The 62,242-nt window shown below is 37.7% G+C and overlaps 1 protein-coding gene across 1 annotated transcript; it reads left to right on the top strand.

Annotated features, from left to right (window-relative positions):
• Nucleotides 1–6,400: 6,400 nt before the first annotated feature.
• Nucleotides 6,401–53,401, top strand: pdgfc (platelet derived growth factor c). The gene is made up of 6 exons (XM_080900871.1): nt 6,401–7,156; nt 35,394–35,586; nt 40,784–40,964; nt 50,572–50,779; nt 50,918–51,138; nt 52,218–53,401. Exons 1-6 carry the CDS (start codon nt 6,979–6,981, stop codon nt 52,329–52,331), a joined length of 1,095 nt encoding a protein of 364 aa, XP_080756997.1. The 5' UTR covers nt 6,401–6,978; the 3' UTR covers nt 52,332–53,401.
• The last annotated feature ends 8,841 nt before the right edge of the window (nt 53,402–62,242 follow it).

Below are 62,242 nucleotides of genomic sequence, written 5' to 3'. Positions count from 1 at the left end.
TCACAAACTCATTCTGAAGATGTTCATATTTCATAAACATTTACATTCCCTGCTTCCACATCCTCAGCTGCTGCTAATGTACACAACAGACGCCATACAGCCTTATATATTTTGAGTAAAATTTTCATTATTTCCACATTAAGGCAGCCCACTGTCGATGCAAAAAGTATCACCACAATGAAATGCATTGGCACAGCTTCTTGGCTTAACCATCTTTGGTGTGATATAGCAGACCACTGGTGATGTCAAGACGTCAGAGTTGAATGTAATTCAGAACTCTGGCTCAGTGTTGACAGAAAATCTTATGACTTTTGGTCTCAGTGTCCCCGTGCAATGAAAGGGCCTTTTTTGTGCGTGTGTGCGCCTGTGTGTGTGTCTTCAACAACTGTACTGTACTGCGAAACATCTTGAGCCACCCCTCATCTCTTTATATTTTTGGGGAAAATGGGAAATTGATGCAGCAATTTATTGAAACATGTGCAATCACACATGGAAATACAGCACAGAAGGCAAAAACAGAGTTTGTGCAAATTTAACAAGCTCGAAAGTAAATATTTGGTATGACCACTTTTATTCTTCAACACAACCTATACTCTGTTAGGAAGGCTCCCTTGTAATTTCTTTCATTTGTCTTTGGGAATAGTTTTCCAAGCTTCTTGAAGGACATTAAAAGCACTACTTATGATGTTGGCTGCCTTTTTTGGGGAAGGGGGTTCCATGCAGGTATGCTTTTACCGCACTAGCAGTATGTTTGGAATCTATGGATATGTTTGTGATAGGCTGTTAGTAATAAAGTGTGGTTCTGGTTCATCCTTTAAGTGAGGTGCATTTTCTTTGTTACACAAATGTTTCATAGGTCAGTGTTAAGTGGTTGAACAGAATAAATAAATACATAGATACATTAATCTTATGAAAATCCTCGGGTACAAGGACTAGACTGAAAATGACTGATAAGATGGTCAATGTCACAAAAAACTTTGGAAGACCTTGAAAACTATGGAGAACTATTACTTAAGACCACTTTAATAATTGCAAGTCTGACTCTTTGGAAGCAAAGTGTTAAAAAAATGGTTTCACGGCTCAAGATTTTTGCACAGTACTGTATGTATTTACACTTAGATCCACCACTGAACTACAAAAATGCTTTGTTTTTATACATGTCTTAGATTGTCACACAGTTTTCATTGGAAGATGGGGAAGGGAACTTAGAAAAATGGAAACTTGAACATCTGCGAGTTCATATTGGCTAAACTGTGTCTCCTAATGGGAGTGTGATGCACTATAAAGTTACTAAAAGCCCCAGAACAACTATTTAATGGACTTCTGGTTCTCAAATGTTGTTATATCTAAATTCAACAATTTGGATTTGCCTGCTACATCTGTGCTGTCAGCTTGTTTGTTAAAACACATTTAAGATTTATGGCAGGATGAAATGTCTTTTTCCTTTTGCTGTGGAGTAATTGCTGTTTATATCCAGATTGAACACCTGAAAAAATAAATGAAACGGAGAATGGGTATATTAATGAATGCAGATCTTAAATCATAACCATTGACTGTGACAGAGTCACCATTAATTTTTAAATTCAGTCAAAAAGCTATTGTACGTAAAGTCATTTTATGGATCATATATAAGACTTTTTACATGTTTTTTGTTGATGAATAGTTGAGCCATAGTTTCCACGTTTAATTTTTATTTATTGAAATGGTTCATGTAAAGTTGTTGTTGACTATTGCAAAGAAATCTGTCTTTAAAAATAGGTTTTTGCCAGAGGTTTCTTCCTGTTAAAAGGGAGTTTTTTTCTTCCCACTGTCGCCAGAGTGCTTGCTCATAGGGGGTCAAATGATTGTTAGGTTCTCTTTGTAAGTATTATTGTAGGGCCTACCTTACAATATAAAGTCCCTTGAGGTGGTTGTGATTTGGCGCTATGTAAATAAAATTGAATTGAACTGAATTGAATAGGTCACAAAATAACTGATAATCTGGTGGATGATAAAGAGCGCTTCCTATTTACCTTTCATGTCTGCACAGATTTGAATGTTTTTCTAAGAAAAAACCCACATACATTAAGAGGGAAGGTAACAGTAAGTTTGATTTTTTTATTTTTATTTTTTTGTTGTTGTTGTTCTTTAAATAGAAAAAAAGAAAAATCCACTGAGCTGATTTTCCCCACAGTTTTGAGCCATATCTCATGCATCATTGTGTCAAACAACTTGTGCGGTCTCCCCAAAGATGATCCCCGTGGTATGATCTTGATTGACAAGGCATTCCATTTGCATACACAAATTAATCAGTACCATATGCATAGAGATTAATGATTTATGTCACAGGGCAAAGCTCTGGTGTTACAATAAAGAGGCAGCCATTCAAGCACAAGGATTCTTCTGTGTTGTTTAGAAAAATGCTCGCTAGCCAGCTGGCTATGAGCCACGAGTGTGATGGACAATCCTATGCCATTCCAGAAATATGTCAGGCTGGATTGAAACAATCTACTGTGGTATAATACAACCTGGCATGAAAACCACATTTCTGCTACCACTGCAGCCCTGAAGAGTTATATGTGTTGTCACATCAAAAAGGAGTTTTTGACAGATCAAGAGACAAAGAAGTGTTACTACTAAGCAGCTTTATTTGTTTATTTATTTACTGTGTGCTGCTTAGTAACATGTTTGTTTTCATCTCAGAAGGATGGATCATTCTTTAACTAAACCCAGAGTAGCTTTGCTGACAGCACTTTAATTCAATGATGATGTAAATTTTTTGGAAGACGAACGGGTACATGTCATAGGAGCTGAGATAAGAGCAGTGAAAATGAATAAAAACTTCATGTAAATCATGAAGGATGGAGATAAAACAATATTTATTGCAAAATACAATACATCAGTTTCTGAAGAACATGTGATCTTTCTATTAAGGTGACTGCTGTCAAAATTACAGCTACAGACATTTTCCTATTTTACTATGTACAAGTAAAATATATTTCAAACTATATGAAGGTCTGCAACATGTTCATTAGTACATTCAAAAGGTAGTACACTGACACATACGAGGATTAGTATATTCCAACTTCCAGTTCCTGGTTTATTGATTAAAGTCTTTTCTCTCTGCATGTCTGGCCTGTACACATATATGATCTTGTCAGTATCTATTTTACATTCAAGCAGCATGCTCATACGTCAGTAAAACAATAGATAAGGAGAGAAAATTCATCATTACACTGTCCTGGATTCCAGTTCAGTAATGTATTGATGAACTTTGGCAGTGTAATATGAGATCCTTGGATCATTAAATAAGCAGAATGCTATCATGGAAACTGAGTCTTCCTTGTCAGCAGTGCTACAGTATCCAAAATTATGATGGAGGCATCGAGCCAGAAATCTGTTAAGAAGGAGAGTTCCTTTCAAATATGTTTGGATCACTTTCCTGAATAAGGATTGTGTAAGAGGGGAAATCCTGAAGGACAAAAAGCTCTTTCCAAACTGAAATGTCTAACATAACTAAACGGTTACAGTGAATCAAGATTTTTAATTTTTAATTTTTTTAGCTATTCTGTTTTAGTTGATTCCAGCAAGATTAACAGCAAGATTATTTTTTTTTAGGTTTTCAATGCATGTGTTCTCAAAGTAAAAATCTCGTAGATATCCAGCCAGGTGTTCATCCCAGCTGCACTACCACACTGCAGACATTCATTCTTTCTCATTTTCAGGGCATCAAGCAGCAATAACAAATGTAGTCAGACAGCATTATTAAACTTATAATTGGATTTAAACTGAATTATATTCAGGTTTTGCTGTGGAGTGAACTCAGCTAAGCGATTATATTGGACAGCAGTGTATTTGATTTTGTGTAATTTATGCACAACTGAAGCCAAACTGAAGTCATGCACTTCAATACTTTTTGAATGAATGAATATACTGTATGTACAATATTACTGATGATCAGTTTACCACTTAAGCATATATTTATTTCTACTACAGCACGCTTTAGAAGAAGCAGCATTGTGTCCCTGAACACCTGAACATGATAAGCACATCTGATTCGTTTTAACCTGGAAATATCTTGAATCATCAGATAAAATATGCTTCCCCTGGTGGAATAAAAATAAACAAATTCCACACCCCTTGCAGTATCTTTAGGAATTTCAAGGGGCAAACATTGCCTGTAGCTCTGAGGGGCACCACCAGGGGGCTCTGGTCTCAAAGCCAAGTACAGCCAGGGGCAATTATTGAAACTTTTCACTTATCAACATGAGACCTTAATGTCCATAAAACACCAGAATGTCTCTGATATAACTTGAGGGGGTAGGGACAAATAAGTAAATACTTCAGCCTACTCCTTTTCAAACAAATAATGGAATGATATTTTGTAATGATTGTGAAGGCACATGTTTGAAATGTTTGAAATAAAAATGAACTGAACTGAACTGAACTGATATAAAAGTTTGACTGTGTGCTGAAGGTCAGTATGCCTTTTAGAGGATGAATATGATGATATAACAGCTGATCAGGTACAGAGATAGATATATGTTTGTTATGTATGGGTGAGTAAATAAAATGATTTACTGGACTACACAGATAAAGTTCATGCTGCTGCAACAACTGGTTTTACAGTATAAATTAAGTAATTTAACATTTTCATTCACTTGTGTTTCTCTTCACCACAAAGGTGTTTTAAAAAAAAAAAAAAAAAAACCTATGACAGATGTGTTTTCTAATGGTGACTGATGTTTGAGGGCATTTGTTTGCTTGACAGAATGCATCTCATAACAGCAAGCAAGTCTAAGGGGATTTAAGCAGTATACGATGAGTGTGAATTCTCCATTGTATACATTTCCACTTGCACTCTGCTCAGTGGACACAGAGCTCTCCTAGCTGGCTTGTCTCTGCATGTTTGGCGTGACCCAAATAGCCTAACTTGTTTCTAATTTCCTCTGTTTATTATATTTCTTTGTATCAAAGACTTTGCGTTTCACAAGACCACCATGGAAGCGGCAATCAAATGTGGACAACAAGACAAAATACCCAGCTTTTACAGACAAAACCTCACGGGGTGAATGAGTGTGTGTGTTTTTGTGAAAGAGAGAGGGATTCCACGATGTGAAGTGCTGACATCTGCTGCAGGCGCTCGCAGGGCTGGAATGTGATACCCTCCTTTACACAAAGGGCCTTGGCCCTTCCAACAGGCACATGAAGACCTCTATATGCCCCTCTCCACAGGGGCAACACAAGTATGAAATGACTGCATCAATGTCCCACGCCTTCTTTCCTGAGCCATTAACTTGGATTAAAACCACAAAAGCTTCCCTTCTTACCTTGATGCTGGAGAGATGGTTGCTCTATATTCTCTTTAAGTTGGTAGTTTCTAAGCTATGTGAGGCTGGGGGTAAATTGCTGCAGCATTGCATCATGCGTCTGGCTCAATGGGTTCAATATGTCTCCAGCTCCCCTTTGATTGTTGTGTCTGTGCTGCAGCAGACTTACCATACAGCGGGGGATACACTGTTGCATTTTGCCAACAATAGGATGGGAGGAACCACATAAAACACAGTTGATGAGGTACAACATTGTGCTGGGGAGAAAGGAAATTGGGAACAGGAGGGAGTATTGTTTCAAGCAGTGTCTCTGCTTTGATATGACAAATTGAGAACCTTAAACATTTCCTTCCACAGAAACATTCCAGGGGAGCACAAAACTGCATGTTAAAAAGTTTTCTTTTGGGGCGCATTTATCTTTCATTCAGTGAATCAAGGTTTTAAACAATTACTCAGTGGTTAAACAATGTTACTTAGGAATGTTATATGGAAGGTTTTAGTCTGAATCATGGGACTCCTGATGTGAATATATACTGTGAACTGCACTGTATATATTATACATTGGATGGATCATGATTTAATGGGATAAAAATGCAATCGGGCCATGGTGTTGTAGTCCAGTAAAATAAGCAGAGAAACAGATAAAGGACTAGTAAGACAGTGGGTACAACTGGTGTACACACAGCAGAAAGTGAAATGTGTCCCTTAAAAAAAATCCAGAAATAGCCTAAAATGTCTCCTTCACATTTTTGTATCTCTACTCTTATATCTTTATATTTACAATATATCGTTTAATCTGGTGTTATAGTGTTTTAAGTTATTCTGTAGTTTTAAAGATATATTTCCAAAAGTATTACCGCTTATGTAAACCTTATCCTTAACAACAGACTGTGTGATCTCGGGAGGCTGAAACTTTTGGCTAGAAATTATTTGAAAAGTGCGCAACCATCAAACAAACAAAACAAAAACAAAACATAAAACGGACCCGTAAGGGAGTGAAACACCTCGTTAAACCAGGCAGCAACTGAATAGTTAACATCCTGGGAGTTTCCTCCGCTGAGAAGTTGTACTTTATGTATAGCACCTGTTGTGCGTCAGTTGCCAGTCTCCAAAAAGCCAACCCCGGGCGCGCAGCGATATTTTATCTCAGGCTCCAAGTTATGACTCTAGACCGCGCCAGAAAACAGAAAACGTCTCGGTGTTGCGAATGGTTTCAAAGTACAGGCTGTATCAAGTTGCTTCACTCTCTCGCTGTCTCTGTGTGTGAGCCTTTGCTGTAATGCGTAAAGATCTGCAGGGATTTATCAGACGGAGTGAAGAACGCACCGTGGACGCGCGCTTTCCCCAAAATGCGACTGTGTCTTTCTAATGTTCTCGTCGCGTAGATTATATGCGTGCATAAGGGTGTTTTTTATAACTAATACCGGGATTATAGCAACATAAAACTAAACTTTGCTCAACTTCCCATTGAACCAACAGGTGCGCATTTGCTCTGCGCAGCAGCGGCAGGTTCGGAACCTCCGCAGAGGAGTCGTTCTAACTTCTCAAGTTAAAATTTTGTTCCCGAACTTTCCTCCGAAGGACTGATGCTTAAAATTAAGTGGATTTTACTCTGCGCTTATCCTCTCCAAATGTGTCCGAAACAGCACTGGTGCCCTGTAAACGACGCATGTGTGTGGTGATACAAACCGTCCCGTCTACAGCGCTTTGTGATCGCCGGCTACCACTCATCCAAATGATCCTTCCATTAATATTCCTTCTTGCATCGCTTCTCCAACAATATGGCTCGGAAGCTGAATCAAGTCATGTCAGCAAATTTCCCCTACCAAGCGTAAAGGAGCAAAACGGTGAGTTTCGATGCATTCTAGTTCATTCTTAAAAGTTCAAACTTTTGAATGATTGCTCACACAACCTAGATGCTCATTCTTACTGGGCTTAAAGACATTCCTTTCAAAAAGTACATCTTTTGAATGAATAGAAGCATTTTATTTAGTTCAACCAGTATTATCCAGGATAGGAAGTGCAGTATTACCCTTTACCTTTAAAGCGTACCCCGTATGCTTAAAAGGAGAAACCCTTCTGAAATTCCTTGCCCCTCGGGAGAAGTTTTTCTTGTGATCATAAAAAAAGGCTCCATTCATTCAGGAGCAGTCACTCAGGGCGATGTAATTTGGGGCTCATGTGAAATGACTCCAATGAACTTCACTAATTCTGAAATCCTTCCCCCCATTTTTCCCTGTTTAATTTTATTTCCATGCTAATGACAAGAGTATAACTGTGTTTAGCTAAGTAAGTAAATAATTAGCCTCCAGTGATTGTTTTGCCATCATGGGGAATTTGACAGTCTTTGTTGTTCTTTGTTGTTGTAAGCATCTTTCAAATCTTAATTTAATACTTAAGATTGTGTATTATGATTATTAGTTTTGGCTTATTTTAAGTTTTATATCTTGATCCCTTATATTCCCAGTGCTGACATTATCTCTTCATAACAAACTTTATATGTCCTGCATATGAATGACAAAGGTTTATAAGAATTACAAAAGAAGCCAAGACATGCTGGTACAAGAAATGTAAGTCCAAAAAGCTTGCCATAGAATAGTTTATGTGTGACCGATCCTGTGCATGTGAGCCTTTTAGTCAGGAGTCCTAAAATGTGATGTTTGATTATTATTTTGCTTATGTGAAGCACATAACAAGTCGTGACATAGAAGCAGACTATACAGTAACAGTCAGGGTTGGGAAATCAGAGCCTCCTGGTGGGATATCCAGGTTTAATCAGGACGGCTGAGAAAGGAAAACAACAGAGAGGAGGGAGGGAGGGCAGGGAGAGTGATGAAGGAGGTGGAGGGGAAGTGTGGTGGGGGAGATGTTAAACTGTCAAGGAACTCTTTAAAAAGGCGGTCACACTTTGGCTGAGGGCAAAGCTGGCCAGACCGTCTGTAACCTTTGACTGGAGTGTCTGAGTGCTCTATTCTGCTGTGCTTGATTGCAGATGCTCTGTGAGACAATTTGATATCGATCTGACGGAGGGGAGAAGCCAGACCTGTCTGGCATGTTTAGTAGTAGTTGCCTGGAGAGTTACGGTCCCCAGTCGTATTAAACTTGGCAAGCGGCTGCTGATGACTCCATAAGATATCAGAGGGCACCATCTCCCATTGAGAGCCAGAGCTGTGCAGAGTAACCATCTGTCACAATGAATGATTTGGACAAAAACTCTCAAAATGAACTCTAAAATCAAAATTCTGTGTTTTGGGGTAATAAATAACGTCAACATTTCTTTGCTCCACTGGTGAGAATAATGTTACAGTGTTGTGCATGTCATTTTTATGTGTTTGCCACATGACTATAGGGTTTCATGGTTATTAAGAGGAAACACTGCTAAAAATGACTTCTCCAGGCACTACAAAGAAGCTGTGTAGTGTAAGGTTTTGAAAATGAAATAGCGCTGAAGGAAAGTACATGTATCAATCTAGCTCAAGCGCTACCCCAGCCTTTGGTCTTCAACATATTGTTTTATTAAAGGTAAAACAACATTGCTGTTTCTGAAAAAGTTAGAAACAACAATGTTGTCCTGTTTTTGCCAGAAAGGCAAAAACAGCCTACCTCTCTGGAATGAAGCAAATAACATCAGAGGATCAGATCCAGCGAGTATTACTTTCATTCTCAAGCATTTGCAAGAGGAAATCAAAAGTTTATATCATCATAAAACACATTTTATATGAGACAGGATTTTGATTTGTGATGAAACAACATGATTCACAGTCTGTATACTATGATGTAGCACTGATTGACTTATTATTTAATAGCCTATAAGCTTGTTTCATTATGCAGTGATGGCCTGATACCAGTTGTCAACACTGCAAACCCAGCTAAAGCTCCATCTCAGCTTCCCGATCACACAGGTCATCTCAGGGGCACCTCTTATATCACTTCTCCGAGATAAGTGGTTTGCCTTCTCTTTCCCGTAGAAGGCCATGTTTTTTTTGCCAAGGCCACCCATAAGCAGAGAGCCAGATATTTTCAGAAAAATCCAGCAACAGATATTTGTAGGAGATGCGGATTACCTGTGATATTCCCACATAACCCCCCGAGCACCACTGGAGGAAGGTATGCACCACACTAGACCTGCCAATGATCACAGAGGCTGCTGTTCCGCTAAAGATTAAGAGATTAGAGGGAGGACTGGGGTCATAAGGATCAACGGCCTATGGGGAACATATGCAGTGTACCACTTATACATAGATGGAGGACAGAGGAGCATTATACATTCAGTGGATTATGATTATGATGTAGACAAACAAGACATTTGCACCGGGAACATACTGGGTGGCCTCGTATGAATCGTGACTTTTTCAGGTGTAACATAGAATACAATATTTGTTTATTCTCCGATAGCTGAGAACAGCTGTTAATAGCATATTTGTAGAGTAGCAAAGGAGGAGGAGTCCTTTTGGTTGCCGGCAAAATCCTATTCATTTAAGTGATTGACAGCTAAAGTACTTCTAAGGCTTGCCTAGCCACAGTATTTAAAAGATTACCAACTGCCTTGAGAAATACTTGGTAATTTAATAAAGAGTCAAAGATCTTAGCCTGTGTACAAAATCACTTACGGCAAGAAGTAAATTGCAACTCCTAAGAAGCATTTTTGTAAGAAATATTTCATCATAGAGCTGAAACGTTTATACTGAAACTAAATTAAGTTTAGTTTATCTGGCTGAGTGAAAGCACTTTTTGACTTTGGGTCAACTTTTATTCAAGGATTAATGCATCTAAAAACTTTAATTGTACTCGGTGGAGCAGGTGTTCATGACAGAGCTTTAAATTTGTATCTTTCTCTGTCTAAAGTTGAAATCATTTTAAACAGCTGACACAATGAAAATATAGTAAAAACATAAAAACCTAATATAAAATCACTGTCCCACTCTTTATGGTGAAACAAGCATTTCATACAAATTATGATACTATTATGCCATCTCATATCATATTGTACAGTATGCGTATTGTGTAATTGTTAAAGTTAAGAAGAAGTATAATGTCTTTGTTTTTGTTTTGTTCTCAGCCCACTGTTACAAAATCTGCCCTGACAAGACCAAACATAGTCATTTGTAATGGGTCAAGCCTCTTCTACTAAATGTGACCAGCTGGCATTCATGTATCCACCATGTTATTTTAAGTGGTTTCCATAGTGCTTAGCTCTGGGTTCAAATATGAAATTACAACTATGACTCTGAAACCAGTCAAACAAAATGTGCCTGCCTTGGAATTTCAACTCATTCTTTTATACAGGTTAGATGTTTCCTGACCCTGGGAAAGCTTGTTTCCACTTAGGGGGATCCGTGCTTTGATGGATATGCTTGAATGAATGAATGCAGCACTATGCAGTTAATCATTGTATTGGGCAGTGGAATAGCAGCTGGTATGCTTGTCTGAATTAAAACCATCAAAGAAAATGGATGGCTTGAATGTTCAATAAACTCAGTGGGAAGCATAGAGGGCAGACGTTACACCAAGGAGATCACTATAGTGAGATGAAAAACACAATTATAAGGAGGTTTATCAGGGTTTTTATTTGCTGACTGAACGTGATGGATTTTTTTCATTTATACAAACGAGTTTGGCTTCTTTTCCCTGTCTAATATGGAAGTCACTAAATACACCAGCTTCTGAATAACCATTTAGTGTTAGTAAGAGAAAGAAAAATGCACTTATGTGAATTTTCCACAACAGTAGCAGTAGAAACCACTGGATACAAGCAGGTCTATATCTTCTGGAAAGAGGAAATTTTCCCCTCAACATCTCACTCCAGAGTGGGGGACCCTGGATAAAAGTGTCTATGTTTTTCCTGTCAGCACTATTTGAACATGGAGTGCTGTATTTGGCAAGCAAAGCATGCCACCGCCTGCCTGCTGTTTGTCATTTCAGGCAGCCAGTGCACCGTCTCTCCCACCACCTCAAGAGGCTTTCCGGGGGCTCTGGGTCATAGGTTTAAGCTCTAGTGAGGAAAAATAGTATCTATAGAAACCTATTCTGTCTTTTCTTGGCTCGGTGTTTGTGAATTTTTCTTCACTGCACACAATGCTTTGGCTGCCAGTGGTATAATGAAGACCATTTTGTTATACAAACAAAATGCATGAGGGGGAAGGGGACTAATACCTTAAAGCTACTTTCCACTGCTCCTTATTCATAAGGGGTCACCACAGTGGGTAGTTCCACAAATTTGATTTGGGAGGTTTTTGCACCAGATGCCTTCCTGATGTAAACGTCAAGGGATGTGCATCCCCTCTTTGGAGAACAAGGGGACTGAAACCTCGTTCTCCAAAAAAAACTAATCACTTTCATTGCCTCTTTGCAGCAGCACATCAAGAAACAGTAAAATAGTGAACCACATAATGTTTTTGTGTCAGTTTTACACACATAATTTGACTTTATTTGAAGATTTGCTTCTCCCAACCTGTTAACTGTCATTTTCCTTTTAGCTTAGCTTTGACTTCAACCAGTCACTGCAACCTGTTCTCCACCCCAAAGGCTTCAAATTGCATTGCACTGGCTAGTCTTTTTCATGCATTTTTCATCATGCATCGTGGTGCTATAAAGTTCAATCGTCCCTCAGCATATTAAATGGATTCACTTCCATTAAATGGATTGCAAGAAAATGCTCTGCTTGTGCTGCAAGGAAATGATGGACAAACCTGTTGGATATGGCGGAACTTTGTTTTGGTGGTTAACGTGAAAGGTTATGGTTTAATACAAACAATAGTGTTTTTATAAAACTAAACACACAGTGTGGGTGCTTAAATCTAAAAGAAAATTCACAGAAAAGACAAAGTTGAAAAAAAATCATATACAAAAAGCAAACTGAAGAGATAATAATAGCAATCCAAGCTGGGACTTGAATTCCTGTCTTCTGATTTAAAGCAATGTGATTATGCTATGAGCCTTTCAACTTGCCTCCTACCTTTTGGGCTTTTATTATTGCTTGTTTCTTCCTTTTGAGGCACAATAGTAAGGGATCATCCACTACATTACAATATGATGAGAACAAATTCTTGAAATAGCAACAGTATGTAACAAGTAGGAAGTAACAACGAGTTGATCTTTGAGGGAACAACTTGGTCTCTTAACAAAATCTGATTTTCTGTGTACATGGAAACAACCTTTTCTTTCTATCTAATGATTTCAACGATAGTACTAACTAATTAATGTCTAACTGATAATAGAATAAAAGGAAAAAATGAGCAGTTTTTTCAAAACATCCCACAGTTATTCATTCATTACTCCCCATGTAAAAGACATTCAGTAGTTTGGTCAACAGCAGCAATTCCTACTATTCAGCATTATTTTAAGTATCACTGAGAGATACATGGAAGCACAAAGGTAATCTTCTATAAAATTGGATCCAAGTCATCATGGGATGCAGCTGAAAGTACTGAATTTTGTGTTAAGATTTACTTTTCCGCTGTATTGCAAAATTGTAAGACTGCCCTCTTTTTTTAAAGTTAAGTAACTTCAAGTGTCAACATGAATAGGTGCCTGTAACGTGTATTAGAGTTGTCAGTTTTACATTGGCTAAAACGTATCCACATTTCCTAAAACATGTGTTTAACATTTTCAAATGGACTGTTTTCATCCCAAAGAGGATCTTTTTCAAATTCCTTCATGAAGACAGAATGCATGAAAGAACCTGAAAACTAAAGGGTTGGTTAAGTCTTTCATAAAATCTGTTTTTGGAAATGTGAACACAGTACATCTTCATCTTAGTAGGCATGGAGTAAGTCGCTTAAGTTTGAATAGATTTAGACGTTCAGTAGGTCCACTTTATGTACTCTGGTGCATTTGAAAGTGAAAAATCTGGATGTTAGTGAGGAAACACATTCATTTTCATGCTGTAAAAGGATAAATATTGTTGTAAAATAATATATTTTCTTGCTGTGTTTCTTTGCTCACAGTTTCTTATCAGCTCAATGTCTGTAGCAGGCTCATTGTCCTGTCTCTGTCTGCTGCCCTCAAATAAGAAATCCACTTTCTGAAATATTACCAGCTTCCAGATAAGAATTGAGAGCAAGCAATATCATTTCAAATGTTCAGCTTTGTCAGTGTTTCCTGGTGAATAGTTGTTCTGAAAGCTGCCATTTCACTCACATTGTTAAAAATGTTATATTATACTCCACAAGCAAAATAAATACAGATAACTTTTCTATCATGTTTTTTTTTCCTTATCAGCAAAATGAAATTACTTAAATCGAAAAGCAATTTAGCTCCCTAAATGGAAGGACTTGGTAAATGTTATCAGCTGCTTTGGCACAATAACTCAAGTAGCTACAGCATGACTAGCTGGCACAGAACAAAGCAGTTACACATGAAGCAGGATGAATAAAACAAAGCAAAAAGAAAAGGAGAAATTCTGGTTTAAATGCATGTTTTCCAGAGTGTGCTTATTCTCATAGTCTGATGAAGTGTCGGACTAGTTCAGTATATCTGGCTAAAGTAAAAGTTACTTATCACAGCAAATACCAGCTATTCTCTGTAAATTAACATGGTGTTCAAAACAGAATTTGCATTTTCTTACTGGAAAAAATGGTTACTGATTTATATTATTACTTCTTTTGGAGAAAAATGCATCCATAGAGCAAGATATGCTTATTTTTATTGCACCATTGGATGAGACAAAGGCCTGCATTAACACATGACCATCACAATGTAAATTGCATTTCATTTTCATTTAGGTAATTTGTCACTCCAATCAAAGTAATCTATCCCCTCTATTGTTTATATCACATTTCCATGGTTGTATATACACTCAACAAAAATATAAACGCAACACCTTTGTTACTGCTCCCATTCCCCATGGGATGGACGTAGAGACCTAAAATTCATTCCAGATACACAATATAACCATCCCTCCCAAACAGTGGTCACAAATCAGTCCAAATGTGTGGTAGTGGGCACATCTGCTATATTGAGATAATCCATCCCACCTCACAGGTGTGCCACATCAGGATGCTGATCTGACATCATGAGTAGTGCACAGGTGTACCTCAGACTGCCCACAACAAAAGGCCACCCTGGAATGTGCAGTTTTTTGCACTATTGGGGGTCTGGGGACCCAGAACCGGTCAGTATCTGGTGTGACCACCATTTGCCTCATGCAGTGCAACACATCGTCGCATGGAGTCTATCAGATTGTCAATTGTGGCCTGTGGAATGTTGGTCCACTCCACTTCAATGGCTGTGCGAGGTTGTTGGATATTCGTGGGAACTGGTACACGCTGTCGTATACGCCGGTCAAGCACATCCCGAACATGCTCAATGGGTGACATGTCCGGTGAGTATGCTGGCCATGCAAGAACTGGGACATTCTCAGCTGCCATCTGCCCTGAACAATGTGAACCATGATTCATCCGTGAAGCGCACACCTCTCCAACGTGCCAGACGCCATCGAATGTGAGCATTTGCCCACACAAGTCTGTTACGGCGACGAGCTGGAGTCAGGTCAAGACCCCGATGAGGACGACGGGCATGCAGTTGAGCGTCCCTGAGACGGTTTCTGACAGTTTGTGCAGAAATTGTTTGGTTGTGCAAACCAATTGTTCCAGCAGCTGTCTGGGTGGCTGGTCTCAGACGATCTTGGAGGTGAACCTGCTGGATGTGGAGGTCCTGGGCTGGTGTGGTTACACGAGGTCTGCGGTTGTGAGGCCGGTTGGATGTGCTGCCATATTCTCTGAAACGCCTGTGGAGACGGCTTATGGTTGAGAAATGAACATTCAATGCACGGGCGACAGATCTGGTTGACATTCCTGCTGTCGGCATGCCAATTGCACGCTCCCTCATTGCTTGTGGCATCTGTGGCATTTTGCTGTGAGACAAAACTGCACATTCCAGGGTGGCCTTTTGTTGTGGGCAGTCTGAGGTACACCTGTGCACTACTCATGATGTCAGATCAGCATCCTGATGTGGCACACCTGTGAGGTGGGATGGATTATCTCAATATAGCAGATGTGCCCACTACCACACATTTGGACTGATTTGTGACCACTGTTTGGGAGGGATGGTTATATTGTGTATCTGGAATGAATTTTAGGTCTCTACGTCCATCCCATGGGGAATGGGAGCAGTAACAAAGGTGTTGCGTTTATATTTTTGTTGAGTGTATTTCACTTTGACAATCTTTAATATGGGCTGCATAAGAATTTGAGTTGCACAGTCGTAATTTAGGTACATTTAGCTCTGAAAACAAAACATGTCAAGGTAAGAAATTGCACTTATCTCTGAAGCCTTGTAATATAAAAACTATGATAGAAATGTTTAAAAGGGGGGGGGGGCTCTAAAAAATTGTTCGATCAAAGTCTGACAAGAATCAGTGTCGTTCTTGTTGTAACCAAACAGATTCCCTCTAAAACAGGAGGTTCCATTGATAAAATATTTGGATCATCTTGAGGCTGTGAAGTTTGAAACCTGGCCAATGTGGCACTGTTTTAACACAGACCTCAGTTGTCCTGTGAGTATTGGTTTTCTTACGGTAACTGGAATTCCAGCCTTGACTAAATATCTTGGCAGTGAGATGAGTTGACCTTGGTTACCGTCTCTGGCATGTCTGCATAACGTGGCAGATGTCATCACCTTCTATCACAGAGGTATTTCACTGTCCTGTTTTGACTCTTCAGATTCACCATCTGTCTATCTATCTATCTATCTATCTATCTATCTATCTATCTATCTATCTATCTATCTATCTATCTATCTGGTAGTTACTAAGGAAAATAAAAGCTCTAAACTAATGTAGATAAGGTGGAACTTCTGGAACTGTTTTCTTACACAATCATCCTTACTTATCTCTAATGTCTAATGTTAACCAGATGTAATACCATAATAACTGTTTAATAACATAGATAGGATGGGTTCAAAAGCAGTCCTTTAAAGGGCTTTATCTGGTTCTGTGGTCTTAATGGCACTTAATGAGTAAATTTCTCCAGGCAATTTGAAGAACTTGGAGGTTTTCTGTTGGTTTAGGCTGGGTGAGTTGCTTCTGTTGGACTGACTTGATGAAACTGAGATCAGGGATTTATGAGAGCGTCTCACTGATGATAGATCTTTATGAGTCTGGCTCTACTTGGAGTGATTGTCATGCTTCAGAAGAAATTTGGGACTCTTCGCATGTTTTTTTAGTGCAGTTTCATGGTGGCCAAGAATCTAAACATCTAGAGCTTCTAAAACTTTTTTTTTTAAACTGCAGCTATTTGTGAAAAGTTGCTCTGTTTTAGGACATTGCTAAGTCTAAGATCCATGCCAAAATGGGGCATATATCTTAGAGGAAAGTAAACAGTTGAGCCATGAATCAGGGATTGTAGCATGAAGACCCAACACTGTGGCACAAATAATCCCAGCTGTCCCCCTTCCTCTTCATTATGATGAGAAGGGTTCATCATGTGTGAAACTGAGACTAGGTTCATCTGATGCAGCAGAGATATTTCATGGTTATCAAGCACCATCATTAAGCATGCTAATTTTAGAAAGAGGCAGCAAGAGTTAGCGATGTGTGAACACCCTCATACAGCTCAGAATATATATTAGACAGATCAGTGCTTAATGTGTAGTTTTGGCAGTTTATGAGAATAAGCCAATGATCTGTATATAATGGTAGCATTTTACTAACTTAAAAACATAATTTTAAATATAAAAAGCAAAATCTGTATTTACAGCACCCATTTGGAAAGAATACATTTTCATTGGATTGGGCATAAACAAGCCTGTATGTTTCATTTAATCAGTAAAACAACTTTAAAAGCATGCAGTATATTTTATGAACTTATAACAAAGCTGTGCAGTATACTACAACCCAAGTCCAAACATAGAAAAAGCTGTGCAGTGTCGTGTAAATGTGGACTGTTTGTCAGGTGCATTGTTGGCATATATTTCCAGGCTTCTGTAATTAAATATTTTCATTACAGTGCGTGTAATGCCTTGCAATACAAACTACAGCTTATAGTGGGTATCTTCTTGTTTTCGTTCAGTAGAGACTTGGCAGTTTCCTTTGTGTTTAATCAACTTGTGCACCAATCTGACCAGGAAAAAATACATCTGCGTGGGACTACTTGAACTGCTCTACCGTTCAGGGACATTTTTTACCTGATCGATTACAATCTACAAGAGTCAATACTAAAGTAAATACTTTTTAGATTAATATTTTATCCCTTGCAGCATGGTGTGCATCAGGTCAAGGTCTTTGGGCTGTTTTTGGCTTGCCAGAGCTCATGCATGCATAGCTGAACTATTTAGCATATCAGTGAACTTTATCTTTTCATGTGTTGCTTATGGAGGTAACTGGATATGTACAACATGATTCAATATTCTGAGTATATATGAAGTTATTTCTTTTGCTTTCAGTTTTCAGTCACTAAACAAATTCCAATGGAAATTAAATGGTCTTTATTTCTTGTTTATGTGCCACTGGAGGAGAGTGAGAAAAGAACCAGAAGCTATTAAAGGGAGATGTGAAATATCCCATCTCTAATGCATTTAAGGGGGTAAAATAAAAAGCACACCTGTCCCAGTAATCACTGGTACACTGCCGTCTCATGCTGGTCGGATTATGTCATCTAGCACATGGTGAGATGTGATATACAATGCTATGCCAGTGCCATACAGAGTCGGTAACCTAATCACACGTACTATTTTGAGAATGTATGGCTTTTCCCAAAGCACAAATAGGTTTTCGGGCATGCTGGATGTAGTCACCCCCGGCATTCTTACGCTTGGATCCCCAAGAGAGGGTATCCGTTTCATTTCCAGTCCAGCTGGAATGAAAATACACATTAGCTATTAGGTCTTATGACTGACCAGAATGATTTGCCAACTGTGTGTGAGCATGTTCATGTATCAATGTCTGCATGCAGAACAGGACCTTCAGCAGTTTCTTTTTAACAAAACATGAGTGACTTTTACTTTTACTCAAGTATGTTGGGGTACAGGGTTATCCTGTGGCGCTGGGAAGTGTTTTGTGTTCAAGGTAAATCTTTGGCATAGGAACTTACAGTTTGTTGGATACGAAAGGGAAGCAATTTTACTTGTGGAATTTGGAGCTTCTTCAAATGTCGAATGTAATACTGGACGCAACATCATCATATAGGATCAAGTTTAAAGCATGAATTATTTGTTTGTCAATCACCTGATTAAGCTGGAACTGGGAACAGAGAACAAATTAAGACAGAACATAATATTACTCGTCACAAAGATGACATCTGAAGTAGAATTTCTACGGATTTTCTTATAATAATGTTCAAAATTTGATATTGTTTGTTTTCATGTTGGGCCAATAAATTAACATCTATTTCTTGTTATACATGCAGTGAAGATACATGTGGTTGTATTTCCTGCAAGAACCAACAAGCGCCAAAGATTAACTAAAAGCCTTTCTACAAAAGATTGTAAAGAGATATGCAGACACTTGACTTGGCCTTTTGTATTCCATTCACAATGTACTGAACAAAATTGTGATGAATATGATACACTGTGTTAATGTGGCAATTTGTTGCAGGGCTGCTGTCCTTGTACACGGAAAAAAAAGCTGGCAAAACAAAGTAACTTACTGGAAGAGCGGGCTTTATTCATTCAACAGGGAATCTTATAGTAGGTTAGTAAGGGATCCCTTGACACTTCTTTCTTTCACTTTTTTTTGGAACATGAATTCTAGTTTAATGTTGAATAGGTTGCAGTATGGGTACTGTGATGAGCTCTCTGAGCATGTTTTCATGCTAAATGCTTTAAACAGATTGTACTTAATGATTAAAAGGGAATGTGATTGTGGTTGTGTTTGGTGCAGATGGGCATAATATAAAGGGCTCAAGTGCCCAGATGTTGCATAGCTCAGTATCACTTGAGGCATACAACATTTGAGAAACTCGATGATGTGGAATTACACACAGGGACCATGGTGCGATTAGAAGATGGCAACAAATTTAGAACTGTTATAAATGTGAAATATAGAAATGGTGCGATAATATTTATGGCACCTTTAAAGCAGAATATTGTCATTTAGGAAGTACTGGGCATAATGTGTTTTACTACTAGGTATTATGCCATTTAACTACACCATTGGGTGTGGCATTTCTCACAGCAGGCTTGTATTAGCAGGAAAAGCACATGTGTGCCAATAAGCTGTGCCAGAATGCACAATACATGGGTCAGACGAGCCTTTATTAATGTATTAGACAGATCCATGACTGGAAAGTCAAAATATCCACTGTGACTAAGAGGTGTTTAATGTTGTTGTTGACATGGAATTGTGTTACATCTGGATACAAGTGGAAACAAGAATGACGATAAATCCCCTGAAAGGTCTTAAATGTCTAGCGTTATGTGTATTAAAGGCCTTCAACCTTAAATGAAGTTAAAGATAGTGTTCACAGACTGAGCGGAAAGATTGAGTTTATCTCCACACCGGTGATCATTGACATGACATAAAGCGGGCACTCTGCCACGTCAGGTAATGAACATTTCAATAGGACAAAAAACGCTGTTTATTTTTTTGAGTTTTGTTTAGTTTCTAGGTTTAGCATGTTTTATGTCTTATCTTTTGTCTTGGCTGATCTTAAACCTCAGCAGTGTATCCAAGCTTGGTAGCTTTGTCCCTTGTAAATTTAGTTCCCATTTGTGCTGTAAAAAAATGTTAAAGGGCACCTGTTATGGCTCCTATTTTTATTCTTGGAGTCAACTAAGTTCAGGTAGAACTTCATAATATAGCCCATAACGTATAATTGTAAATTTAGGGTGTATTTCCCCCCCATCTAAAATGCTTAACAATAGGTGGTTAGCTGACTTTGGTCAAGTATTTGATTGGAATTCCTCCTTTAGGAGGTAGTTTGGCCACTTTCAACCAGTTGGAGACCCCGTGGCAGACCCAGGACACACTGGTGTGACCATTTATTTCAAAATGCAGGTGACAATAAAATGTGCAAAAATGATTAATAATAGACTAATAATAGACTAAATGAATAAAATATAGACATATCTGTATCTAGGGTCATCTTGGGAGTGAAAGAGAATGCCCACTACTACTCACCAGTTGTATTTCTCCAAGACTTCCACAGTCCATTTTCTTCTTCACATGGAAGATTGTTTGATAACAGCTTGAAGGACACCTCATGAATGAATAATGCTGTGAGAAAGAGTGACTCTGTAAGAACTCTGTCTTTCACAAGAAAAGGTGCCCCTTTTTCCTTCTCCTCCTCCTCCTACTTCACATTTTTCATCTCTTCAGCTGTCTCTAATTAGGACTTTTACAGACGACAGCATTAAAATGGCCCGGAACTACTGCAACTAATGAGACACCAATGACAAGGCAGATCTTTCATGCACAACTCCGTTTGTCAAAATCTATCTTTCATTTTGTGCTTTGACAGCCAAAGTTTGTTCAGCACTTTGTTTCCCTTCACACCTGTTGACAGGCTTTAGCGGAGATTTAAGCAGGTCACCGAGTTGGCTTGTTTTTGGCAACGTTTGCAGTATTGGATGCTTTCAGTGTTCAGTTTTCACAGGCAGATTATGGACGTGTTTGCATGCTTGGTGTCAGTGTAGCGTTTGTTTTAACCACTCTGCTGCTGCCAGTGTTTCTGTTATAAATATAACTGAAAATATATTAAATATTGTCAGTTATCACATAGGCAGAGAGCAGCTGGATTTGCAGTCAAATGCTATTTACATTCGTCATTGTATTGTAAGATAGGTTTGAACGTAAGTATGAATTCAAAAACTCAAGTAATTTGTGAAAACAAAGATTTTAAAAATAAAAAAGATCACTCACATGGTCCTACATCATTTAAATTTAGATAACTACTATTGAAAAAACATGTTCAAACTGACTGATGATCAGGTGACTCAAAAGTCAAACTAATTAGTAGGAGACTTTTTTACTTCTTATTGTGTAAGTGGTTGTGTGTGTGTGTGGTGCATGTGTGTGTTTTGCTTTGTTAGAGCAGTATTTAGTACAGTAGTTTTTAGGTACATAACAAGCTTGTTATCATCTGAATTCTCAGTCATCTGAATCATACTGTCAAAGCACAAACATTTACTGTTATTGTAAAGTGACTTCAATTAGTCTACCTAAATAGCCTAAAAAGAGATCAAGTAACGAACAGGACTTGTTGCTTCAAAGCAGAAAATAATTGGTTACTCATTAAAGGCAAACTCATTACTCATAGGTACTTTTTAGCAACTACAAATGAAGGTAAACTCATTTGCAGTCAGACCAGAAAAAGAGTATTCCAAAGTATACTGAGTTAATATTTACTCTGTTGATGCAGTAGAAAAACAAACATTCTTGTCTTCCACCATGACCGCCAGTCACATTCAAAGCAAATGTGCGTGATTGGTGTAAGTGAATCGATTTGGTTTTGACCAATAAGGTTTCCTGCTTAGTACCAATGACTGCACATAGCACTCCAGAATTTCAGTCAAAATTGAATGAAGTTTATAAGCTGCGAACAAATAAGAAACGCTTTAATACATGTCATATAGGATACAATTTGATTCATTGTTATGTCTACGTTTTGGTCTACATGTGGTGTTTACTGTACCTTGGCTATAGCATTGGTTAGCACCATTACCTGACAGTAAGACTGTTCCTGGCTGGCTGGGGCTCTTCTGTGTTTTCCCTGTGCTTCCATAGGTTCTCTACATGTTCTCCAAGTTAACCCCACAGTCCCTAAGACATCAATTGTAAATTGTCCATAGGTGTTACTGTGACCATGAGTGGTCTATATCTTTCTGTTGGCCCCACAATACACTGGCAACCTCCCTAGGCTATACCTTGCCCCCACCCCCTCCATTACTTGACGTATTTACTCAGATGCACATATTCGCTTATGTTAGAGGAACAGACATCTGTTTTGTATCCATTTATCTCCAGAGATAATTATGTGGCTATTGTTGCTTGAATGCAGCATCATGAATATTCATTGTTTCTAAAGATAAAATAATCATCAAACTGTGAGGTTATGTTTGGAAGCAAACAGATGCGGATGATTAAAAGGCCTTTTTACGAGCAGCAGGAGAGTCAGACAGCCTTCAGATTGTCCTGAAACAGTGGACAATGTGAGACTCAGTGACCTGTGTAGAGGAAAATTGGAAGCTAAGTGGTGAGAGTTCCCATTTATTTGTTATATCGAAAGCTGTTTCCTAAACGAGCTCATAAAAATTATGTCCAGTGAGTTTGATGATATCACAGTGCTCCTCAGGAAATTTCAGCCATTGAGTAGTATTATATTTGTGTAGCAGGATGCAGATGTTATAGAATGTCAGGCAAGATTTACTTGCAGTTCAGGTGCTGAAGTCCAGTTAAGAAAGTTCACCTTACGCAACAAAAAATGTGATGATTTACGCAGAGAGACACCATAAAATAATCACTGGATGTGTTTATAAATGAGTGAGCTTGTTTTAAATGAGATATTGTTTGACTTAATGATTTGGTTTTTTTTGTTGTTTTTTTTTGTTTTTTTTTTTGTTTTTTTTTTGTTTTTGTTTTTTTTGGAAGTGACTTAATGATTTGTATGCAATTAGCCATTCAGAATCAGCTAAGGTGAAGCATGAAAGGTCACTGAATCACCAGCTTCATCTGGTGCTTAATGAGTTAATCAGAGCTATTGGAGAAGACAGCAGCCTGACTTTCACACTCAATTGGCATTTAATTTCATTCATGCAGTGTGACACGCCCATGTCTTACACCAGGAAGGCCCCCCCCCCCCCCCCTTCCCCTTTTTCATTGAAATCAATCAGTGCAAGGTGCCAAATTTCCCCTTAACCAGCAAACATGTCCATCTCTGTTCTTGCAATAACTTGCACAGAGCTGGAATGTAGCTGCCTGTCTCTATTCTAATCTCACATAAACTGTGGTAGTATTTAATATGCTCTGAAATGTGAAATTTTGTAATTTTGTAACAGGGCTTAATGACATAATGAGAGAAAGATTTAATGTTTAAGATAATTAGATAATTGAAGAAAATTGTTTTTTCTTAAAACCAGACAACACTCCATTGTACTTCTTTATATAATTGATTAAAGTGACCCATAAGGAGAATTAACTTGCATACTTTAAGTCACTGAATTACCTTCAAACATCACCCTTCAGAAACATCAGTTTCCCCTTTTTCTAATCCTGAAATTGCCACTCATGTCAACTCTGAAGATCCAGGTACAAACATGTTTAGTTTAGCAAATCCAGCCTCTTGGCAACTTGGTATTCTGGGGTGCAGACACTATTCTCTCACATCTGAAAGATATACATTTCCTCCTGTTTTCTTTTCTTTCTTTTTTAGGTTCAACAAAATAAGTGAGTTTGAATTTGATTAAGGGACATAAGGACATAGTTGACTGAATTACCAACAAAGGAAGAACCAACGTCTATGGCTTTGAACACGGTTTCATCAGTTTGAATCTTGTATACATTCTGTACACAACAACCCAAGGCTTCTTTTCTGCAGTTCTTGTGTTTGGAAGAAAAAGCAGGATGTCACAGGAAAAGAGCAGTTGTGCTCAGTAAACCCTCCCTTGGTAAATAGAGGTTCAAAGGGGTATATTTTCATTACCCTAGGTTCAGAGCTACAGCCTCTCTTCTGTCGACAGCTGGACCAAAAGGTTACAGAGGCTTGGTCGGGTGGCAGTAATTAGAGATCCACGACAAGCTCCTTAAAGAAACTGATCTGTATTTGGAATCAGAGCCATAGACCAAAGAATTTATCTTTAAATTGCCAATACTGAACTGAATTGAGCTGTATGTTTATCTATTTCTATACTGAATGCTTTTCTCTTACAGCAAAAATCCCATCAGACCATTCGAGGTTTTACCCAGATTTTCTTGCGTTGCTGCAAGCTTCTTAAAGGGTTGCTTAGAGGTTATGTTTGCCAAGTAAATTGTAAGTTTATTTTTTGGGAATTCAAGGCAGATGTTGTGTTTAGATAATCATTGCTTAGTAGCTGCAATGCTCTTAGTTTTTACATTACAGTGATCACTGGGAGTTCTCTGTTACTTGGATTTTTCTGATTTAAGATAAGATTAAAGTAATGGGACAAGGGAGGAAGATGTGTGAAGACAAACTCATTGAGTGTCTGACTTTGGCTGCTCTCCAAGTTGCAACCTAAGCTTTCCTGACATTCCAGAACATACTTGTGTGGTCCCAGAACAATTTAGAAATCATTAGTTGAAAACATTATTGACCTCCTGTAAGCCCTGCATTGTTGATTTGAATGTTTCTATCTCAGGGGAGAGCTCCAGGGAGCTCCAAGGTGGGTTATGGTCAGGTCTCAAATCTCTCAGCTATGTTCATTGCAAAATCTGGATCTTTGATCAGTCTTAATAGCAGTGTCTGGATCTGGTAAAGCAAAGCTGTCTTCCAATCTGGCTCGTCACAGATCAAACTGTAATTTTCTCCAAATATCCAGCTGTCCAGCACACAGATGTGACTACAAAGCAGCCTGAAGCTGCCATCCACAGCTGTGAAACAAAGTTTAAAAAAGACCTAATTCATCTGTCATTGCCTTTTTTTCTTCTTCTTCTTTAGCCAGAAGGGGACGGTACTTCTGTCTCCTAGTGTTTCACATTTCACAGCTCTGCTTTGTTTTCTTTCTTTTTTCAACTATCAGTCCATCCTCTTTACAATAATTAGCTTTGATATTAATTATGTGCATGACAGCTAACAAGGAAATTCAGGTGGATGAGGGGCATCGTTGTATAATGCAGCACATGACAGCAATTTTAAGACAGAGAGAAGCTTGTACACTGTTGTAACTTGTGCAAAACTAGAATGATTTAGAAATTGTCTGTTTGAATTAGGCAACAGTGAGTAACTACAGACTTCATAAATGATAAAGAACAATAATGAGGTTGAGTGAATTTATTCTTCACTTAATGGCTGATTTTTATGCTGATATCATGTCTAAATCCAGGCTCAGACACAGAATTCCAGAGGGTCAGAAACACTGACACTCAATCTTTCTTTTTCTAAATGCCAAACACAAGTGCGTGCACTAATTAGAGGCTCCAAGAAATCATTGAGGGGTGTGGAAGCATTGTAATCTGAGGAGAGGCCGTTGTGTGGTGGCTAGTGCTAGATGGGACCAAAGCCTGAGGGGTTGAAAGACTTCAGTTTAGGTTTGGTGTGTCTGCCAGTGGTGTGCAGTCATAACATGAGCTTGCACACTCCTGTGCATTCACTGTCATTAACAGCCTGCAGCTGTGGCTTTGGAAAAACTTATCACGATTTGTAATCATTTCTCAGATAACACTGTGCATTGCGCTAAGGATATCTTTCACAGCCATCGGTGGCTTGAGGACTTAATAATATAACTTTAGTGTTTTTTAGCATAGGCTATTTTTATGCATTCTGAGAGATACTACTTTGTATAATAATTGTTATCTACCAACTATAGTCTCACAGTAATGCTAATTTTAACTCTTAAAGTTGATGTGTTTTACTTTTCCAGAAAATCAGAACTGTGAATTTTCCTTTTCATCTTAATGAAAAAAATCGAGGCGATCGTGGCTCAAGAGTTGGCAGTTCGTCTTGTAATCGGAAGGTTGCCGGTTCTAGCCCCCAGCTCTGACAGTCTCGGTCGTGTGTCCTTGGGCAAGACACTTCCCCTGTTGCCTACTGGTGGCGCCAGTGTCCGGCAGCCTCGCCTCTGTGGCTACAATGTAGCTTGCCATCACCAGTGTGTGAATGTGTGGATGACTGAATGTAGTGTAAAGCGCTTTGGGGTCCACAGGGACTAAGTAAAGCGCTATATATATATACACAAATACAGGCCATTTACCATTTACTAGCGTAAAGCTTACATTTTAATTGTTCATTTTTGCAGTGCACTGCTTTTAGCAAATCATATACCAGTAATTTATAGCAACACATGCTTTGTATCATTTACTTAAAATAATACAAGGAAAACAACATGAACCAAATTTTACTTTTAATTGTAGTAAATGAAAATTTAAATATCCTTTCTATTTAGGGTTTTAGGTAGACACAGACCTGGTATGAAATGGGCCATCTGATATAATCTTTAAATGTTCTACAGCAGGTGTGAGCAGATGTTGTTCATCTCCTCTTAGTCAAGTTGATCTTGTGGCTAAAGGAGGACCACCATTCATTCAAATCTAGAAGGTAAATGCTCTGAGGTCATTAACCATGACTTTTCTGACTTCCATGTAGGTCGTTTCATGAAAAAGGAACGTTTCAATGCAGGGGATCAACAGTATCACATTAATACATTAACGCTCAAGAAAACCATGTGGTTCAGGCCTTTAGTGCAAGGACTGATTCCATATCTTTTGACCTATAACTCCCTCACTTAAAATGTTTTTACAGGTAGTAGTTTTCCCCTAATGATAGAACTGGATGCTTAAAAGGTTTGAAAAGTGAAACAGACGCGAGCATATGTTTGGCAAATCCTTTCCTCCCTTTGTTGGTGTAAAAACATTGAAAGGAAAAAGATTTTCTGAGTAGCATGTTATAAGTTTCCCAAATTAATCATTGCAAGTCCAATAAACTGTCTTATCCTCTTGTGTCCTTTGGGATCAGCGTGTAAATTACACCTGGAATCACACAGACTGCCCTTTTCAGCATACAAACCCATAGTCTTTTGTACGTTTCTAGGTAGATCCAAAGGGGATTTTGTTTTGTCTTTTTTCTCAGATATTATTAAAAAATGATAAAAATTATCAATTAAGTATCTGCAGTGGGATCTATTCTAAGGACTTATAGATGTGCTTATTCAGTCTAGTTAGGCTGTCAGTCAAACTTGCATTAACTTGACATCCATGTCAGCTAAAAATATAAATAACATCAATGATATTTATAGATGATATCTACAATTGTATATATCAAACAATGATAAGCTGAGTAAATGCAAAATGCAGTTTTAAAATGATTTTAAAGTGATCCAAACCTACTTGGCCCCATTTGAAAAAGTAATTGCCCCCCAAACCAAATAACTAGTTGTACCAAGCTCGGCAGCAAGTTCTTGGATTTCTTGAGATGTTGTTTTGATTCTTTTGTTACCTCGTGGATGAGTCGTTGATGAACTCCTCGAGTAATTTGGGTGGGCTGGCCACTATTTGGCCACTATTACACTGAGTTTTCTCAATTTGTAGATGATGACTCTCACTGTGGTCCCAAAGCCTTAAAAATGTCTTTGTACACCTTTCCAGACTGACATCTTTTCTCAAGTTTCTTTAAATTGTGGGATTATGATTTTTTGGGAGGGTTTTTGTGAAATTGAACTCAGATTTGCAAAAAATGTGGTTAGTCACAGATAATTCATGATTTGAAAGGCAGGGGGCAAATACTTTTTTACACAGGAGCAGAAACTTTAAATTAGCTTTTTTCCCTTAATTAATGAAATCTGTTTTTGTTTTGTTTGTTTTTCTTTTTGGTTTCTTTTATGTTTTACACTTATATAAATTGTTGAGGTGACTTTTAATAACACATTTAAAACTTTGTATGATATATGATGACATATCCAAAAGATCAAAGGTCAGAGTTATTGTGACTTCAATTCAATTCAATTTTATTTATATAACATCACAACAAAAGTCGCCTCAAGGCGCTTCATATGCATCCTACTCTTGTAAACATGACATACCTGGAAGATATTTCCCTATATTGAGCCACAGCCAGCTTCTTGGGAGAAACCTGTCCGAGTATATCAGGGGTCAAAATGTCATATAAAAAAAGAAAGCTTTCACTTGACACATTATCTCATATCTTTGTGGAGAAATTTGGGCCCACTCTTCTTTATAATGTTGCTTTACTTCAGTGAGGTTTTCGTCTAAGCAAAGTTCCCTTAAGTTCCCAAATCTTGAAGCGATTCTGTTTCTATTAGTGAAAAAAAAAAACAAGTCTAAATGATCACCCCTGCACCATTGTGCTTTACAGTTGGGATCAGGTGTTTATGTAAAAATGTTGTGTGAATGCTCCAAATCAGCAAACTACTAAAAACTCTGAATTTATAGAGGTGGTCATACTTACTGATGATCAGTTAATCACGTGCATTTGATCAGCAGCACATTTATGCTACTTACCCTCTTAATTCACATCAAATACCTGTGAGCGATACTTTTTGATTTGCAAAGTAATGCATTGAACCCTGTGCAAAACTGCCCTTTTCACAAAACTAAAATGTTATTTTATCTGAAGAACAAAAATGGGAATCCAAACATGCTTCATATTTAGCAGAACACTAGATAATGACACAAATCTTAAAGCTGTTCAAACTTTTTAGATCACGTTTCAGCTTCCAGGTTTTAGAAATTGTTGCTTTTGTTAATTCTAGATTTACAAATGTGGTTTTAAAAATGTTTTGTTTTTACACAAAAGGTGCAACTGCAAGTTTCTTCAACTTTTGCGGTATTCTTTTCAAACCTGCTATGCTTCCTCTTCTGCCCAACATGCAGAAGCTATGTCTGGCAGATTAAAGGGTTCCGCAGAGCCAAATTATTTTTTAATGGTATGAAAGTTTCTCGTGGCATGTTTCAGCTCCTTTTTTCTGGCTGGCTGACTGTAAACCCAAATGCAATAAATATCTTAAGCAGGTCGGGAATTTACTGCACCTGTAGTAACCACTGCACTAATTTAATAAGCAACAGATGTTGGACTGATTGCACTGAAGCTGGAACACATGCAGTAAAAGAAGGGAATTCTTTGTTAGGTACAGTTTCATCAAAAATGCTGCAGCTATGTTGCACAGAGGCTCCTCATTCATTTTGATCAATAAGTAACAGAGCTGAAATTTGGATTTAGTATCATAGTGACTCAGCTGTCGATTACCAGGCAGGAAATAGCTGTTGTGAGTGGTTATCTGTGATCTATGCGAGGCTGAGAAAGTATTGGGCCAATCTTTTACCAGCTTTGGTCAAAATTATAAAATCATTTAATTAAGGTGCTGAAAATACATTCATACTGATTTATTGTGAATTTATTCAGTTAATTTATCAACTGTTAAAACAGAAAAAAAAAAACAGTATTTCCTTTAAAACTGTTTATGTAAAACCCCACATGAGAAACACATGTATTGCTTTCTCAGGTTTGAATAGCGGCTTGCTAGGCCAAAATTATGTCTGCTACTGTACTATAAGCAATACTACTGCCAGATAAACTCCTAAGCTAAGGATTAATTTAATGAGATACAGTAATTTTAGAATGTGAAGAAAGATGAATTTAGTGAACCTAACAAAAGCCAGGATGAATGATTTTCATTCTTCCATCTGGTTGTTTATGAGAAACATGCAGCAGCTTGGACAAAGGAGCCATTATCATTAGTTAATCTTAGCTTAAAGCTATATTTCATTTAATAAAGCATCTGGGTTTAAATGCAAGTGTGTGTGAGCACTTTTACTGTATAACTGTTACGGCCCCATTATTTGTTAAGATGTGTGTTATAAATCCTGTTATAAGAGTAGTATATATCTCACTATTTTCATATTTCTTTCCTTGTGTCTACTAATCTAAGTGTTCACACAATCATCGTTTTCTGTATGGGCATTTTAGTTTTCCTTTGGCAGGGGAAAGGTTAATGTTTAGCAGCATGAATGGTTCACCCACTAATGTGTGAACAAAGCACAATGGCTGCAGTGTATAGGCTCCTATTTATTCAGAGTCACTTCCTCCCTTAATAGTTAACTCTACTTTACTCACAGAGAAAAAAGTAGGTCAAGGAAAAGTCATATTTGAGGTAATTCACTCTAGGGGACCACATCTCTGATCATTAGATGACATTGGTTAACCCTGAGTGTGAGGTCATTTTCAAGTCAAAGTTACACCCAGAACATGGCCTGAGTGTTAGCGTGTCTGTGCATATTACAGTGCACTGAGGATAAATTACAGAGGGAGGCTATCAATGAGAAGGCTGAAAAGGAAAAAGCATGAAAAGACAGTGTTTATATGAAAGAAGGAGGTTGTTTTTTTACCATGTGGATTCGACTTTAATCAGATGTTGGTTCTCAGGTGATGTACTCTCACTTTTAAGGACTCTCTGCTTTGATGCAAGTGCATAAAAGATCCACAAAGAAGAATCACTCTGATAATTCATTCTTCAGCTTCACGGTAAAATACCTGAACCAAAGAGGAATGCGAACACATTGTTCATCCACCTTCTGCAGTTACTTGTGATGGGTGTGTAAGGATGAGAGAGGATGTTTGCAGACGTTCTGGATTAACTATGATTTCATCCATGAAGATGTCTGGAATACCTATGATAACATATTTCATCATTTTTAGGAAAGAGTACCTAGAAAAATTATTTTCTCTGTTAACAATTTTTCAATTTTTTGCATTTTTGCACTTAAATTACCAGATCATCAAATTTTAACGTTAGACAAGTGGGGCCTGTTAGTGTGTAGATGTTGTTTTGGCTTCTTTTGTGGCCTCCTGGATAAGTTGTTGATGTGCTCTTGGTTTAATTTAGCCACACTAACCACAATAGGGATGGGAATCTCAATAGTTCAGTAGTTCAGTCCCTTGGAACTGTTAGTCAGCTTGGTTCCACTTGCACTTGTGCTACAATCAACTGATTTCAGTTCATTTGTTGGAGGAGGAAAATAAACGCTGTCTACAGCGTGGATATGGACATTACTTTTGTTTTTATTGCACAAAAGGAGAAGAGCAAAATGGTAAATTGGAAACAGATCTGGACAGAAGCAATTACATTATGTCAACTCTTTGCAAACAGTTGCATAGATAGCATGCTAACACTAAGCTAGCCCCAGCCCAACAGCCAGACCCTAAACTTCAACAGGTAACAAACAGAGCGGTCAGGCTGCAGCCTTTGTTTCTACTTGTTCATGTTTCTAAAGTAAAATCACAGGGCTGATTGCTTTTAAAGTCCCTTTGTGCTGGTTTTCATCTTTTCTTTGTATTGTCGAGTTTGTGTTTATACTTGCATACTTAGATAAAGATCATATTTGTCTTCATTAGGACAGGGATTTGTGTTGGTGTGTGGGACGATAGCCTATAGGTTCATATCATTAAATGGTAATCATGAGACAATGCGTTTCAGGTCTTTTTACAGAGAAATGTGAGGAATGTAACGAGTAGTGTAACAAATTAATTTCTCCTGGGAGTAATTAAGTAACGTGCTTCATTTAAGAAATCTTTTCTGTGTAATGTGTAATACATTACTTTTTTGAGTCATGACCACAACATTGATCACAACAAAGAGGGGAAACACCTCCAAAATATATAAACATTTGACCACGCAATTTATTTGCATGACTGTAATGTCTTTGGTATGCTGCTTTGGCGATGGTGGTGATTCAAAGTGAAGCCAATGATACCCACTGAGAATTGATATTGATCGATTTGAAATGATAAATAATATCAATAATAGAAACAGAATCACTAAATCGCTTATCCATTCCCCTCGCTATTTACCACTATTCCAATTTGTGGGTAATGGCTTCCACTCTGCTTCACTGGAGTCTTCCTTGTAATGCTTTCCAGACTAATGTCAATGATTGTTTCTCAGCTGTTTTCTTAGATTATAGCATTTATGTTGCTTTTTGAGATCTTTTAGCCTACTTCACTTTATAAGACAGGTTCCATTTAAGTATTTTCTTGATTCAGCATGTCTGGCAATAATCCGATTTGGGTGTGGCAAGTGAAATTGAACTCAACTATCCAAATGTGCTGCTTAATCACAGTTAATTTTATGATTTCACAAGGAGAAGCAATTACTTTTTTAGTCAGGGCCAGATAGAGTTGGGTTGTTTTTCGTCTATAATACATAAAATTAATAATTAAAAATACCAAATGGACAAAATGAACCTCACTGTAATGGGGATGTAATTAAAAGATGTCATTATGATGGCAAACAAAGCTTTAATAGCATGAAAGCTATCTCCTTATTTCCTCTTGACTCAGCAAGTGGATAGAAAAAGAATCAATCTCACACAATGTGATAAATAAACCATAGTCTAAAAATTAAAGATTGAATTATTTATTTTGAAGCTTGTTGTTAATAAACATGTGTAGTCCTGATGCAGGAGATAAGACTTTTATTTCAATAATGCTTGTTGAAATGCCTGCTTTTGCAAGAACTGCATGTGCAGTTTTGCAAGGAGTAGGATCTACCCTGAAAGTTGGCCCTGGTTGGATGAGACAATTTGTACTTGAGGGTATACTCTTCACATAGTTATGAAAGAGCCTGTTCATTGAGAATTCATGCCTGGGCTTTGTTTTTCTTTGCATCTGGCATATAGTCATTCAGTTTTTCCCACCTGGCACACAATCAAACCGAAATGAAGACATCAAAGGGGTAATTGCAATGTGAAGTAATTTTTTTTCCCTAAAAGTGTCTTTTTTTCTTTTCTAATATGCATATTCTGTCTGATAAATGGAATCAGAGCAGATGCAAGTGGAGAAGAACAAAATGTAATCAAGTTATACCTAATAAATAGATAAATACATTCAGGACTGTGTGCCTTTCTTCACCAATCAGAACCCTTTTCTTTTGTAATGCCCATGTTGCTTTATAAACGTGAGCCAAGCAAGCTATAATACATGACAAAGATGCACACATCTAGTATATACAAATCAAGTCCGAGTCAGTGAGTGTCTCTAAACTTTATGTGTACTGTATGTTAAAACAGCCAATTCAGCTAGCAGACTAGCTTCTAAACTTCTCATTGTAAATCACGTATAAAACTTGACATGAAGAGCAACAAGGGCGTGAACACTATGTTTGCTTAAAGTTACTGACTTTAAATTTTCAAAATTGAAACTGCTTGTTAAGAAGTCACAGCTGAATTTGGTTTCTCTTACCTACTTTCAGTGACCACTCCTTCAAAGAGATTTATTATCCTTGGAACCATTCAGAGAAACTCAGTTGCTGTGGAGCTGTTTTTTGACATTATACAGGGTGAAAACATGGCATAAACCTAGCCTGTTTTTGTAATGCAAATAACCTCACAATGAATCAGGCAACTGAGTATGAATCACATCCTTAGTCAAATTTATGGCAAAATAAAGAGTAGTCAAGCTTTAAACATAAAATTGTTCGTATTGCACGGGGGAAATGGTTACTCATCCATTTAATGGACTACCAAACATCCAGCAGCACACTCCTTCTCCTGAACACATTACGCCCCTGCTGCTTCATCTGATGGTTAAATGCATTGGATTGTTTTATGAATACTGAATGTTCATCAGTGGTACAAAAATAAATACCATGCTGGGGATGGTATCAATTTATCATTGTAAACTTTGACAGAAAGTCATCAAAATTTCAGCACAGCACGTTAATGCTAATTGGAATACACCGAGTGAGTGTTTATTTTAGTAAATTGTTCTGCTGACAATTTATGTAATGCAAAACAAAATATTTCAGTGTTGACACAAGCTTAAACCTTTATCATAGAAAATGGGGCTTTGCTTAAAGGAACCTTTTTCCTGAAGCCAGATTATATGTTGTTCACTTAAATATAGCTACAGCATTACAGTGTTTTGTGCCAATTTCAATAGCGTCTCTGCATTCAATGAATGCGCCTGGGGAAAACAGCTAAAAAGTGCATTTCCCTCAGAGAGAAGCAGACTAAAAGATTGTGTATGTGTGATTTTACAGCAAAGACAAAACAATCATCCTCTTTTAATACCTTTGACATACTTTAACATTGGTTAAAGTTGTTGTTTTTCAGTTATAATTAATACTTAGGTATTTTAGTAAGTGTAATGAGTAATAAACAGTATAAATAAGCATATAAATTATATACAGATATAATTATTAATACTACACTAGTAGACATATATAATGTAAAATATATATATTATATTAATTTTAATGTGTTTAATTGTGCAGATGGCTTCTCGTGTATTTATGTTATTTATATTTAATTATATTTTACTAAATGGCTTTAAAATGGCCCTGCAGTCAGCATGGTTTCAGGGTGTTGTCTTGCAATGATTGTGAGGCTCAGGTGGAAGCATCTTGGCAATTTTTCATGTCAAGGTGACAGGATCTGTGCAGTCTGGGTCTGAGTGACAAGCATAGTCATTGTGTTGTCATTGTCATTAAAACCCTGTAGCCACTAGTTCCAGTTGGATTATTGGGTTTGGTCAAAACAGTTTCTTGAATTCTACAAAGAATCATAACAATACAATTAAATCCAATTACATGCACTCACAAATGATAATAAAAAATAAAAGAGTATGATTGTATGATTGATTGAATTTTTCTTTGGAGACTGCTTTTGTGTTTACTCCAGTATCAGATAAATCTGTCAGTTAAATTTTTAACTTCTTTGATTGGTTACCTTCATGTTATCTCATTTCCTACTTTTTTTTTAAAATCTCAAACTCAATATTTAATCCATGCAACCAGGTAACTTGGTCTGGGTTGCAGAGGGCAGGGCTGGCTCTACACAACTTAATCAGCTCTTCCACAGGAACACTTTGGGAATGCCTGTTCCCAAGCCAGCTGAGAGATGTGATCTCTTCAGTATGTCCTGGGTCTTTCACAGGGGCGCCTTCCAGGGGAACATCCAAATCACCTTAAATATCAGGAGTTCATGAGGCATCAGTTAGATGCCTAACCACCTCAACTGGTTCCTTTCAATGTGGAGGACTAGTGGCTCCCAAATGACCAATTTCCTCTGCCTATCTCTAAGGCTGAGCCCAGACACTCTTTGGAGGAAATGTTCATTTCCACTGCTTGTATTTGCAGTCTCACTGTTTCAGTCACTAACTAAAGTTCATTACCAGGTGAGGGTAGGAACACCAAGAGACCAGTTTACCCTGGGGTGGGTGCTTGAGGGCCCACCAACCGTAGGAGGACAATCACATAATGATTTGCCTGACGAAACAGGGAGCGCTTATTTTGTCTCACTTCTTGTGGTAAACACCTCACTATTTTAAACTACATAATAATCTTTAATTGTGGCAGACATGTTCATGTTTTAGTTTATAACCTTAAGTCTTTTTCAAACCAAGCTCTTGTCAATTAAAATGCAATAAAATGAGTATCCCTATTGGTAGTCAAGGACCAGTTAGGCATTATAATCTGATTTACATATTAAGCTATTACATGGTCTGTGCATTCTTTTTTCTGTTTTAGGAGTGCAAGATTCTAACCAGGAGAAAGTTATAACAGTGTCTGGAGAGGGAATGATCCACAGCCCAGACTTCCCGCACACTTATCCGAGGAATACAGTGTTAGTCTGGAGACTAGTCGCCAGCAGCAACATGAGGATCCAGCTTACCTTTGATGAGAGATTTGGGCTAGAGGACCCTGAAGATGGAATATGCAAGTAAGGCCATGCATTTGAAAAAAATATACATATTAAAAAAATTAATGCAACATAAAATTATTTTGTTTCGTTGTGTTTTCTGACCTCACTTTATTTAACAAAGGGGCCATCCTCACAGAAAGTATTTTAATATTACTTCAATGAAATTTAATTACATAACAATTTTTTTTCAAATAAGATATTGTATTATATTAGTCTTATAGAAAAATATAACCATCATCAGCACTTCTGAAGCCTCTGCATCAGAAGTAATATACATTGTCCTCTATAGAGCACTTTCTCTGCTTGCTTGTCTTAATGAGATCATATAGGAGCTTTCCCAGTTGACATGCTAGATACATGTTGGTCTGAAGTAAAGACATGTCCCATCTGTGTTTTAATCCATATTTGAAAATCAGTCAGAGTGTGGCCATTTGTAAAACTGCCTTTAGTCTGCCAGAGTGTGAATATTGAAAACCCAGTTATTTGTTACACCCAGGAAAGGCATGGATTAGCATTGCTTTTTAGTACATATATATTTGATGCGTGGATCAGCTCATAGAACAGCTTGAAAGATACATGCCACACCCTCTGCATAGCAGCACAGACACAAAAACACATGCAGTACATTCTATAATTTATTGAGCATTCGGCTTTCAATTACTACTTTGATTTTCCCGTGTTGCCATTCATTTTAAAATAGGATCCTAAGCCCCACCGATCGATTTACCCATTTACGCATTGCACTTTATGCTCAGTACCTTTCTGCCAATATATCACAACTGGCTGGTTAGCATGATGGAGCTCAATCTGGGGAAGATTCTGGGGGAGGGTAACTTCACTAGTCATTCCTGGAGAGCCCCCTAATGGATAAAAATGTGAATGACCGCTGTACTTCTCTACAGAGCTGACAAGGTGTAGATAGCATTGCGTAGTTGAAAAAGCAGGCTGTGGACATGAATGAGTAAACCCTGTTCCATGAACAGTTCCTTGAAATTCAACTCCATCAATTAATGAGGTGTTTGTGATGTTGGCTCTGATGTTGGTCTAGTGTTTATATATGTTGTTTCTAGCTAATTTAATTGTCTTAAGTGCTGTATAGTTTTGCCAGCCAGCATTTATGCTTCTGGTGCAAATAAAAAAATCTGTCTTTATGGGCAGCTGATTGAAAAACTAAAAATTCTGTGTGTGACTGGAGGTAATTTGAGCGCCTTAGCTCACCTGCCATGGACCAGGTGCCTGTTGACGAATGAGGTTAATGTTGCTGTCAAAACTCTGCGAGGGAAAGTTGCACAGTAGGGCAGGGTGCCGACTGACAACTTTTGTGCTGTACTGCCCTTACAAGACTGCACTAGTCAGCACCCTCAAAGAAAGGGGCAAAGACGATAAAAACATCCTTTTCCAGGGTCATGCAAGTCATTTTCACATCCACTGCTCCAGCTCTAGCATTTTTGTATCTTTGTCCAACCCTTCTCAAGCCCCCAACAAAGCCCAACAGGTTTTGCTCAGATCCCAAGATACATACTTTTGCCAGGGTTGGCAGACAGATGAGTGGTGCATGCAATCACACGCAGAATCCCAAACCTGCCTGCTTTTCTCTTACACTCACTCTCTTTTTTCCCCTCTATCAAACACAAACACTTTGTTCCCCCCACACACATACACACTCACACACACAAGCCTCTGGCCTAGTCTGCTACTTTATCTTTTATGTGTGTTTAAAAATTAATTCCCCAAAACTTCCTCTTAGACCTCCATTTCTCTGGTTGTTATAACAAAGAAAATCACATGCAATGCTGCCGATACTCTGTTATGTCACTGTGTAATGTGACGCAGATTAACAAGAGTCTAATCTCCTGTCCACTAATTCACATCAATGTGGCTAAAACAAACAACAGTGGGAGATGTGTTTGGCTCTGGTAACAACCCTGGAGTGAGAACTCTTTGCTATGATGAGAGGGAATAGCCGGGATGCTCATCTGTTATTCTGTTTTTTCTGTGGCACGATGAAAAGCATTCTTACCAAATCCACTGGAGGAGAGGCATATTGGAGAGGGATTGGTCTTGCTGCTGGTTGGCATGGCAGCTGATTCGTGCTTGACGACTCCCAGACAGGAGTGTTCTGAGAAAGGCATTTATGCTCTCTGTCTCCAGTCTGAAAAGAGCGGACTAAAAAGACAGTGTTTGTGTTGCTAATCTGCGTCATCTCTGTGGCAGATATTGTATCTATTAATAATGTACAAGAAGGAAAACTATGTAGCAAGAAAGCTTTGTGAATATTAAACACAGTTTCTTTGCTGGGTACTGAAAGGTTCTCCTTTCTCCACTGCAACATGTAAAAGGTCGCTTTTTTATTTTCATCCTGCTCACTGTGAGTATGTCGCCTTATTTGTAAATCTGAGAAACCACTGTTGAACATGGTGATTCTGAACACATGTCGACGTGTAATGATCAGGGTATTCTGCATTATTGATGAGCCATCTGTCAAAGCCCTGCAGCAGTCTAAAAGATGACTTTTAGAGAAGAAAGCTTCTCGATTCACTGACCTCCAACGAGGACAACAGGGATGAGCTAAAGTGATGTTTTGTCCTTTTCCAAAATGATTTTTTGCTGTTATAAATTATCAAACATTAATGCATTTAAACTGGAAATATACAGTTTTGCCCTTCTCAATAAGTTCATTTTTGCAGATAACAAACTTCCTGTATACATTTCCACATCAAAGGTAACAGAGTTGGTAAATGTATTGACACTCCCACCCCTTTAGTTTATTTAACATCACAGAAAATCCATTTTTAGCATTGCTCATGTCACTCCATGTTGTTTTATTGAAACCAGCTTGAACTGAATCTGTCAAGCCTGTGCAAATGTAAACAATGTCCTTGAAATCCAAATATCCGAATTGGCAGCACTGAATGAGAGGTTAGCGTGCCTGTTGACGCAAATGGCAAAGTGATTAATCCCAGACTGTGAAGAGTCAGTGAAACAAGGCTTTATTCAATGCAGTGCAGCCACTAGTTAAACACAGGTATAAATAATAAAGGCTGAACTCCTGAACTACATGTCTTAAGTGCTGACATTGGTCAATATTTTCACTGGCACACCAAAGGAGTTTGGAGCATGGCCATATGTCTCTGCACTTCATAATGTTTACTGGTATTATGGATTGGCAGGGCGGTCAGAGGAGACAGACAGTCGTGTAATTACAGACAGACTCACAAGCCTGACAAGTCCACAAACGACATGATGCTTTTAGTCTTGTTTTTTCTCTCACACTAAAATTTATAGTTTATGTTGACTGTAGTTTTTTTCATTTTAAAATCCAGTAATATATATATTATAATATATTATAGTGTAATATATGTTATATTATACTATATTAATATATTACTGAAAATGTTCATTACTGACCATAATGGAAGTCAAAAATAAAAAATATAGATTTTTAAGAAACCAATATATATTTGTACTTTTCATTAAAAAATACTTAAAATCTTCAATCTGATGGAATGCACCACTAAAGACAACAATCCCAGAACTAGAGTATAAAACTGCATATAAAAGATGGATGTAGTCATCATGACATCACCCAAAGATCAGTTAAGACCTATCACGAGGGTACAAGTTGGATATTTGCAGTGTTGCACTCTAAGATATTTGTAATCAGAGATTGGCTGAATGTGTCAAATCTGACCAAGAAACCGAGGGACACTGTTCAACCATTTGCTAATCAGTTGTCAAGTCATAATTTTTAAGCTGGTATCCCTGTTTATCTGCCTTTATAACTCTATGAACATCATGACACATTAAAGGTGATTTTAAAATATCTAAAGAACTAATCATATTAATATGATGATCAGAAACTTAGTAAAGTCACACAACATGGGAGCAGAAGGACATTTTGCAGGGTTTTTTTGCAACTACAGGAGTCACTCAGCTTAAAGACCCGAAGTGCCATTTGAGGAGTGATTGGGATACTGAAACAGTACTTGTGTGCTTACCAATCATTTTGTAACTGATAAGTCAAAAATCTAAAAGTCATTCTTAGGTTGTACTAAGTAAATCTATAAGCAATATGCCACAAGACTTCTGTGAGATCTCTCTACAAAGAAAACTCAAATGACGACAAGGAAACAGTGCTTTTGATCAAGTGATACATTCTTTAGTCACACATACATTCAAAGAGAAAAAAACAGATAACATCAGGTAGGATATGCATGTCAATAAAGCAAAATGTTACAGTTACAGATTACAAGAGGTGATAAAAGTGGTTTAATGTTAGATTTGAAAGAAATATAATGGCAAGCAGGGAAGTAATAGACAGACAGACAGACAGCGGACATACTAGGATAGGTGGATAATTCAGAAAGCTATGAGAAGCATATGTCTGTGGTGCCTTTGCTAACTATAGCTAGCAAGAAGCAGCATTGTCTTTCTAGTGACTTAACAGGTGTGGAGTGTAAAACAATCCTTTGACAAAGTGGAAATCTAATATTTAATAAAGCTAAGGGCCTTATATCAGAATTTAACCCCAGGTTGTATTTTTTAGGGCTGACAGTTTTTTCCTCTGCTTGGCAAGGTTGTGGTTTTCTCCACAAGATGCTATCTCCAATACAACAAAACAATGTGAAAGTAAAGTTTTTACTTTGCTACTGGAAATTTGTTTTGGAGTACAATTAAAGAGGCCTGGGTCTCTTGTGCAGTCAACAATGTTTAATTAAAAACTATATTTCAATGACATGTGGTGTAATAGGCCTGTCAAAAGACCGCATCATTGGTCATTAATCGCCAAAAGTAACAGCTGCTTATGCTGCACTATCCTTAGATTCTTCAACTTGAGATTTGACCGCAATGCACTAGTGATTTCCAGTTTATTTTTATCCATTTAACTCGGGCTGTAAATAATAGAGATCTCATCTCATGCAGCTACCCTGCTGTTACAGATATTTATTTTTGTATTCTTTTTTTAAATGAGGTTAAATCTTTATTGCCCTTGCAGCTTTATTAACAATCTCACCTTCAGAACGACCGTGCCAATGGGAGTCTTAAAGGAGCTGACAGACTAATAATGAGGCAAGAACACAATTAAAGATAACAGGCTCAACTCTAAGTTCAGATTTCCAGCTACAGCACCAGCAATAGCTGGATTGGTTCTATTAACAAATCATATCTAAGACACCAAAAACATGTCCTGCCCTTTCTCTGTTCACTGTGCCAGGTACGACTTTGTGGAAATAGAAGATCCGACTGAGAAGACAATCCTGGGTCGCTGGTGTGGGTCACAATCGCTCCCAGGTGGTCACATTTCCAAGGGAAGCCAGATCACTATTCGCTTCATCTCCGATGAGTATTTTCCCTCTGAGCCGGGATTCTGCATCCGCTACTCCCTGCTGCCTGTGGTACGTGCATGATTAACTGCTAAAATAAAATGTGCATTGTGAGTAGGTAAACACTTAGCTGTCAGCGTTTCTTTCCTGCCATCTTCATCTTGGGAATTTACATGGCAGTGAGCAGTGCCTCTCCATGTAAGCACAATTAAAATAATTTGCTTGTTACATAACACGGGGTCTTAATTTGCAATCATCCATTCCTGCTTATGTGTACCCAAGGTTTTAAGCATCACTGGGGAGAAATTATGCTTAGGCACACTGGAACATCTGGCACCTGTACTGTCATTTATTTTAGTTATGAAGATACACTGAAGACAGAATAGCACATACACTTTTACAAAAGCAAAAACAATGTATACACAATAGCTGCAAAGGCGTAAGTCCAGTGAAGTTCATTCATGAATACCAAAACCACTAAAATATCTTAATTTACATTAACAAAAAAAGGATAAATCTTATATCATGGATCCTGAAATACTGAAGTATGCAATGCCAAAATAGAAATAATTGAACTTCAATTTTATTTTATGTTTTTTACTCTTCCATACGAAGCCAAATGTGTTCTAAACCCGTGATATATCCATGTAGTCACTTCAGTCTGACATAGGAGGTGTTGCAGTGTCACTAAAGATTGCATTCAAAATTTGTCCACTGACCCTTTTTGGGGGGAACTGGATATTCTGAGTATTTCTGAATTTTCCAACTGTGTTTCTGTTTATATTGTTACATCATGTATTATTCAAATGAAGTGTTTCTTTATTGGTTTGTACAAATACAGTACTGTGCCTTTGCACAGTTTTAGGCAGGTGAGGAAAAAGTGACGTAAGCAAAGAATGCTTTAAAAAATGTTCGTCTTTTTTTTCACTAATCAACAAAATGCAGTGAATAAACAAAAGAGAAATCTAAATCAAATCAGTGTTTGGTGTGACCACCCTTTGGCTTTAAAACAGTATCAATTCTTCAAGGTTGCACTTGCACACAGTTTCTGAAGGAACTCGGCTGGTTGGTTGTTTCAAACATCTTGGAGAACTAACCACAGATCTTCTGTGGATGTAGGCTTCCTCACATCCTTCTGTCTCTTCATGTAATCCCAGACACACTCAATGATGTTGAGATCAGGGCTCTGTGGGGGCCGCACCATCACTTCCTGTACTTCTTGCTCTTCTTTACACTGAAAATAGTTCTTAATGACTTTGGCTGCATGATTGGGGTCATTGTCCTGCTGCAGAATACATTTGGGGCCAATAAACAATCATTTATATTTCTGAAAGCATTCTTTGCTTACAGCATTTTTTCCACACCTGCCTAAAACTTTTGCACAGTACTGTATGTATACCAGAAATATGTATTTGATTCAAAGATACCCAAACACTGTTTTGTTCTGCTGTTTTCTATTGTTCCTCTTGCCTGTAACAGATACTATAATCACTAGTTCCAGTCTTACCTAATCTTTGTTTCCATTCACCTTTTAAACTTCTGGCAGACATTTATCCACTGTAATTTACAGTGTGTGCATAAGCCAGAACTCATAATGAATAAGGGCTCCAGCAACAGTACCCATGAGGTTTGCATGTGATCATGTATAAAAACACACTGTGGAAAAGATACAGTACAAGCTAAATATCAATCAGTCGAATGGTAGGATAATTCTAGTTTGCTGTCCATGAGTTTTTCTGTCTTGGCTCTATGGCGATGATTCAAGGGAAATTTCTACAGCGTGGGTGGAATGGTCATAAATTCAGTGTTGCGATTGTTTAAATGCCATTTACCCAAAAGAAAACTACAAGAATCTGGTTGAAAGAAGTAACTAAGCCAAGTTTTTTGGGGGTTCCGGTCCACCCCAACCATCTCTCTACATTAGCTCTATAGTCTCAGGTTGGTGTTCCCATCATAACTGCTCACCTACTAAAGGCTGATTAAGGAATGAAACAGAAAGGGCTATAATAAACTTCTGACCTTGTGTAGCTCATGTGGTGTGATTAAATTTAAATTTAAGTAATTAAGTGACCGTTTTAATTCTTTAAAATGATGAGCAATGTAATGCAGAAGTTTAAAAACCAGCAAGATTAGCCAGTTATATTCTTGCCAGAAGGTCACTGGCCACTAGAGCATTTCTGATATCAATAATATCTGAAAAATTATTAGTACATACTTTTGTGTCTCTGTATAGCTACTCTTCTATGTCTTCGTCTGTCCTCTTCCCATTAGTCATTCTCTTGCTCCTTCTTTTTTTTTGGTCTTGACATGTAGACCACACACAAACACAGAAAATCCATTTGTCCCAGATCCCACACTGACAAAAGCCTCAAGATAAACTAAAGAGATGACTGCCATGTTTTAACCTGTCATGTTTTAGTTCTGTTCAAGCTAGTTTAAGTCAACAGTTTTACTCTTCATTAATCCCTGATGGCCTGTAGCACAAATATGCGACGGAGGTTTCTGAAATGGCTTTATATTCACTGTTTTAATTTCTTTGTGCTTCAGAGTTGTTGGTCTTTTGGTCTTAATTCACAATATTATTGCATTCTTTCATCACCATTAAAGCCCAGAATAGCATTGCTGATAGCAGCATGAACCACCAAATGATTTACCGTCACTCTGAACACATGCAGAGTGTCATGCAAACCTCAAAGCTGTATCACAAAAACAGTTAAACAGATAAGTTAGAAGATGAAAGGTATTCATTACTTATATATTATTTTCCAGTGTTAGAGTCAGTAAATCAAATTACTGTTTTTGTATCAGTAGACTGCAGCAGGGCCACAAGCAAGGTCAGGCTTTAACCAATATGAACCCAATGAGATGCTATTATAAGGAAAGATTTAATGAAAAAATGTTTGCAGCAGAAGGAAGTATGAAGTAAATGTGTTTTGTATTACTTTCTTATTTGAACAAGAGAATGAGTACTGTGAGGTTTTTTTTGTTTTTGTTTTGTTTGGGGGGTTTTTTTTTGGGGGGGGGGGGGGGGGGGGGTATTGAACTATATCTCTTTATGAATAATCTGTGAATATCTATATACAAAGAATGAGATTTTTGTTACTAGAAGCTTTTCAGTTTTTGCTTCCAAGTTCCCATGCTGTATTTCAAGAAGTACTGATGAATCACATGCAAGTAGGCTTTGGCTACATGCAGTTAAACAGTACTGTATGTGTGGATTGCAGAAATGAAATGCTGAACTATCACATGTCGTCAATTCAATGCTTTATTGTCTTTTTACAATTGCATTTGTTATTTTTAGTCAGACAAAAAAGTTGACTGATACACAGGCTAGGACGCTTTGCAAAGATATCCATTAGCCTGATAGCCAAATGCTAAAAGCCACAAAATATTGGAAACTGAGTCATTAGATGCTGAGCGATGTAGTCCAAGAATAGAGTCTCTAATGTCTGTTTGAGCTCATAATTACAAATTGTAGTATAACACACGGTCTATGCAGGCACACACAATATTTCAAATAGTGTCTGACAATAAAGTAGAAACCACCAAGAAGTGAAACAGGGAAGGTATTTAACTTGCAGGAGAAACTGGCAAATAAAGCTTCCTTTGCCTGCATCCTTATTTGAAAGGGGTTACCACAACGGAAACACATGTTTGATTTGGCATAGCTTTTTATGCTGGATGCCCTTCTTGACACAAACCTCCCAGGGATTTGTGTCTCCTCCTAGTCTTATGCTGGGGATCCTCCACGTGTTAGGCAAATGTGTTAAATACTACACTATGGAGTCAATCAGAGTATTATAATCAAACATTATACTGTTAAATAAACAAATTACACATATTTACAAAGTATATGCACCTAGAAAGAGGTAGGGCAAGTTCCAGAAAATAACAAAATATTATCATAAATTTTTAATTTTTAAATAAAACTAATAAACAGTAAATTTTGATATTACAGCTGGTGTTGCAGGTGGACTGGTTCTCTACATGACTGATTGTCTTGTCTAAAAATATTCAAAACAATGCAGCTGAGGTGTAGCTGTTATATGAAGCATCTAATCCCTCTGTTTTTTTATTTCTCCATGAATTCTGTCGATATATTATAACCTTGGCTTTTAGACGAAAATAAATCATTGAAGTGTATCAATGTTAATGGGAATTATTATTAAAATAATGCTTTATTTGAATCTTTAAGAAGTTATCCTTGCCATCTGTAATAAACCCTTTAGAGCACATTGCATTTGGCATCTATCAAAAAGAGGATTTTTTTGTACTGTAGTGTACTCTAGTTACTACAACAACAACATAATCATGAGCAGAATCCTTGCCATGCAGGCTGAACATCTGAACCAAAAAAGAGCAGTCATTATCATTATCACAGAAGCTTAACTTACTATGAAGCACAGTCACTGTATCCTGCTGGTTTCAATGGTCTTCCTTGATTACCCCTGACCCTTTCCTCTTGTTCTCATTCCTCTTGTACTCCACATTAACAAGGATACAACAGAAATTCCCAAAGACCTGCTGTTTCGCAGTGTAACCACTCAGAGAGATTTAGATTTATCTCTCCAAACAATTTTACCTTTCAACAAGTGGAAGGCCAAAAGTAATGGTGGACATACATCAGTGGAATTTAAAGGCTTGGTGCTTTGATTCATCTGAGTTCATCTATAATTCTCGTAAAAAATTGTATCATGTTCAGATGTTGACTTTTGCCTTTCTTTATCATCCATCATTTCCTCTCTGTTTTTACATAAAACTTGCTCAACATCTTTCATTACATCTTTCATTCAAGTGTTAAGGAAGGTTTTCACCGATTTAAGCAAAGCACTCTCTGATTTATGGGTCAGTCATAGCAGAATGTCACAGTTTTGCAGCGACAGTGTTAAAGTTGCTATTTTCAGACACATTTTTACATTGTGGCACCTAAACTGGATCTCCTTCATCAGCCATGTTGAAGCCATACCTATTTTAGCATTAGATTTATTTACCTACTTGTTTTCTCTAATATTATTAACATGCATTTATGCATCTATACACAGAAGTTAAAAGTGAAGAATGAGCAGTTCATAGTTGAGATAACCATCCTAAATAAAGCATAAATAACAGTTAAGAGCAACACAACGCCTAAATATATGTGACATTTCATAAAACATTTTAATTGGAAAAGAAAGAGTACTTCACGAAACAGCAGGTATTTGAGAAGTTTGAACTTAAACTTAATCCCTTAATAGCAGATTGACATTATTCTCCGGTGTCCAGTTCCTTTCCATAAACTGTTTGATGAAACAGAGACCAAGTTTTTCCTTCATGTTCCAACTCTAGAAGGTGCGGAAACCATGATGGGGAAAAGGAAGTTTGGCCTCCGCACGTTCGGTCTGCCTTCCCTTTGAACCTTCCTCTGACAGAGGAGGAGCACACAAGAACAGCAGCACTCTGTTTCCTCTGTGGTCAACCAGCAGCTACTGGAACCTCATGCCATGCAGGGGCCAGTACTTTAGTATATATTTAAACAAGCAATAATTCCTCCCCACCACTTCCATGGAATGAAAGGGGGAAAAAATAAGACCCAGCCTGTAATTCACAGGAAGAAATTTTAGAAAAAGCAAAAAGGCTGAGGCAAAGAGGTTGTTAAAACACAGAAGGAGAAGGAGGCTGTTGAATAGGGCATAAGCGGTGTTGAGTGGTGTGCACTGCGGGTTACAGGGACAAACAAAACATACATCATTGTGTCTGTGAGGTCTCAGTCCCCAATTAAACTGCACTGTTACTTTGAAAGGAAACATCATCCTACCACCTTTGTTTATTTAAATGGATTGAAAAGAGTTTTACACACTCAGGATCTATGTGCCTTATGCTTGTCTGAATAGCAGCAAACTACACTAATCATATAAAACTGTCTAATTGTAAACATGAAGACTTGAATAGAAGCTAATGGAGCAGGTAAAGAATGCAAGTCTTTCCTAAAGAGAATGAAAATGACTGGCAAAGTCATACAGGAGCTTTACCGTTGGCATGATGAAACTAAGGTTTGTTTTTACGGCAACCTCAATTGCAGTGTGTGGCATATAGTGCGAGCAAAAAACACTTTTTTCACGCACAACAAACCAAGTTGCTTACTCAAAGTCCTCTTGTGCAAGGAAGTGGTTTTCAAATCCATGTGAATGAGAAGATATTGTTTTTCAGAGCTATTTCAAAAAGCTATTTCAGAATTGTCATCTCAACATAGTTAGTTGAACCTGTCATTTTAGATACCAGAAATAAGAACGTGTGGTTGTGCTTTATGAGAACAAAGAGACTCCGAAACAAGGAAATCACTGCTTGAGAACAAAGTTCTTCTTCGGGGTAAGGGGGTTTAGAGGCTTTGGTAGTGATAAGAAGCACTTTAAAATCTTCTGAATAAACAGTTTCAGCCTTTCAAAGGCAAGTGATATTTTTTGAAACATGCACTCAGCTCACTGCCCAAGTGGCCTTGACTGCAAGTTGGGCAATACCATTTTAGGATGCTGTCTCTGTGTGCTTCAACTTATATAAGATTCGAAATTGCATGTACTTCAGTTTGGTTTGAGGACAGAAGACTCCACAATGTCTGTGCTTAATATGCAGAATTGTCTAGTGTGCCTTGGGCTGCTGGCTCAGCATTTATTATTTATTTATTTCATAAAAGATATAAATGGAAGATAATAAGAGTTGCTAAGGTAGACAAAACAAAATCATAGATACCAGTCTGGTCTATTAAAAACACTTAATAAAAGTAAAAAATTGTGATTTTAGCCAAATGTTTAGTCATTCTGTCGTGTCACCGCAAAGTGTCTTGAAGTTTAATATTTATGTCTTGTGCTTTCTATTACTAAGTCAGTCAATTCAGTTTTGTCTATATAGCCCTAATTCATAATAACAGGCCATCAAGGGCCTTTATATTGTAAAGTAAACACAGGGACAAAAGTTTAAAAAATAGCAAATCCTAACATTCAGACTGTCCCCTGTGAATAAGCGCTTGGTGACACTGAGAAGGAGGAACTTCCTCTTAACAGGAAGGCTCATAGAGGGGCAGCCATCTGCTGTGACCAGTTGATAGGGTGAGGGCAAAGACAAGAGTCTAGACAAGGACAAGACACAATCTATTAAAGACATTCAGTAGTGGCATAAAAATGCTTGGAGTATGAAAAGAGTTGAGTGGAGAAGAATGCACAGTACATCGTGGGAAGTCCCCCAGCAGCCTGTCTACATAACCAACAGATGATTCACACTGAGCCCTAACTATAAACTTTATGAAAAGGAAGGTTTTGGAAAGAGGGAAAAAACGAGCTCAAAGCCTTTGCTGAATACTGCTTTACTCACTTTGTTTTAGCCATTTGTGTTTTAGATGTTCATTTATCACAAAATGACAACTAATGAAGACCTTGTGAAGCAACTGGTTATTTTTTTTACACAGAAAGTTAAAACTCTTACATGATAAATCTTAATTATACATTAGCTACAACTACTAAAACGCCCTTGAGGAACTTCATCTAATATGGAACATGTGTGCATTGTTTCTATAGTTAATTAGTTTATTTGACCCTGAAAAAGCGTTACAGAATATATCATAACTGTTCATACATCTATGTCTTACACCTGACACACAGACACTGCTCTGAATTCAGTTTTGGTGGTCCATGTAAGGACTTTGTTCCTGAATTCCCTTAAATTGGCTCCCTCATCTGCTACTTATAGCTTTATTCACACCATCTTGATGTGTCTCTGAAGGATTGCTTGGCTTCTCTACCTGACGCTGAGCTTGCAGAGTGTTGCTAATTGGGGGAGTGTTGCACCATCGACATTCACAAGCTGTTAATGGCTTCCAGTCCATACAGTTAGCCACTGCCAAGGCTCAACTAATAAGAATCACAGATTCTCTCTGTTGTCTGGAAATACAGCTGCATCACTCATACGTATGGTGCTATATGACCTTTTTTTTTCCTATAAATAATTCTTTCACATTTGTGATTGTGTATCTCAGTTGGTGCCAAATAAACCAAAGATATGCTCAGTGGTTATAAAGGAAACCTCATTAGCATGAGTCATATCTGTGGCGTGAACACAGCTGTGCATCAGCTGTATTTTTCCAGCCTGTGGTGCAGCCATGTCAAACCACTGGCATCTCATTTTAAAGTCATTGCCAGGGGGCTTGGATTTTGAGCACACTTACGATGCCAATAAATCTTATTAGTGTTGTTGGCGTTCTACCTTTTCATTCACTATGAAGATCTTTCTATATTTTTTTAAACTTTTAATTACCTTTGTGTCTAGTCCAATTTACAGAAGTATGCATCTTAATCCTGCTGTCTTCGTATGCTTCAGCAGTCAGCTGACGCGCATTATAGTTACTCTACATACATGTATTCATATTATCAGCTAGGTAAAACATTTATTTTACAATGTTTATCTTTACAATGTTAGTACCAATGAGAAAAACTGCCACTCTTCATTCAGTCCTCTCATTTATTCCCTTAAAACACAGCTGCCAAAAGGCAACATTTTTAGTGTTTTCAAGCTTTTTTTATGTTGCTGTTGTTGTGTCACAATGTTTCCTTCTACCTGTCAGTCACGTAAGATTAGAGAGACCAGTGAGCTGACATGTTGCACCATCACAAGACTGAAAGGTCTAACAGATTAGCTCCTTCTCTCGTGGGAAGAGTAACACACCAGGTATCAATCTTCTCTGTGACTGCTTGCTGTATCTCACTAGAGAGTTCAGAGCTTGAAACAAATAATACTGTTGCCAACCAAATCTACAGAGATAAATGTTGGAATGGAAAGTGATCAAAGGAGGTGGCAAAGATGCGATCTCATTTGGCAGCTTAAAAAATGTCTCTCATTAATTCCGATTTGTTTGTTTTTTTGCATCGGCGAGGGGGACTAATATAAAAAAATGTGTATTATTTTTAAATAATTAAATTATAATTATACTATTGCATTACTCATTGCATGGTCAGTTTTTTAAATGTTGAATTTGTTATCACGTTTGTCATGTATGACAAATTCTCATTTTCATTTTTATTTACAGACTGAAATTTCAGTCTTCAGTATGTTTCTGTCAAATGTAAGCGAATGCCTTCAGTTTGGCCCAGTGTGGAAATCCCTGCATGTGTCTGTGATCCTCAGAGACTGTAGTCACTGTTAATCGAAATATTAGTTTGAGCCCCTGCTACAGTACGATGTTATGATTTTCAGCTTAACTCAAGTCCAGTTCACCATATCGTTTAATGACCTGTAACTCAAATTAAACTTTATATTTTATCATGATGTAAAATGTACAATAGCAGAGTAAGGTCATTTTTAACATCCTGTCACCAATGACAAAATTCCTCCTTCACTATAATTATCCTGTTTTAATATTTATAACCTAAAGTACACTTCCAACTTTTAAATGTCACACAAAGTGGCTGAGGTTTAAGTATCCTTGAGGCAGTTTATGTAACGAGGTAATTATTTGACCTTATTATGTATGGCACATTTCATCTTATTGAGAGAGTTGTGTATTTATTATGAAAGCTTGTTTAAAGACTTTTTCCATCAAAACCCAAAGCTATGCAAGTTGGACTCTTTACATTAAAAAAAACACTTTTTTTCAGTTAGTATGCAAATGACCCATCTGTTCCATCTCTCTTCATTTGATTTGTTGGTTTTCCCACAGAGTGTACCAGAGCCCAACGCCCCTGCAGTTCTCCCTCCATCCCTGCAGGATATTGAGGAGCTGTCAGAGGCTGTGACGGAGCTGAGCACTGTAGAGGAGGTCATGAAGTACCTGGAACCAGAACGATGGCAGATGGATATGGAAGAGTTGTACAAACCTACATGGCATGTGCTGGGGAAATCATTCATCCACAGTAAGAAGGCCCGAGGTAGGACATTATTAACATGTTTGTTTTCATGAATTAAATGTAAATTTAGTCCAAGAGCCACTACTGAAATGATTAATATTAAAATAATATGTTTTGGTGAAATGTTGTGTTGAAATAATAACATCTGATGCATTTGAGGTGGAGCTGATCTCAATCTTCTGAGGGAAGAAGTTCAACTCTACAGCTGCACGCCACGTAATTTCTCGGTATCCCTGCGTGAAGAGCTGAAAAGGACAGATGTCATTTTCTGGCCCAGCTGCCTCCTGGTGAAGCGCTGTGGTGGAAACTGTTCCTGCTGCTCTCACCGCTGCTACGACTGTCAGTGTATTCCTGCCAGAGTCACAAAGAAATATCATGAGGTAAATATCAATTTGATCATGGCATGATGAAATCCATTTGATGTTTATTTTGTTAGTTTTTATCTGAACACATAATAATATGAAAAACACCTGCAATATGAGGTAGAAAAAAATAGTTTTAATTATGGAATACGTGAATATTACTGCAGTTTTATTCAGATTTATATTGATTTTTTTAAACCTGGTTTTGTGCTATTCTGTTTTCTAAAGTTATTTTGGTCATCATCTTGGTAGAATCCTTTGTTATTTGCCTTTTACTTATCATTTTGATACAAATATGGATTCTACTTTCTCTCCTAATAGCGTGTGGAAGTAATATAGGTTGTTTGTACAAACAGAAGGCTTAGTGGTCTCTAAGGCCAGCAAATGCTGGGCCACAAGCAGAAATTGGTTACACGGACTTTGAACGCTTTGAAAGGTTTTCACTTCTTCACAAAGCTTTACAAAAGTAATTTGTTTTCCCCTGATCTATGACATTTTAAAACTTGTCCTTGTATTCAAACAACAGATTTAAAAGATTGACAGTTACTCCCAAACGATTATATGTGGTTTAGAAAAACCACCACATTGTTTATGGATCTTGTAGTGAAACAGTGCAAAGACAGTTAAAATCAGATTGCCATTTCTTATTTTGTGAATTTTAACATTCTAATTTTTTTTTAACCTTCCAAAGTTTGCTACTTGCATACCATGTTACTTAAAAAGTGTTTGCATTTCAATCAAAAATGGAGGATTTTTTGAAACCCAAACCTGATTTATGTACATTTTAACATGCATTTTTCAAAACAAAACAAAACAAAATGAACAATGAACATAGAATTTTAACACATCTGGGTTTTTATTTTTTTTTACCATTACATGCAACATGTCTTACACATGTCAAAGCAAAATATTATTGGTTGGACTGGTTTGATATTTACAATGTACTTCACAAAGATTTTTTTTGTTATACCAAAATCACACAAACATTTCCACCCATCATCCGTGGTTCCACTTTGCAAAGCAGCAGTTAAAGGTCTAAATAACCTATCCACTCAACATGCTTTAAAAACACTGCTTCTGGCCTCTTTTGTAAACAGGTTCTACTGTTGAAACATCGAAGTGGTGTACGAGGTCTCCAGAAGTCCATGACAGATGTGCCCTTGGAACACCATGAAGAGTGTGCCTGCGTGTGTAAAGATGATTCTGACTGACCTCAGACATGTGTAACAGCTGCCAACGGAAGCATGCGGATGTTAGAAATGAACCTCTGCCGCTGTTCCTATCTCATCCACTACCACTGGAAGCTAACAAGATTCTCCTTTTATCCTGATGTCCTTTTACTAATTGGATGAAGCAGAACGGACTGGAATCTAATAAATCTTCCAAATGGATTTGACTGCTGTGGAATACCAATAGAGTGCTCTGAGTCCATTTTAGAAAGGCCAAAAAAAAAAATCACTGGAGCAGATCTGGACCATTACCTATGAGCTCTGAAGACTATTTTCTTCCATTCTTCTGAGATAAGAACACTGAGGCATTTGCGCCATTTCTTCCTGAGGTCTTTTTTAAAGTTCAGTCAGTGTGGGCTGATACTGTCATGAAAAATGGGAGCTTCTTTGTTCAAGTACTTTTTTATATCTATAAGTGAGCTGGCTCCAGCTGCCTTGCCTTGCTCCCTTGGCTCCTCTATTATTACCATCAAGGCAAAGAAAGGTGGTTTTTAGCCGTTTCCTTTTGCTCCCCTCTTGTTTTACCACAGTTTGTCTGTGGCAGTGTACAAACACAGTATAGTTGAAATGTAACACTAATGAGACTGCATTACGTGTAAATATTTTGTTTACATTTCTTTTCTTTATTAGTGTGCATTTTCTGCCAAAGTTTTTCAAAGATAAGATCAAAGTTGCACATTCAGAATCAGTTAGAACTCCTTTTTTAAGTCTTCATTTGATCCATCTCAGCAATATTAAATCTGCTTGCTCAAGACATGCCTGGCGTCAAACCATTTTTTTTTTCAACATTTGAGATTGTTCACAATAAGTATTTATTTGTTTAAGGAAAGGGAATTTAGGTCCAAGATGACTTGTGTGCTACATATTTCCTGTTTACTAGCCTCCTCTCTGTTTGTAATTTTTACATTTTGATTTTCTTGTGGATGTTTTTTTTTTTTCATTTTTCTGTATGCCAATATTATTTATCTCTACTTTTGCTACAACTGTTTGTGTATTTTATAGTATTGGAAAGCAAAAATAAATTCTTCCATTTCTAACAGAATATGTAGTACTTGGGATTGGAAACTTTGATCCAACCACTGATATGAATATAGTACAAAACTCCGAAAAACAAAGGCACACATACTTATGAAAATCATCATCCACCGATATTATTGTAACCATGAAAGTAAATGTTTAGTTTCTAAAATGTTTTCACAAAAAATAAAAAATGAACAATTTTGCCCCACTAAAGTGGGGATGGGTTAATTGGAAACTCTAAAGTGCCCATAGGTGTGAATATGAGTGCGAATGGTTGTCTGTATATATGTGTTAGCCCTGCAACAGACTGACGACCTGTCTAGTGTGTACCCTGACTCTGGCCCTAAGACATCTGGGATAGCCTCCAGCGCCCCCTGCAACCCTGAAAAGGATAAGCGGAAGTGAATGGATGGATGAACAATTTTGCCACATAATGTAAACAGCGAGTCCCATTTATGAAATAGAAAAGTGTGACGTATTATATTATTCAGTGAATTTTTCTCAGCACAAACTGTGGTTTACTTCTGATGCACATCAAGGTGAATAATAATGCCAGGCAATCCACTAAATGTTTTGGTAACCCAAAATGAAGCATTATATTTATTCACGTCCAAATTTCAGTTAACATTCCACTAAATTTAGGGTCAGATATACATGTTGTGCCAGTTCAAACTGGGTTTGAAGTACTCTTGGTATTTACAATGAGAGCACAGTGACAGTATTGCACGTAACAGGTGGGAACTCAGACATGTTTGCGATTGGCCCAGGTGCATATGTGTTTCTGGGAGTTCTTTTCTCAAGTCAAAAAAGATAGAGAGAGGAAAATATTAAAACTAAGTGTGATTTACTAATGCTTGTAACACGCAATTTACTGCTAACTGTGCCAGGAAAAAAAAGCATGTCTCATTTTTTGTGCCAGATACTGAATTGAATTGCCTGTGTTTAAAAAACATTACATGTAAAACGAACCACACCTATGCGGGGATCGTGTGCACATGCTATTTTGTCCTATTTAGTAAATCTGGCCTTTACCCATCGATGGATAAGTGTAAAGAATATCCCAAAGCCTATTTAGAAAACCAGTTCCTGTTGAAATCTTATAATGGAATATAAACTGATGCATTTAAACCCTGAATTTATTAAATAATAATTTATATGGAAGTCTAGATAAAGTCTGCTAAATCAAACACTTTACCGTGGTTTACTATAATATCTTGTGACTATTGGCAATAGTCGTGCAAATATTGTATACAAATGAGTAAATAGTAGGTTGGAATTACACTGTAGAGAATGATTTAGAGAACATGATTTGCCAAATTTCTCACTAATCATGATTGTGTATGAGTATACTTTTTAATCCAATAACACAAAGTTGGCAGGATGAACGTATGTTTTCCTGAAGAAGTGTGTTTTTCACTCCACAAGCTCTTTATCACACTATGAGCAGTATTGTTCATTCTCCCCTTGGCCATCAGGTCACCCAGGAGGAGGTTCTCATTTGTCCATCTCACACTGCTGTCCTGGCCAATTACTCTGATCTAATGTGCACCCTGGCAGGCATCTGCGGTGACGCCAGATGCTACTGCACAAACCCGCCAGCTCCCAGTGTGGCTTTTATAATATTAAACAGATTGTCTTTCTTTGTTGATGCAGTGCTTCTTTGCAAAGGAAACCTCATTGCACTGGCACGAGATCTGATATAGTACGAGGAGTAGGTTTGTTGTGTTTATATGAGTGAGTGGATGTGTACAGTTTAAATCTAGCACTTCCGCCCTTCACCCACGTGCCTTTCTGCCTTTTGCCATATTTTTATGAAATCAAAGCAGCCTGAGTCAGGCTAGACCTCATCATCATAGCATAATATTTTTTGGGCAGTTAACCAATTGTAAAACAAACGCTTATTCTGTGTTCCAATTTAGGACTTTTTAAATATTCTGTAGCTTAAAAAGTAAAAACCTTGGAAAGTATTGTGCTGTAACTGCAGACACTCTGCGGTCCACAGAAAATTCAACATCAGTGATTCATGGCAATAAAGGTGATAATAGTATATGATTCTGCAGAAGCTTTTGGAATTACTCAGACCAAAGGTTGAAGCACAAGGACATTCTCTTTCTGCCTGTAAATGAATGCTCTTTGCAACACAAGACATTCAGCTCAAATATTTCAAAGACGTATTTGAAAAATCCTGTTAACCTCTAATAAACTGCAGTTTTGACCTTGCCTATGCATGCCTCAATAGATGAAAAGATTAAACCTCGTACACATTCCTCCAAATAAGCACAGGAACATAATAAACTATCCCTCAATTAATTTCTTCACAGATGTCCCTAATAATTGTGTGAAGAGTTTCTATAACCCATCAGGTTCTACTGCTCACATCATCAATCATGTTTTGGTTGGAGACATAAAACATATATATTCATCCATCCAATCATTTTCTTCCACGTATCAAATTCTGTGCCCCAGTACGGCTGGAGCCTATCCCAGCTGTCACAGGGCGAGAGGCAGAATACACCCTGTGCAAGATGTCATTCTATCATAGGACTAACACAGAGACAGACAAACATTCACACTTACATTCACAATTAAAGCAAATTTAGAATCAGCAACTAACCAAAGATGCGTGTCTTTGAATTGTGGGAGGAGTCTGGAGTCCTGGAAAAGACCCCATGCAGACATGGGGGCTATGGCGGTAGGGAAATCTGGCCAGGATCCTTCTTGGACACCTCCTACAGTAGGTGAGGTGTTTCACGAGATTTCAGGACAGACCAAGGATAGAAAGAAGATTGTGTTTCTGGGCTGGCTAGTTATTTATTTCAGTTATTTTATATTGGGGTCAAAATTACACTAATTAGTTTTGTCATATAAACACAATATAAATCATGTTTACTTGAAATGACTGAAAACTAAGGGATTAAGAGTTAAAAGATGGTCGATTAGCTATTAAGTAAAAGTGGATTGTTTTTTTGGATAAAAACTACAAGTTGCATTAAAGAAAAAAAGCATTTTTGTAACTTGCCGAATTAATAATAATAATCTATTTTTTGTCCTTACATGACAGATATTATATAACTAATGGTGCTGCAAGAAAAAAAAAGGTTTTACTATTTTCCTTTTACAATAAACTGTTTTTGGGGTCCTCAGCGACGCTATGTTAAATATGGTGGTAGAATGAAGGTATAATAAAAGAACTCAAACAAGCAGCGGCTGGTGTAATCTTTAAAGTTATTCATGTAGAAAAAAGCGCATTAGTTGGAAAACAACTGCAGCAATGTGTGCGGTCCAGCAACCAAGCAAAACTAAGTGTTCAGTAACTGAGCTCCAAGAATGAACTTAGTTCTATGACCTAAACCAAACTTCTCAGGCGTTGCAAGTGTGCCTGCTGCACGTCCCAGCTCCAGTCCAATCTGTAAAGAAGGCAGCCACACAAATAGGTAGACACAGAAGCTGGGTGGCTTTGCACAAAGAATGAAAATGCTGCAAATACAACTAGTATTGTATCTTTATAGTTTACTAATTAAACTAATTGACATTGAAAAACTAGTTCATGCATTTATTACTTCTAGGCTGGACTGGCTCCCTTCAGTGGCTTCCTGTTAAATCCAGAATTCAAAATCCTGCTCCTCACATAAAAGTCTTAAATAATCAGGCCCCATCTTATCTTAATGACCTTGTAGTACCATATCAGCCTATTAGAGCACTTCGCTCTTGCACGGCAGGCTTACTTGTTGTTCCTAGAGTATTTAAAAGTAGAATGGGAGGCAGAGCCTTCAGTTTTCAGGCCCCTCTTCTGTGGAACCAGCTTCCAGTTTGGATTCGGGAGACAGACACTATCTCTACTTTTAAGATTAGGCTTAAAACTTTCCTTTTTGCTAAAGCATATAGTTAGGGCTGGACCAGGTGACCCTGAATCCTCCCTTAGTTATGCTGCAATAGGCATAGCCTGCTGGGGGATTCCCATGATGGGTTGAGTTTTTCCTTTTCAGTCACTTTTTTCACTCATTATGTGTTAATAGACCTCTCTGCATTGAATTGTACTTGTTATTAATCTCTGTCTCTCTTCCACAGCATGTCTTTTATCCTGTTTTCCTTCTCTCACCCCAACCGGTCACAGCAGATGGCCCCGCCCCTCCCTGAGCCTGGTTCTGCTGGAGGGTTCTTCCTGTTAAAAGGCAGTTTTTCCTTCCCACTCTCACCAAAGTGCTTGCTCATAGGGGGTCATATGATTGTTGGGTTTTTCTCTGTATCAATTATTGTACGATCTACTGTACAATATAAAGCGAAGCACCTTGAGGCGACTGTTGTTGTGATTTGGCGCGTGTGTAAAGATGATTCTAATATATTATATATAAATAAATATTTATATAAACAAAAATTAAATAAACTGAATTGAATTGAATTAAATGCATTCTGGGCTTTACTGCATCGATGACAAGTTACTGAACTGATTTCTAATGGATGCAAGCACAGCAAAATGCCTTTAGGTTTAGGTTTCCGTGTTTTCTCATTTAATTTCTTTCTGCTCATTTTGAATACTTTGGTTTTTTTTAAACTGTCACCCCCTGCCTGTACCCAAAAGCTTGAAAATCCTCTGGCATTGTCTCAGATATCAACCACCAGCACTTTAGCCAATGGCAACCACAGCAGAGGTCTGGCGCTGTCATTTTCCATCACTCCTGACTAAATTATACTGTCCAAAAGTTTGACATCAACCCAACAAACAACAAAGGGCTGTTACAGCATTTTTTGGAATATAAATTTATTTATCTGCTCTTCTTGATTCCCGTAGTGATTTGCAGGTCTTGTTATCATGTCCTCCAATGAACCTTTGGTTACATCTTCTCCGAGACCAAACACGAGCTCAGCAAGTACTTTTAGGAGCAATTAAAATGGTATGCATACAATTTTCTTTTCAAAAACCTGACAGATGTCTTGTGAAAACAGAATCTGCTGTACATTCCAAATGTATTTTAAGTATCGTTGCAGTGCTGTTGCACACAAAATATGAGTTGCCATTCTGCTGAACTACTTTATGTTTTTATCAAGTTCTCCTATTTTATTTCCAAAATAATTCACTACAGCTTTCAGAGCGTTAACATTAATAAACATCCATCTCCTGTAACTGGCAGCTGACTCTAGATTTCAACATGCAGTCTGTGAATTGATCTTAGCTTGAGGTTGTTTATAACTGTGTTGGAGCACTGCCTGATAGAGGAAATTTGGCAGCCCGTTCAGATGATATCTCCAGCATCCCTAATTGGTTCACAGTACATGGATGGAAAGGCCAAATTGACGGGTGCATGTTACGTTTCTGATAATTATAGGGTGTTTCAGTGGTGGTTTTCAGAGAACAAGCTGTTGTTTCTGGGAATGTAAGGTCCTTGAATTTAGGTAGAATTAATCATGGGTCAAAGCATCATTTACAAAGCAACCCAACAGAGGAGAGCTCTGTGTTGAACATACTTTAGGTTAAGTCATTTGACAGATGTCTCCCTTTTCAGCTTTCATCTCCTCATTACATCCAACATTTAACCACTCCACCTTACCACACCAAGATGAAAGGTTATTACATTTACCCTGTACTCTATAATACACTATACATTAAACATCCTGCTGTAAATCAAATATATAGGCCTATGAAACCCTAGTCACCAAATGTAAATTGTATCCAAGTTGTCATAACTTCTAATATATGGTGTGCTTTTAAAATAACATAGCAAATGGATATTGAATAAGTGCTTTGCATCACCCTCAGCTAGCGATTCTGTGTGAACTACATAAAGGTTGTATGTGCCCTGTAATATATGCAGGATGTGCTGGCGGTGATGCAGGCATATTGCTGGGGTGGGACTGATTAATTCTGACAAGAGAGCTCCCACTATTATTTATTAACCTTAAACACAAATGGCCATAAGGGAGCTGCATCCTTACTAGCAAGTCAAAGGTCACCGATTCTTAACAGGCAGTGATTTGCTAACCCTGGAAGTCCACCTTCTTGGTTTCTAATGATCATTCAAGCTTTGGAAAATCAGATTTGGGGTGTGGTGTCGGGGGGTAGGACTTTATTTTCCTATTTTAATATTCAAAAGTGCAAAGGTTAAAGTATTAAAGACGTGTCAAGAGAAATGAAGAGTCTTCTTTATTTTCTTTTAAAAAGGTTAAAAAAGCAGATACTTGGCAGAAATATTTTACTTTAAGGAAACCATGTTACACAGACCTTTTGTTTTGAGAAGTGTGTGAAAAGAAATATTACCAGTAGTTGCAGCCACTGTGAAGTGGATGATGACAGTGGTGATTAAGTTATTGTATAAAGCTATAAAAAAAAAAGATATGGTAGTATCGGTGTAACAGTTATCCAAATGCTATGCCTTCTGTTTGCTTCCCTTTAGTAAAGAGAATAAATGGGCAGCTTATGCTGTGTTACAGTGATATCTGTCTCCAGCTAAAATTTACTAGTATGTGAGTCAGGCTAGAGTAAAACACTGCAGTGTTTTTAACTTTTAAATAGCACTAAATTAAATATTAAGTCTTAACTTAATTTATATTTACATTAGGTGTAAAGTCAGAAAAAAAGACCTATGCTTTTCAATGCTGTGTCTCATTCAAGTGACAAAATGTAACTTTGAAAGCCCAAAGTGGTAAAGTTTGATGTTAAATTAGGCCAGGTCATGTGATGTATGCTGTCTCATTACTGGGACACATAAGTGCAACAGAGTGAATGCTAATATTACACCCGTGAATTTTCCACCCATGGAAAAGGCTTATTGCAGGGTTTCCTATAGCCATAATTCTGACTATGAATCACAGAAATAAATAACATATCAGATTCAAGATGGCAGGTGAGTGATGTGCTGTGGCTACATATCAAGGTGACAGATGTGTGCTCCATATGGCCCTAGAACACAAAGGTCATATAATCCCCAAGGAGAGTTAGATTACCACTAGGAGTGTCGTGTGACTGCCAGGACCTAGATTTTCATACCCCTCTTAGAGAGCTAATGTGTCGCAAAGACTGATTTTCTTTTAAAAAATCCAAAACATAAAGCCACTAGTTAGAGGTTATATTTTTTTATATGTATGTCGTAAAATCTACAGCGTGAATGTGATTGTACATATTTTATTGGAAGTATATAACTGACTTTTACAATAACACATGCTCTTCTTTTTGCTGAAATTATTTGATTTCATTTAGGACAATTAGGTTTAAGTTCAAGAAAGACACTTCAAAGAATAGACGCTTTGCTTTTGTATGACTTTATGTTTTGAGAGGCTTGAGTAAGGGGGGCAAACTAACCTACAACTAAATTGTTATCATCACCTTAATTCTAGATTAATCATAGAGCAGAAAACTGATCTTCACAATTTTACCTAGGCTTTCACTTTAAATTCATATTTAGAAACTCGAGCAACAAAGCAGAAAATTTTGCTGTTACCTGTTTTCATCCCTTACAAATTTAATTGTGTGGAGCAAATGTCACATATACCAGATGTATCCCAACCTTTAAAGTCATCAGAGTCTCCTGACTTAGCCTTTGGGGGCAGCATTTGAATATTGCTTCAAAGCTAAAACTGTCATGAAACCAAGCTAGACTAAAGGAAGACACATCACTTTTATTTCCTACTCTGTTGGATTTTTTTTGTTTATCAGATGTGATATATAAATAAAAGTGACTTGATATGTTAAATCAAGGATAACCGTCTCTAATTCAGTTGCACAGTTGTAGTGTTAACACCAAAAAAAGGAAAATCAATTCTACCAAAAAATGCAATACTCAAAAACCTTGTTCTCTTTTAAATGGTGGTTTCATAGCAAGAAGGGGAAATGACTAAAGGGAAGCGTGTAAGCCAGGGGTAGAAAGTTTGTTTTACAGCTTTAAAGCGCTGCACATTAGATCATAGACTGAACACAGCAGGCACAAGAGTCTTTGACCATCAATGAATTATTTTCTTTTCTACAAGCCCGGACTTGCCCCAGCGCTTCACTTTGAGTCACACGCACAAATGGGCCAAGTCAAATGGTTTATGCATCCTGTTTCCTTTTTTCAACAGTGTTTGAAAGGAGGGGTCACAGACCACATGTGAGGCACAACACAGGTCCCAGTCAGCAGTCCACTAAATGTCCCATTCATGTCGAGGCGCTGCTGAGCCAGGGCTTAAAATCTACTTGACTGATGTGGTCACTGGGAAAAAAAACTGTAATGCATGGGGTCGGTTTACCCTGAAGCAACGCAAGGGCACAAATTTAGGAAACTGGCCAAGTCACATGGAGCATTTTCTTTTCCAATCATTCAGTTTCTGGATATTGTTCTTAATTATCTAAGGCACTGATATCAGTGCATTCAGCACAACTTCAAGCTCAACTTAAAAAGCCTGATTCAGTTGATGAGGAGCACACTGAAGCAGAGCTCCAAGGAAGTTAACATTTCTAACTTTCCCCCCTGTTATCAATGTAGACATGTATTCCAAATTAAGTCCTGAGTTTTAAACTAAAATAAACTCATCATGTGACCTTATAAACAAAGTCCAGCCAGTGTCCTTTTAAGGAAAAAGAACAATGTTTGAACATACCACAATTTCTGAGCCATAATGGTGGGAACCATGTACTTTGAAGAGAGACCAAAGACAACACCAGATATCATGTATCTGCCTGTGCTGCCACAGACACTGAATCTTAGTGTATTTTGATTTTATTTTAGTTCAGTTGACATTATTTTATCTCAGTACTTCTACTGCATTTTTCTTGCTTGGTCACATTTTCCCTTTTCAGTTTATGCTCTCTGGTAGCACTTTTCCCCACCAGTGCCCAGTTTGGTCTCTAGGGGACCATTTGACTGTAATCACCAGCTGTGTACCTCTTAGAAGTTGTTGGGGGA

This window comes from Rhamphochromis sp. 'chilingali', assembly GCF_963969265.1.
Source record: "Rhamphochromis sp. 'chilingali' genome assembly, chromosome: 13".
NCBI lineage: Eukaryota > Metazoa > Chordata > Actinopteri > Cichliformes > Cichlidae > Rhamphochromis > Rhamphochromis sp. 'chilingali'.
This window is presented reverse-complemented; position numbering and strand designations above follow the sequence as displayed.

Bases quoted from the DNA above. Each gene is read 5' to 3' on its own strand.
- pdgfc (XM_080900871.1), top strand. From the start codon at position 6,979: ATGTGTGTGGTGATACAAACCGTCCCGTCTACAGCGCTTTGTGATCGC. The intron at 7,157-35,393 runs GTGAGTTTCGAT...TTTCTGTTTTAG, and splicing joins AAGCGTAAAGGAGCAAAACG to GAGTGCAAGATTCTAACCAG. The intron at 51,139-52,217 runs GTAAATATCAAT...TTTTGTAAACAG, and splicing joins TCACAAAGAAATATCATGAG to GTTCTACTGTTGAAACATCG.